Consider the following 72,089-nt stretch of genomic DNA (forward strand, 5'->3'; position numbering starts at 1 on the left):
TGACCGAAGAGGCTTGGCCTCGATGAAGAAAGAAGACGCCATCCGCTTTCCCAGCGAAGAAAGCTACCCCAACCCTCCAATGGAGTACCGGGTTAGTTTCGTTGATCACCTCATCCGCGGCCTTTCGGCCCCAATTCACGATTTCCTCCGCGGCCTTCTTTTTGTTTACGGGATTCAACTGCACCAGTTGACCCCCAATTCCATCCTTCACATTTCCATTTTTATCACACTGTGCGAATGCTTCCTTGGAATTCCTCCTAATTGGGCTCTGTGGAAACGCATTTTCTGCCTCCGCCGCAATGGCTCCCACAACGCCACCTATAACATAGGCGGCGTTGTTATCTGTGTCCGAACTGACGTTGATTATTTCGACGTCAAGTTTCCTGATTCTGTCCAAGGATGGCGCAAAAAATGGCTCTACATTCATGAAGAAAGTGCCAACTCTGTGGAACACAACATAATCCCTTTCGACGGAAGTGCCAAAATTCAGCGCCGCCGTTCCTGGGACGCTGAAGCTTCCGAAGAAGAGAAAAAGGCGACAGAAGCACTTATGTCTCGTATTCATCAGCTTCAAAATACTCGAGGCAAAGAACTATCTGGTGTTCAAATCACTGCCTACTTCCTTAGGATTAGAGTGCAGCCTCTTCAGGCTCGCAAAAATCCCCTTTGGACGTATTCTGGTGAAAACGACGCCAATAGAATCTCCAGTGATCTTTCTGCAAAGGACTTGGAGAAATTGATTCGAAGAGTTTCTCGCCTAGCCAAGAAGGATCCTATTCCCTCCTCTTGTCGAGTGGAACCATACAGCGCCGCCAATCCTCTTCCCGAGGTATTTTGTCTTCTCGAGTTTCTGTCTTGTTCCGAACTTTCCTCGCATCTCATCGTATTGGTATCTCTCTAATTTTTCTTTTGTCGCTATTTTCTTGCAGAACCATCCTACTATGGCTTCCCTTCCTCCTCTTCCCGAGGATGGAGAAGTCGAAGAACAGAGCTATCGTTGCCGAAGACACCCAAGGTTCTTCTATTCCGAAAGTGAAGTCGCGGGTTCTCACAAATCTGCGGCTTCCCATGAAAAAGAAGTTGAATCCGAAGCCGGCGAGTCGACGCAATCCCTTCCTCCTGCTGTTTCCCCAAGGAACAAAAGGAAAAGGAATGATGCCGAGGATTACGGCACTTCTAAGGCTGAAAAGTTGTTCCTTCTCATCCGAAGGCAACTTATGATCCTTATATTGAATCCCTCGTCAGCTCGTAAGTCATCTTTATTTCTCCCTATTTACGTACTCGAGATGTTTATCTTGTCTTGCTTTTTATGCTTGCCGATTTTTGATCAACGGTGATGACGAGGAAGAAGTACCAAGCTGTTGACGTGGCTCCTCGGACAAGCACGTCACATACTGTACTTGCCTCAGACACGCTAGTTGAAGGAGAAGAATCCTCGCCTCCTCAACAAAACGTCGTCACCACAACTCCGCCAGCAAGCCCCCTTGCTCCTTCACCAAAAAGGACAAGGGTTGAAACGATTGTTGAACCTGCCCCTCAATTGGGCAGCTCGTCGACTCTGCTCTTAGATGATGTAAGTTTGTCGATATCTATATTTCTTCTATTTTGTTTTTTCACGCCTTCACTCTCTTTTTCATGCCGATGTTTCTTTTGCTGTATTCTTCTTTAACAGCCCATGATCAAAGAGCTTCTCCGCATCGGATCCCAATTTATTGGGTACCGTGAATATGCTAGCAGAGCCGAAGGTAACAACTTTTATACTTGCCATTTTTTCTTGACTTTTTGCTCCTGTTGCTTGTCGCGGTTTTTGATCTTTCTTCTCTTTTTTTTTATATCTCGACAGAAAAACTTGCAGAGGCCAACAAACGTGCCGACGCACTTGCTCAAAAACTTGAGCAAAGTGAGGCGGCTCGCAAGAAAGCCGAACTTGTTGCGAACGAAGCCAAAGCCGAGGCTGATGAAGCCAAAGCAAAAGCTGCTAGTGTCGAGGAACTGCAGAAAAAACTTGAGGATACTGCATCTGCCTTAAACGATCACAAAGCTGCACAAGCTTCTCGTGAACAGGGGATCCTCAAGCGCCTGAAATCACAAAGTCGACGCACTTTCAGTAATATTATTGATCCCTTCTATTTTTATGAGAGCCGCTGTTTCTTGTTGTTTGACCAACGTTTTGTTTCCTTGGCAGATCAAACAAACCAAGATTTTGATCTGGAGAATCCTGTCGATGACCCTCTCATTGACGCACTTTCCTATCTGGAGCTGCATGGGTCCGAAATTCGTGAAGGCGTGGCCAATGCTAATGCAGGATTGTCGGCGCTGTTCCCCTACTTCTTCCCGAAGAAAGAGGAGCCCCCGACTTTCCTTGCCCTTGCCAAGATGTTCAATTCACCAGAAGACCTTGGACTGAAGATGCGCCAAGAGAATATGAAAATTGCTGTCGAAAGCACTGTTGCTCTGGTTGCTGACAGCCAACAGACTGTTGATTGGACGAAAGTTGGCGACACCGAGCAGATAGAGCAATCAAGATGGAGGTCCCTAATTAAGGCAGCCAAGCCCAACACGAAGAAGATCTTGGCTTATCTCGAGATCAAACCAGCTTCGACTCCTAGCTCATCAAGGCCGGAGGTCTAGTTGCATGCTTCTTTATTTTTCTTTCTTTGTCTCTTTTGCTCTTGTCGCCAAAGTAGTTATTTGGCGACACGTACTTCATTAGCTCCACTGTAAGGCCTTTGTAATTATTCCGAAAGATTAATGAAAACTCTATCTTTTGCGTGTTGATTGATGTTGTCTTGCTTTGTTAAATTTCAGTTGGTATTTGATAACTATACTCCATCTTCCGCTCCTTCCAATGTTTCGCCTTCTTCTTCTCACCCAAGGAGACCTCTTGCTGATGCTGCACCTGTCGAAGATTCCTTGCCGCGAGAATTGGATGAACTTCGGCAGCAACTTCAGTATGCGAAGAAGCAAACACTTGTGATGATGGAAAAATCTCGCAAGTCATCTGAAGCCGAAGAAGTTGCACTTCAGCAAGCTCGTGAGGCCGTGGCTGCCAAGGAAATCGCTGCTTCCGAGGCTGAAAAGGCGACTACTCGAGAAAATTTCATGCTCGAGTTGATGAATGAAGCCAGTGCGGATATGTCGGGTATGCTTGTTTCAACCTCAATATCTTCCGTCTTCCTGCTATGTCTCTTAAAATTTTTCTGCTCCGTTGTTTTGATAGGTTCCTTTACTGATGTTGTTGCCGAAGAAGAGAGGGTAAATACTAGGACGAACCTCCTCGTTAATCTTTCCCTTGATCATGGTTCTTTGTTTTGGGCTACCCCAGAGAGGACCCGCCAGATTGTCAGATTTCAGGATCGCGCTTCTCAAACTCGCGACTTCCTTGACTTCTGTACCAAGACCCTGTCCATGGTTTATAATTCCATGTTTCCTCGGAACGTTCAACCAAAGGTTCTTCCCGAGTTAATGGAGAAATTCAAGGATGCCCACAGGATCCATGATTTTGTGAAAGCTCAACTGGTAGCTGGCGCCAGATTTGCTCTTATCATGCTTCAGATCTGCCACTCAAATCTTGACCTGACCCAAGTTGTTGCGAAAGTCCATCAGAAGGTAAAGCGCCGAAGAGTTGGTGTCGATCGAATTAACACGAAAGTTTCGCCTGTAGCCGAAGAAATGATTGAAGACCTTCTTCGGATGGATGCCGACTTTTTTGCCGATGGTCATTATGCTGACTTTCTTGGCGCTGCTCCTGAAGAAAACAGAATTACCCTTGACGACATACTGAATCAGGACTAATTATTTTCTTTTTGTAGATAACTCTTCTTTGTAACCCATGACTGTGATTATATTGTGAAGCAATCATTATATTTCTATATTTATCTAGCCCCCGAGTGTTTCGGTGGCTATTTACTGTATTTGTATATTGCGAGGTTTTGAACCAAGGCATTTATGTAATATGTATCTATTGCGAATATCAGCCCCCCGAGCTTCTTTATTGAGTACTATTTTGTATTTTGATTGACTCACGAGGTATTTTAATACCAAGGCTAGGCTTTTCTTTTTCGATGAACTATATTGAAATTCGTCAGGTCAGAGACTTTGAACATATCGATAAAGAAAAGTGATATTGACACTATCTTTATTATATTGCAGCACCGCGAGCCCGCCTCATTAAAAACCTTTCCCGGCCCCACTCGGTGCCCCGGAAAAGGAAAAGAGCGCGTCTGAAAACTCGCGGGCGTTTCAGTACATTGAAGTTTTACAAGGACTATATTTCGACTCTAGGCGTAGAACCGCCGGAGTTGCGCCACGTTCCAGGGGTTTTGCTCCTCCACCCCTGTCTTCTTGTCCTTTATCCTGTATGCTCCTCCTCCGATTACTTCCGTGACAATGTAAGGGCCAAGCCATGGTGACTCGAGTTTTTCATGACTTTTTTGCGTGAGCCGAAGAACTAGGTCTCCCACCTGAAAAGATCTTGGCCGCAAGCGTCGACTGTGGTAATTCTTCAAGTCCTGTTGGTATTTGGTTACCCTTGATAGTACCTCGTCTCGAGCTTCGTCGAGTGCGTCGACGTCGTCTTCCAATGCTATCTTGGAAGTTTCTTCATTATACTCTGTGACTGCGGGGGAGTCGTGCTCTATTTCTATTGGTAGTACTCGCCTCTGCTCCATGGACCGGAAAAACGGTGTCTCCTGTGTCGTTGTATTTGGTGTTGTTCGGATGCTCCACAACACACTTGGTAGTTCTTCCGGCCAGGTATGTCGAGCTTTTTCCGGTGGTCCTAACGAGTCGTTTCTTGATGCCATTGCGGATGATGCCATTGGCTTTCTCGACTTGCCCATTGGTTTGAGGATGTGCAAGCGACGCGAAGTGCAACTTGATACCCACTTCTTCGCAATAATCTTTGAATTCGTGGGATGTGAAGTTACTGCCATTGTACGTGACGATGCTTGTGGGGCACTCCAAATCTGAAGACGAGTCCTTTTATGAATTTTACTGCGGATGCTCCATCTGGTGAATTTATCGGCTTCGCTTCTATCCACTTTGTAAATTTGTCGACAGCTACTAACATGTACTCCTTTCCTCCTGGCCAGGATTTGTGTAACTTACCCACCATATCAAGTCCCCATTGTGCAAAGGGCCATGACAGTGGTATTGGTGTTAGTTCTGCTGCTGGAGAGTGGGGTTTTGCGGCAAACCTTTGACACGCGTCGCAAGTTCTTACTATTTCCTTAGCGTCCTCGATTGCTGTCAACCAGTAGAATCCTGCCCGAAAGACCTTGGCTGCAATAGCTCGACTACTTGCGTGGTGGCTACATATTCCTTCGTGTACATCCTTCAAAATTATTCTTCCTTCTTCGGGTGTGACACATCTTTGCAGGACGCCTGAAATACTTCGCTTATACAATTCTCCTTTGACCACCGTGAAAGCTTTGGAGCGTCGAATTACTCGCCTTGCCTCAACTGGATCATCGGGTATTTCTTTCCTGAGGATGTACGATATGTACGTCTGCATCCATGGTATCTGTATCACCATGACCAGGTCCTGATCTTCTTCTTCTTCCTCTTGCTTTTCCTTGGTAGCCCCCGAGGGTTTCTTCTCCTTCTTTTTTGATTTTGTCGATTTGGTGGATCTCTCTGTTATCTCTTCCCAGAATACACCTGGCGGGACTGCAAGGCATTGCGACCCGATGTTTGCAAGAACGTCGGCTTCGTCGTTGCTCAATCTACTAATATGATTTACTTCGCATCCATCGAACAACTTCTCGAGCTCGTTGTATACTTCCTTGTATGCCATCATGCTATCATTGACTGCGTCACATTGGTTCATAACTTGCTGAGCCACCAATTGTGAGTCGCCAAAGATTTTTAGTCGAGTTGCACCGCAAGCTTTCGCCATCTTCATCCCGTGTATGAGAGCCTCATATTCTGCTTCGTTGTTAGATGCGTTGGGGAACGTCATCCGAAGGATGTACTTCAACTTGTCGCCTTCAGGTGATATAAGTACTACTCCTGCGCCAGTTCCTTCTACTCTCTTGGACCCGTCAAAATTCATGATCCAGGTTCTCGACAAGTCTGGAGGTCCTGTGTTTTGCAACTCCATCCACTCGCGATGAAGTCCGGCGAGAACTTGCGACTTGATTGCTTTTCTTTTTTCATACGTGATGTCCCGAGGGGAAAGTTCTATTCCCCAAAGGGAGACACGACCCGTAGCTTCTGGGTTGTTTAGTATATTTGACAAGGGAGCTTCATTGACCACAATGATCGGGTGTGCCGAAAAATAATGGCGCAATTTGCGTGCTGTTGTGAACACTCCATATGCTAGCTTTTGGTACTGAGGGTACCTTTGTTTTGAGGGCGACAAAACTTCGCTGACGAAGTATACTGGCCTCTGCACGCCGTGAAGTTTTCCTTCTTCTTCTCTTTCGACAACTAGCACCGTGCTCACCACTTGGGGCGTGGCTGCAATATACAACAGGAGAGGTTCCTTTTCCTTCGGCGCCACCAGAATTGGTGGTGTCGAGATTGTGCGCTTCAAATCCTCGAAGGCTCTATCGGCCTCTTCGTTCCACTGGAATTTATCTCCTTGCTTTATTAGAGCGTAAAATGGTAACGCTTTTTCTCCCAACCTGGCGACGAATCTGCTCAAAGCTGCGACTCGCCCAGTTAGCTGCTGTATTTCTTTCAACTTTGTTGGCTTCCTCATTGTTATGATAGCTTGTATTTTGTCGGGATTTGCTTCAATCCCTCTTGCTGAGACTAGAAATCCTAGAAGTTCTCCTGCTGGGACGCCAAAGGAACACTTCGTCGGGTTCAGCTTGAGGCAGAATTTGTTGAGGTTGTCGAAGGTTTCCTTGAGATCCTCGATCAGTGTTGCCCCCTCTTTTGACGTTATGACGACATCGTCGATGTACACTTGCACGTTTTTCCCGATCTGTGTCGCCAGACACTTCGCATCATCCTCCGATATGTTGCTCCCGCTTTTTTAAACCGAAAGGCATTGTTACGTAACAGAACACGCCGTAAGGTGTTATGAGCAGCTGTTTTGGCCTCGTCTTCTTCTTTCAATCTGATCTGGTTATAACCAGAGTATGCGTCCAGGAAGGAAAGACGTTCACATCCAGCCGTGGAGTCGATAATTTGATCGATCCTCGGGAGGGGAAAGTGATCCTTTGGACAATGTTTATTGAGACACGTAAAGTCGACGCACATGCGAAGGATCTGTCGTGTGTTTCTTCGGCACCATCACTTGGGTTAGCTACCCATGTGGCTTCTGTAGATATCTCTTTGATAAAACCAGCTTCCTCCAGTCGATTTACTTCTGATAGCATAGCTTTGCGGTTTGGTTCCGAAAAACGCCGCAAAGGTTGTTTTATTGGTCTCGCTAATGGATCCAAGTTTAGGTGGTGCTCGGCAAGTTCCCTGGGTACTCCTGGCATGTCAGCTGGACACCATGCGAAGATTTTCCAGTGCTCACGGAGGAACTTGACGAGCGCGCTTTCCTATGCGATATCCATGTCGTTTGCGATAGATGTCGTCTTTTCGGGTCTGTCGGGTGAATCTGCACCTCCTTAGAATTTTTCCTGGTATTGAAAGTTGATTCTTTATTTGGTCGTCCAACGTCTGGCAGTACGTCGTAATCGGTCATGCTTTTTGACGCCAAATACTCGGCTTGCATCCCGAAAGTTTCTGATAGCCGATGAAAATCCTTATCACACTTATCGGCTAAGGCAGAGCTTCCTTTGACTGTGATTGGTCCCTTTGGTCCAGGCAACCTCCACAACAGGTATGTATAGTGTGGCACCGCCATAAATCTAGCATATGCTGGTCGTCCCAACAGAGCGTGGTATTGCGACGGAAAATCTACGACTTCGAATTCCAGCCTCTCGATTCTATAATTTTCTCGGGTCCCAAACTGAACATCGAGATTGATCTTCCCTAATGGATAACTTGGTTTCTCCGGTGTGATGCCGTGGAACCTTGTGTCTGTTGGCTTCAAGTTTGCTAAAGATATGTTCATCTTCCTCAATGTATCTGCATACATAAGGTTGAGGCTGCTGCCGCCGTCTATGAACACTCGAGGGACATCAAACCCTGCGATAACTGCTGGCAGAATAAGTGCTGACTGCCCTGGTCGAGGAACTTGCTGCGGATGATCTGCTATGGTGAAGCCGATATCTTGTCCTGACCAATTAAGATACTCAACTGTTGGTGGAGGCATTTTTTCTGCCATAAACACCTGTCGTGAGATTACTTTCTGAGCTCTATTGGACGGCCTTCCCTTCTGAATCATTGACACCGCTCCGTTGGAGTTAGGATCAACATAAGGTGGTGGTGGAGGTGCTGCCGCTATTCTGAGCTGATGCCGATTGTCGTCTGTAATCGCGGGAGGAGGCGGCAAGTGAATCTCGCTTCTGGGTTCTCGAGGATTTCTCTGTGTTGCCCGCGCGTTAGCGTTCTCTGCATATCTTAGCATTGCTTGAAAATTTCGACAGTCTTTCTGCAGGTGTCCTGACTGTCTTTTACCGTTGCTGTCGAGGAAAAAGTGCATTTGACACGGCCCATTCATCATCTCTTCAGGGGACACGAAAGGCCTTGGGAACCTAGGCCCGCTATTTTGTCTGTTGTTGCGAGAATCATCCCTGTTATCGCCTCGCTGTTCACTTGCTTCTACGATAGTCATCTCTATTGCTTCCTCCTGTGTTTGCCCGAAAACCTGCCGAAATTTGCCCTGGAGCGTCATAGTTCGGGTATTGCCGAGGAAATCGTCGCCTCGGTTGATAATTTCGACCACGGTCCTCCTCTGGCGACCTGTGCCGTTTGTTGTGGACAGCGTCTTCTCCATCTGCCCATCTGTTTGCTATCTCCATTAACACAGATACTGTCTTTGGATTGGTCCTTCCTAAGTCCTCGACAAAATCTCCACGCCTGATTCCTGCTACAAACGCATCTATTGCTCTCTCGTCAGATATATTTTCTGCCGAGTTTTTGATGATATTCCACCTTTGGATGTACTTTCTCATTGGCTCATCTGGCTTTTGTCGACACGCTCTCAACTCCTCTAATGACGCAGGTTTTTTGCACGTGGATCTGAAGTTCTTGACGAACACATCCTCGAAACTTTCCCAGCTGTCGATAGATCCTGGAGTGAGTTTCTTTATCCAAGATCGTGCGGCTCCACTCAAATGCACCTGGATGCTTTGCATAGGCTGTTGCCCTGGTTCCTCCTGTGAGCTTCATTGTCTCGAGATAATCAACTAGCCAATCCTCCGGATCTTGAAGGCCGTCGAACTTCTTGAAGTTGTCGGGTAACTTGAATCTCGAGGGGACTCGAGTTTTTCGGACTCTCCTCGTGAAGCATGGCAGGCCGCACATATCTTCGTCATTAAGCTCCGGAGATTGCCGATGATCCCTTCTGCTTTGCCGCGCTCTGTCGACCCTTGCTTGTGCTACTGTGTCTCTTGCCCCACTTGGTCCTTCAGGTGCTGCCGCTGTTGCTGCTGCAGGTCGTGGACTATTTTGCCTTGCCGCTCCTTCGGGAGGCGTTGATACAAATGCTGTCCCCATAGCTCCAACTCCTGCTACCGCCATATTGTATAGTGTTTCCCTTGGATCACACTGGAGGTGGTTTAGATGCAAGGATAAAAGCATGTGTCGCCATATACCCAGCCTCTGGTGTCTTAGGGATGATATTTCCTCTTGTATCTATCGACATGAAGGACATGTCGAGGTTTTGGACCAAGTGCTCTCTTTCTGCCTCGGGTATATGTTGCAACCTTGATCTTGCTCTGTTTCGAGCCTCTCTGTGGCTATCACCCGAAGTTCTAGATTGTCGACTTAGATCTGCCCTTCTCCTGCTGGATGCAGAAGCTGCCTCCTTTCTCCTGTTTAACTCGGTACGTCTGTTTTTCCAATTCTCGCGGCAGCTCGTGCGAGCCTATATTGATATGCTTGTAATTCCTCCGGTGTGGCCGTGGTAGCCATTGGTTCCGTACCGTTCATAGCTCTCGCGGCTCTCGTCCCACGCTGCTTGTGAAAGTTGAACTCTATCTCGCGGCTCTGGTCCGACGTATTTGTTGCCCAGGCCTTGTCGCAGATTGGAGGGATCGACGTATGGGTTTCCCAGATCGTCGAAAGCCTCAGATGTTTCCTCTTGATCCTCAATGGCATAAATCTGATGATATTTTGTACTCAGATCTATGTTGGGTTTGGTGACATCATCGTTGAGATTGATGAAGACCTTGCCCACTGTGATAGATTTGTCGATGAAGTCGTAACTGTCGACATCGCTTGAGCCATCGCTTATATATGAGTCCGCAGATGACTCAAACGACATGTCGTTGAAGATCTTGGCGAGTTTCTCTCTTGCTCTGGTGCTAACGTAGTGTGTCAACGAAGTTTCTTCTTCTCCTGACTCGGTTGTCGATGCATAGCTTGAAAAACCGGAATCGACTGCCGACGATCCCGACGAAATTGGAATCTCGACACGATACGATCCTTCCTTCTCGACGCGAAAGTGAAACCTTCCAAACATCATCTCCATGGGCTCCGCCAGATACGCATATGCATCCAAACGGGAGGGTGGGTGAGGAACAAAATCGACAAGATCAGCAGCGATCTGTTTACCTCGATCCATTGTGTTGCTTGCGGTTGACGATGTCGAAGATCTTGAACGTGCCATCGAGATCAGATCCTTACGCCTCTAGTTCCCACGAGACGGCGCCAATTGACAAGGTATCAACTTGTCAATGCCTATGGATTGTAGGCTAGGGTTTAGTTAAAAGTAGAGGGCAAGTAGATCTCGAAGGTTTCAGCCGAAAAGTACTCGACGATTATGAAAACTAGGGTTTGTAACAATGATTCGATTGCCTCTTCGTCCCTCGACTCCCCCTTTATATAGGAGGCGGAGCCGAGGGCTTCGTTTGGTACAAGTTACAGAGTCCGGGACGGTTTCTAACTCATCCCGCCAGATTTACAAATAACACTTCCTATTACAATTCTAACTTTCCTTGATACATCTTGGGCTCCCGAATCTTCTTATTCTCCGGATATTGGGCCTTCAGTAAACCCCGGGTACTATTTTCGGCAGGCCCATTTGGGATGCCTATGTCACCCATTTGCTTGCAAGGTATGCACCTTCGCCGGCCGGCCTCTATTAGCATGTGATTTTTACTCGCCAATTAGCTACAATAGTGAAGTAATTTCATACATATGTTTGTAGAGTTCATCATACGATTCATCGGATGACGAGTATGACCAAGAGGAAGAGGAGAACATATCGCTACTATTAGCATACCGCGCCGTTAAGAGGCCAAAATTTGGTGGATCGGTGTTCGGTAGACGAAGTTGTGGAGAGAAAGGATTGAAGGGCATGAGAAGTTGATGCGGTCGTATTTCAATGAGAACCCGATATTCCCCGAAAGCTATTTTCGGCGGCGTTTCCGGATGAGTCTCAACTTGTTCAAGCACATTGCAACGGAGGTCACCAAATATGATCGCTTCTTTGAGCAAAGAAGGAATGCCGCCGGAGAACTTGGTCATAGCACATATCAAAAGGTGACCGCCGCCTTGCGTATGTTGGCATATGGTATACCGGCGGATCTTATTGATGATCATTTGGCCATGAGAGAGAGCACTTCTATCTTGTGTGTGAAGCGCTTTGTCGTTGCAATTGTCAATGTCTTTGGCTCCACATATTTTAGAGCCCCCAATGCTCAAGACACGGCAAGGATTTTGGAGATCAACGCCAACCGGGGGTTTCCCGGTATGCTTGGTTCCATTGATTGTATGCATTAGAGTTGGAAGAATTGTCCAGCGGCATGGTGATACGTCTCCAACGTATCTATAATTTCTTATGTTCCATGCTAGTTTTATGACAATACCTACATGTTTTATTCATACTTTATATCGTTTTGATTTATTTTTCGGAACTAACCTATTAACAAGATGCCGAAGTGCCAGTTCCTGTTTTCTGCTGTTTTTGGTTTCAGAATTCCTACAAAGGAAATATTCTCGGAATTGGGCGAAATCAACGCCCAGGGTCTTATTTTTCCACGGAGCTTCCAGAAGACCGAAGAGCATACGAAGTGGGGCCACGAGGGGCCGTAACCATAGGGCGGCATGGCCAGCATGGGGCCCGCGCCGGCCTATGGTGTGGGGCCCCTGCGCCGCCTGCGAGGCTGCCCTTCCGCCTATATATTACCTCCGTCCCGAAAACCCTAAAAAGATAAGCCACGATACGAGAAAAGTTACGCAGCCGCCGCCATCGCGAAGCCAAGTTCGGGGAAAGAAGTCTCTTTTCCGGCACGCCGCCGGGACGGGGAATTGCCCCCGGAGTCATCTCCATCGACATCACCGCCATCTTCATCGCCGTTGTTGTCTCCCATGATGAGGAGGGAGTAGTTCTCCCCCGAGGCTAAGGGCTTTACCGGTAGCTATGTGGTTAATCTCTCTCCCATGTACTTCAATACAATGATCTCATGAGCTGCCTTACATGATTGAGATCCATATGATGAGCTTTGTAATCTAGATGTTGTTATGCTATTCAAGTAGATTTTACTTATGTGATCTCCGGAGACTCCTTGTCCCACGTGTGTAAAGGTGACAGTGTGTGCACCGTGTGGGTCTCTTAGGCTATATTTCACAGAATACTTGTTCACTGGGTTATGATTTGAGTTGGATGTATCTATGAAATTGTGGTGTGTTAGTACCTCCTATGAATGCTCACAGTGACAGCGTGGGGTGTTTATTAGTACTTGGGAATACATCTTTAAGGTTTGCTTTTGCAGCCCTACACTGTGAATTAGTGTTCGTTATCCCGCCAGAGAGTAATTCGGAATAGCATAGTGAAGTGCTTATTTATATTCAATTATGATTGCAATGTTGAGAGTGTCCACTAGTGAAAGTAGGATCCCTAGGCCTTGTTTCTAAGCATTGAAACACCGTTTCCAACAAGTTCCGCTACATGTTCGCTTGCTGCCATATTTATTTCAGATTGTTATTACCACTCGTATTCATCCATATCACTTGTATTTCACTATCTCTTCGCCGAACTAGTGCACCTATACATCTGACAAGTGTATTAGGTGTGTTGGGGACACAAGAGACTTCTTGTATCTTAATTGCAGTGTTGCTTGAGAGGAATATCTTTGACCTCTATCTCCCTGAGTTCGATAAACCTTGGGTGATCCACTTAAGGGAAACTTGCTGATGTTCTACAAACCTCTGCTCTTGGAGGCCCAACACTATCTACAGGAATAGAAGCGTGAGTAGACATCAAGCTATTTTCTGGCGCCGTTGCCGGTGATCTGAAGAAAAGTTACACCACAGAGAATTGCCTCCCACGGCAACAAGCTATTTTCTGGCGCCGTTGCCGGGGAGGTAAGATAAAAGGTATTCACATCCTCCGACTACTAAGCTATTTCCTAGCACTGTTGCCGGTGTGTGAGTGCTCGAAGGTATCTCCTTTAGATTCTGCAATTATATCTTTTTGTTTCTTGTTTTTATTTTCACTAGTTAGGCTTAATGGAAAACAACAACAAATTAGAGATCTTTATGAACTTTATCTTGAATTAGGACATGGTGTGTTTGAAGAGAGAATTAAAAAACCCATGGAACTTTGTTTGCAAAATAGTTGTAGCAATGTTATTAGCATGAACTCTTTGAATACTTTTATTGCTAATGCTATGGAAGAATTTAAGCTTGGGGAAGCTGGTTGTGATGTTTTTAGTCCCCCAAGTTTTGAGGAGAAAATTTTCTTTGATGATACTTTGCCTCCCATTTATGATGATTACAATGATGAATATGATATTTTCAGTCCACCTACTATTGAGGAGAAAATTAATTATGATTACAATATGCCTCCTATATATGATGATTATGGTGATGAGAATAATAATGAAGGATATCTTATTGAATTTGCTCCCACTAAAATTAATAGTAATGACTATGCTTATGTGGAGAGTAATAATTTTATGCATGTAGTTCATGCTAAGAATGTTTCATGTGATAGTTATATTGTTGAGTTTGTTCATGATGCTACTGAAAGTTATTATGAGAGAGGGAAACATGGTTATATGCATCTTAATAATATTAAGTTTCCCCTCTTTGTGTTGAGAATCTTGAAGTTGCACTTGTGTTGCCTTTTTATGCTTATTGCATTATGCTTACATGACTTGTTTATTTACAAGATTCCTTTTCATAAGAAGTGGGTTAGACTTAAATGTGTTTTGAATTTTCTTCTTGATGCTCTCTTTTACTTCAACTCTTATTTCTTGCGCGAGCATCATTAAAATTGCTGAGCCCATCTTAATGGCTATAAAGAAAGCACTTCTTGGGAGATAACCCATGTTTTTATTTTGCTACTGTTTTGTTGTGTCTTGGAAGTTGTTACTACTGTAGCAACCTCTCCTTATCTTTATTTTATTGCATTGTTGTGCCAAGTAAAGTCTTTGATAGTAAGGTTGATACTAGATTTGGATTACTGCGCAGAAACAGATTTTTTACTGTCACGAAATTGAGCAGCCCCGTCTGTAGGTAACTCAGAAAAATCTGCCAATTTACGTGCGTGATCCTCAGATATGTACGCAACTTTCATTCAATTTGAGCTTTTTCATCTGAGCAAGTTAAGTCTCGTCTTTACGGACTGTTCTGTTTTAACAGATTCTGCCTTTTATTTCGCATTGCCTGTTTTGCTATGTTTGATGGATTTCTTTGTTCCATTAACTTTCAGTAGCTTTGTGCAATGTCCAGAAGTGTTAAGAATGATTATGTCACATCTGAACATGTGAATTTTTGATTATGCACTAACCCTCTAATGAGTTGGTTCTGAGTTTGGTGTGGAGGAAGTTTTCAAGGATCAAGAGAGGAGGATGATACAATATGATCAAGAAGAGTGAAAAGTCTAAGCTTGGGGATGCCCCCGTGGTTCATTCCTGCATATTTCAATAAGACTCAAGCATCTAAGCTTGGGGATGCCCAAGGCATCCCCTTCTTCATCGACAACTTATCAGGTCACATCTAGTGAAACTATATTTTTATTCAGTCACATCTTATGTACTTTACTTGGAGCGTCTGTGTGCTTTTATTTTCATTTTGTTATCTTAGTTCTCTGAATAAATTGGATCATACCTTGTGTGGGAGAGAGACACGCTCCGCTTTTTCATATGAACACTAGTGTTCTTCGCTTTTACTTTTAATGTTCATGGCGGAGTTGAAAACCGCTTCGTTAATTGCTATTTGGTTGGAAACAGAAAATGCTTCATGTGGTAATTGGTATATTGTCTTGAATAATTTAATACTTGGCAATTGTTGTGCTCAAATAGATCATGTTTAAGCTCTTGCATCATGTACTTTGCACCTATTAATGAAGAACTACCATAGAGCTTGTTGAAATTTGGTTTGCATGATTGGTCTCTCTAAAGTCTAGATATTTTCTGGTGAAGTGTTTGAACAACAAGGAAGACAGTGTAGAGTCGTATAATGCTTGCAATATGTTCTTATGTAAGTTTTGCTGTACCGGTTCATACTTGTGTTTGCTTCAAACAACCTTGCTAGCCAAAGCCTTGTACTGAGAGGGAATTCTTCTCGTGCATCCAAAACCTTGAGCCAAAACCTACCATTTGTGTCCACCATACCTACCTACTATGTGGTATTTCTCTGCCATTCCAAAGTAAATTACTTGAGTGCTACCTTTAAAATTTCATTCCTTGTCTTTGCAATATATAGCTCTTGGGAAAATAGCCTTAAAAACTATTGTGGTAAAGAATATGTAGCTTATGTATCTTATTTCTTATAAGTTGCTTGTTGAGCGGTAACCATGTTTACGGGGACGCCATCAACTATTACACCTTTGTTGAATATCATGTGAGTTGCTATGCATGTTCGTCTTGTCTGAAGTAAGGGTGATTTATCATGATTAAATGGTTTGAGTATGCATATTGTTAGAGAAGAACATTGGGCCGCTAACTAAAGCCATGTATCATGGTGGAAGTTTCAGTTTGGACATTAATCCTCAATCTCTTATGAGAATATTATCTCGTTGTTGAATGCTTATGCATTAAAGAGGAGTCCATTATTTGTTTTCTATGTTGTCCCGGTATGGATGTCCTTAGTTGAGATCTATCAAAAATGAGAAATCAAATGCGATCTATCTCCTTGGACCTTTGTACAGGTGGCATAGAGAGGTACCCCTTTGTGACACTTGGTTGAAACATATGTTATGCAATGATAATCCATGTAAATCCAAGCTAATTAGGACAAGGTGCGAGCACTATTGGTATTCTATGCATGAGGCTTGCAACTTATAAGATGTCTTATGCATAACACATATGAATTATTACTACCGTTGACAAAATTGTTTCTATGTTTTCAAAATAAAAGCTCTAGCACAAAAATAGTAATCCATGCTTCCCTCTGCGAAGGGCCATTCTTTTACTTTATGTTGAGTCAGTTTACCTACTTCTTTCTATCTTAGAAGCAAACACTTGTGACAACTGTGTGCATTGATTCTAACATGTTTACTTATTGCACTTGTTATATTGCTTTATGTTGACAACTATCCATGAGATATGCATGTTACAAGTTGAAAGCAATTGCTGAAACTTAATCATCCTTTGTGTTGCTTCAATGCCTTTTACTTTGAATCGAGTTAACTCCTATGCAAGTCTTATTGATGCTTGTCTTGAAAGTACTATTCATGAAAAGTCTTTATTACATGATTCAGTTGTTTAATCATTATCTTTACCATTGCTTTAAATCACTTCATTCATCTCATATGCTTTACAATAGTATTGATCAAGATCATGTTGGTAGCATGTCACTTAAGAAATTATCCTTGTTATCGTTTACCTACTCGAGGGCGAGTAGGAACTAAGCTTGCGGATGCTTGATACGTCTCCAACGTATCTATAATTTCTTATGTTCCATGCTAGTTTTATGACAATACCTACATGTTTTATTCATACTTTATATCGTTTTGATGCATTTTCCGGAACTAACCTATTAACAAGATGCCGAAGTGCCAGTTCCTGTTTTCTGCTGTTTTTGGTTTCAGAAATCCTACAAAGGAAATATTCTCGGAATTGGGCGAAATCAACGCACAGGGTCTTATTTTTCCACGAAGCTTCCAGAAGACCGAAGAGCATACGAAGTGGGGCCACGAGGGGCCGTAACCATAGGGCCGCGTGGCCAGCATGGGGCCCGCGCCGGCCTATGGTGTGGGGCCCCTGCGCCGCCTGCGAGGCTGCCCTTCCGCCTATATATTACCTCCGTCCCGAAAACCCTAAAAAGATAAGCCACGATACGAGAAAAGTTACGCAGCCGCCGCCATCGCGAAGCCAAGTTCGGGGGACAGAAGTCTCTGTTCCGGCACGCCGCCGGGACGGGGAATTGCCCCTGGAGTCATCTCCATCGACATCACCGCCATCTTCATCGCCGTTGCTGTCTCCCATGATGAGGAGGGAGTAATTCTCCCCCGAGGCTAAGGGCTTTACCGGTAGCTATGTGGTTAATCTCTCTCCCATGTACTTCAATACAATGATCTCATCAGCTGCCTTACATGATTGAGATCCATATGATGAGCTTTGTAATCTAGATGTTGTTATGCTATTCAAGTGGATTTTACTTATGTGATCTCCGGAGACTCCTTGTCCCACGTGTGTAAAGGTGACAGTGTGTGCACCGTGTGGGTCTCTTAGGCTATATTTACAGAATACTTGTTTACTGGGTTATGATTTAAGTTGGATGTCTCTATGAAATTGTGGTGTGTTAGTACCTCCTATGAATGCTCACAGTGACAGCGTGGGGTGTTTATTAGTACTTGGGAATACATCTTTAAGGTTTGCTTTTGCAGCCCTACACTGTGAATTAGTGTTCGTTATCCCGCCAGAGAGTAATTTGGAATAGCATAGTGAAGTGCTTATTTATATTCAATTATGATTGCAATGTTGAGAGTGTCCACTAGTGAAAGTAGGATCCCTAGGCCTTATTTCTAAGCATTGAAACACCGTTTCCAACAAGTTCTGCTACATGTTCGCTTGCTGCCATATTTATTTCAGATTGTTATTACCACTCATATTCATCCATATCACTTGTATTTCACTACCTCTTCGCCGAACTAGTGCACCTATACATCTGACAAGTGTATTAGGTGTGTTGGGGACACAAGAGACTTCTTGTATCTTAATTGCAGGGTTGCTTGAGAGGAATATCTTTGACCTCTACCTCCCTGAGTTCGATAAACCTTGGGTGATCCACTTAAGGGAAACTTGCTGCTGTTCTACAAACCTCTGCTCTTGGAGGCCCAACACTGTCTACAGGAATAGAAGCGTGAGTAGACATCACATGGCATGGACAATTCAAATGCTACAAGAAGGATGTCACCATAGTACTTGAAGCGGTGGCCGACCAAGAGACTTGGATATGGCATGCTTTCTTTGGAATGCCCGGATCTTGCAATGACATCAATGTTCTTCAACGGTCACCACTAATGACAATACTTGCAATGCGGGAAGGTCCATTGGTGGAGTTTGAAGCAAATGGCCACAAGTACAACTATGGCTACTTCCTCACCGACGGCATATATCCAAGGTGGCAAACATTTGTGAAGCCGATTATTCAACCAAAAGGTAAGAAGCAAACTCAATTCCACAATGCACAAGCGGCGGCTAGGAAAGATGTAGAGAGAGCATTTGGGATTTTGCAAGCCCAATTTGTCATTGTTAGAGGACCGGCTAGATTTTGGGACCAAGAATGCCTTTGGTATATCATGACCGCGTGTGTCATCATGCATAACATGATTATAGAGGATGATCGCGGAAAAGATGTGGATCATACCCACTACGACTTGATGGGGGTTCCCGTGCAAGTGAGGAGGCCCGCACATAGGATTGCCCGGTTCATTGCCTCATACCATGCCATTCGGTGCAACGACACATATGATGAGCTTCAAAAAGATCTTATGGAAGAATGGTGGAATTGGAATGGACAACAATAGTTGCATACCTGTTGTATTTGTTTGAAAACTATGTGTTGTATTGTCTCAAAACTATGTTTTATTGTTGTATGTTGGACGTGTTGTATTTGATGTGAAGTATTGTTGTGAACAATGTATTGTATTTGGATGGTACATTTTATTTGTGAATTTTTATATAATTATTTGATTTTGTTGGATGCATAGTTGTGTGTGTTTGTTGTTTGCGCCGCGCCCGCGTGCTGCAAAATGGCGCGTCCGGCGGAGGTGCTGTTTTACTGCGCCAACGCGCGCTGCAAAATGACGCACCCGGCGGGGGAAAAATCGCTCCGACGCGCGGCAACGGTTTACAGCGCGACGGCAGCGTCATATACCGCGCCAACTTATAGCGCGAATGTTGAAGATGCTCTTAGTTTTAATCAGGCAGGCAACAATGGCTTTTGGTGCACGAGTTGCAGCGCGCGGGTTCTCTTTTTCTCTTTCTCCCTGTATGCTTTCCCAGTTTCCCGTGACATGGCTGTCATCCTTAACTTGTTGGGCGACCAAGCAACTGACGAGTCTTCAGCTCGTGACTAGGTCTTCGTATCGTACGGCGGGTGACCCGCGATGGTGACCTGGGGTGGTATTGCAATATAATAGTTTTTGCCTAACATTTTACAGCAAGATCAGAGTGGCGCAGCGGAAGCGTGGTGGGCCCATAACCCACAGGTCCCAGGATCGAAACCTGGCTCTGATAAATTTTTATTTTCCTTTTTTTGCCTTTTATTTGGTTAGTTTCCTCGAAATTATGTAGCGCCGGCAATTCTGATGTGGCTTTTAAACCTCAAGCAATCCCTCTCGCTCCATATCTCCCACGCAGCAACCATTGCAAGATAGAAGTTCTCCGTCCCTGCCCGAAGAGGCTGTGGGTGGGATCTTGGAACAAACTCTGTTCTGGACCGATGAGGATTAACTTCCGTCCTACTCTGCAAACTCAACAAACTATTTTTGAATTCTTGCGAGAGCGACTCGAGCAGACAGACATGTTTGCCCCGATCGATTTCACAGAAGGAAGAATGAAGAATTTGCGGTTTAGTTCTCTGAAAGTAAAACTGATGCCACATCAGTGATGTGGTAGGATCATTCTGAGGTGGTGGACAAGGATGTTGGCATCAGCTGACGAATTAACAGGATCAGTGACAGCGTTGCAGATGTTAAAGTGATGGCTACCAAGCTGGTGCAAGACCTGGAGCTGGCGCTGAAGTAGATCTGTGATCCATCTGAGGTTTTTTTTTTATTATACGTTCATGCAGGAAAATGATGACTGATGAGGATGCACAAACGGAAATATCACACGGGTATTGCACAAACTGAAAATTCCTCTTGTTACAGTTAAAGTGTCGATATACATCCACTGTTACAGACGACATGGATGAAAATTAGTCAGAAGATCAATGTTCAGTAAGCACCCCAGTCAAGTCAATTAGGCTGTCGTGTATTTCAGATGGTCATGACCCTGCACAGTTATAGAAGACTTATTCCATATGTGCAGCAACAGGAAGCAGCCCAGGTAGACAGAAATGTCAATTACATTGGCCATCCTTCAGATGGTGATGGCCCTCTCGACTATGTCAGGGGTGAGCATGCGCAAACCAAGAGCCTGTGCCTTTGTTGTAGATGTCCCAGGAATTAGGCGATTTGTCCGTCGAACCTAGTCCAACCGTAACATAAAGCTTGTCGTTCAGAGCCGCCGATAGTAAACAGCACCTGAAATCAAAGAAACAGTGCACGTGAGCTGTATACTAGGATCCAAAAAAATTAAAAAGTATTTGATGAAATACGGAAGGTGATGAACTCTGTCAGTGGAGTTTCTAGCTGTAGGCATGGGGGCTGCTCTGCTCCAGGAATTTGAACAAGTGTCGTAACAGTACCCTTCACCATTAGCATCCTTTAGCCAACTGCAGCCACCCAAAGGAAAAATAACCTCCAGCCTAAGTCAAAGAGTATGAAAATGTTCATGAATGAGTAAGCAGTCCTGATTTCATTTACTTCTTTTCTGCTTGTTTGTTGTGATGAAATCATACGGACGGTATCCGAGGGAGTTGGCTTTTGAAAGCCCTTTCGTTGATTATATATCCAAAACTGATCAAATATTCTTGAGCTATAAAACGCTCACGACGGAGCTTCTCCAAGCTGGTGGCCAACTTCTCGCATACGCCGGCGGAGTCGCAATTCCACTGTTGGCTACCTTAATTTGCTCCCGGGGTGTTCTTCCTCGGGCTGACCGCGTCCGGTGGGATCGCTGCTCTGGGCGGCACCACCTACGCAGGTGGAAGCCAAAAACTGTCCAATGTGAAGAGATATTAAGAAAAAAATTCTTGCGCTAGGGGAGGAGGGGGGGTGCCCCCCCCCCTCCCCGAACTACTTGTTCTGTCAAGTTGGAGAGCATATAAACATAACAAATACTAAATTGTATTAGTAGATCCAATTGTTTACGCCTGCTTACTCAGAATATTAGACCAGTTTAGGATGTGTAATCAAGAAAGGAGCACTCTCTCAGGAGCGGCCTTTCCCAGATACCGTCCTTGAGATTCATCAGATCAAACGAGCACTGAAAAGTAAAATCCCGGAACTCTACGAGGGCCCTTTTTGTTAACCCCGAAAATAATAATTCTTAACGAAGTGACATAGTGTGTAGCGAAAAAAAAAATCAAAGGGAAGACAAAATTATTTGAGTCCCAGAAAAGATTTTTGGTGATGGCCATCAGATAGGAGCAAAAGAAAATTTTCTTCGAGTAATCACGGTTAGATCATCGGAACTATGCATTTGTGATCATCATTCGGTCTAGACAAATGGATTGCTCCAGAGAAAAACGACCTAGTGAAGGTAACGAGTCAATTACAAATTATAATTGTTTGTTCAGAAAATATGATCAGTTCAGGATGCATAATCAATGAAGGAGCATCTTTTCAAGAGCTACCTTACTCAGATATCGTCCTTGTAGATTCATCGCAGCAAGTAGGGTAGTTGCACTCATAAGTTCAAGAAAGCTAACATGACAAAAAAAAGATAGAAGTCTGCTCTAAAGCATGAAGAGCTTGTGATTTTATTTTCATTTTGAAAAAAGCATGTGTTTTGCTCAGACTATATTAGTTAACAGTATAACATACCTAGCTAGAGCCTCCACAGCGCTTAGGCGCCCTCGGCCGTCCGATCAGGCCATCTAATGGTCTAGACGTGCTATGTATTACCGAAGTAGCATTAGCGAAGCGTTACCTCGATCAGTAGCGTTAAAAGAGGCCCGTTTGCATTACAGGGCTGCTATTCCCCAAATCGACTTAGGCAGCACAGTATTTCTTGGGCCCCAAAAGGCTAAAACGGGCCTAGGATTTGGCCTTGATCCAGCTTTTCCTCCTTCACCTCCTGCCGTTCGGTGCGACCTCAAACCGCCGGCGCCGCCGCATTGACGGGGATAAAGCTTGACTGTCCTCCTCCTGTAACCATCTCATGGTGTAAGACGTGCGCCGCCGCCGCCCTTCCATTCTCCTCCCTTTCGGTATCTCGGCTGCCCGCCTCCTCTTCCCTATTTATAAGACTCCTTTTCCTAATCCATGTTGTTCTTTTTTATTTCCCCAAAGATCATGCCGGTGGCGGCCGCGGCGACAGGAGGAGAAAGATCCGTCTCTAAGAGTTCTTCAATTCCTCATCAGCGCTTCGCCTTGCGGCCGCTAAACAATCAAACACTTATTCTTCCAGTGCCAGTTCGCGAGATCTATATGGTCAGTCATCCAAGTAGCGTCTACCTTGTATCCTCCGACTAGTGTTGCCAATGTCTTTGGCAATTGGCTTCATGGTATCGATTCAAGGTTTAAGTTGCTTCTTAGGGTGGGGGCGCTAGCAGTTATCTGGGCGCTATGGCTATGTAGAAATGACAAGATTTTTAATGATATAAATTGCTCTTTGTTGCAGGTCATCTACAGATGTACAGGTATTCTCCGTTCGTGGTTACCTCTTCAGCGAGTGGAGAACCGAGACCTGTTTACGGAGGTCCGTACACGATTGGAGGCTACGGCGATGGATACTTTTTCCCAACATGGGTGGCAAGCATAGTCTACGGATAGATGCCCCACCTACTCCTTAGGCGTTATATGATTCATCGTCCGATATGTATCTCGCATAGTTTTATTTTTTATCTTTTTGAACTTGAGACAACAAAACGGCTGTGTGCATCCTGGTTATGCAGAGGCTGGATGTAATTGCTTTCAAAAAGTAATAAAGGCATCCTTTATCGAAAAAAATGTATCCGATCTGTCCGCACCCGCTCCTCCCATAGAGATAGAGACGAGCCACATGGTTCTACGTACGCTAATTACAATAATTTTTCTTAATATTGACTAAAATATGCCTTGTGAGTTGTTACATACAATCTTATTCTTAAAAGTTTTTTTATTTCTAATTCTCAGGCTCAACAGCTTGCTGGTTAACTCTATGATATTTGAGAACATGTTTGATCAGATCACCTTTAATAGATCAACATCTGCAGATGAAGTCAGTGGGCTGGAGCACTTGTCCTTCATTTAATTGACCAGGTGAGATTTCGTTGCGAGTTAGTACTTGGTAGGATTGTTGTAGTATAATTTTTATCGGCTCCAGCTCAGTTCTAGATCTTGCAATTCATACAAACCCCTCAGTTGCCGCTGGTCCTCAATTTAGAGGTATATCTAAGTTAATGATTCTGGGTATGTGCTTTATAGGATACGATTTTGTTGTGTGTTAGTATTTGGTAGGATTGTTGCATGGTATAATTTTTATCTGCTCCAGCTCAATTCTTGGTCTTGCAATTCATACTGCTGGTCCCCTATTTAGAGGTCTAAGGTAATGATTCTGGGTATGTGCTTTATAGGATACAAAAATCTAGGTACTATGTTGCCCATGTTGTTCGTGCCTGATGAATGGTGGGATTTAACTAACATGGCCTTGGCATCAGATTATAATTATAAATATATATGTTATTAGCTGTAACAAAATTACAAAAGTGCAGTGTATTCAGAGACAAACTGTATTGAGGTATGGCTTACCCTACAGTGTGTACCATTTCTTTGTTAGCTCTATGTTTATAGTCATGTATGTTTGTCTGATCTCTAAACTGTTTCATGTGACTTTGTAATAATGACATATCAAGTGTGCTTTGACAGATAAATTATAGAGACAGTAACATCTAAATTCTTCAGAATGTAGTTTTATATTGGTTCATATCTGATCATACCATTTTTATCTTTTACATAAGAAAGCTTTGCCTTCTCCAACCACTTCAATAGTAAAAGGTCCCTTTTCTAGGATTTCTCAATGGTCAAGTAAGTTGTTACCACTATGAGTGCCATGATCCTCTCTCCCGACAGGTGGCGTGAAGGCTTCCTGAACACCCACTCCTTCTCCAACCTCTAGGTGATAGCGTTGTCTGTGGATGCCTCGGCTGATGGCTACGGCGACATCTGGGAAGAGTTTGGTGTGCTTGAGCTACTGTACCATGTGATTGCGCTGCATCCGTCGTGCCGGCCGAAAGAGATTCAGAAGAACCACCTCAAGGATGGATGTGCAGTTTACAGCCAATATTGGATAGAGGTGAGTGCCTCATTGCAGATATTGTTCAGCACTTTGTAGATACCAATATGGAATTGGATTCCACCTATATATATGTGGATGTTACCAAATCGATTCAGCATGTCCACATAAGTGGTTTACTTCCCAGAAAAATTCTTGCCCAGCCATAGAAGTTTCTGATTAAAACTGCATTTCTACTTTCTGATTTCCATGTTGGAATATTGTGTTCCCCTTCTTTTTGGCAGAAGCCTTGTATGACTGATTATTGGTGATGCTTTGACATGATATTGTTTCTCATTTTTTGACATTCTTCTACATAGTAAATCGTCGTGTGTTTGTTCTTACCAATGTGACTCTAAAACCATTGCCCCAACTCATCTATTACTTGCAGAGTCAGCTTTTCCGCTGCTCACAGAGGGGCTATGCATGAAGGGAAAAAAGTTGCTTCAAGCCAACATTCGCCTTTCTACTGTATAAATAGAGGGATGGGTTTGCACTGGTGCCTTTCTATATCCAAATTAGTTTATGACCAAAAGAAGGTAAACGTAATAAGATGTAGATTTTGAGCTCACCCCAGCATTGCATACAGTAGTGTTTGCATTTAGAAGGCCCAACATAAACTTTTGAATCCCTTATTTCTTGGGGCTTTCTAACTGAAAATTTGTTATATGCAATATACTGTTACCGCTTCCTATCAGATAAGGGAAAGAGGATGTTCAATTTTTATTTTGTTTATGCAATCTTTTATTGTACCATCACATAACCGGTCTAGGTTGCTCAATAAAAGACCTTCACACTGCCTTGTGCCCGTCTCCATTATTCTTATAATCACAATGCAAATATTTGAATGCATATTCTTCATTTGTTTCCAGATTCATCAGCCCTATAACAATGGGTCAGCCCATCTGACGTGAATTGACAATGTGAACTGGTTCAAGCAATGTTTTGGCAATATGGGTCTTAATTTATGCATCTACCTTCTTCCTGCACTCGTTAATTGATGAAAACTCTATATGAACCTAATTTATCTTTTGTATGTATCAGGTTTTGCGGTATTTTTTTGGACCATGATTTGGAGAGGTAAAACTTAACCAGCTGAGTTGTTCTTTATGTCAAGTGAGATTAGCTTGATTTTGCCACTTTAGAGTCCTATGAAGCTAACTGAAATTTTATCTGCTCACTGTCTTTACATTTCAAGGTAGAGACGTCGGGTTAAAAGCATTCACCTTCCAAATTAGAGAAATAGATATACAAATAAGGAACAAGTCAACAACGACCATGAAGAAATTTTACTGTCCTTCATTGGTTTGCTTCTTTTATTGATCAATTATTGGTAGGAACATGAAATTGTTTGTTGCTGCCCTTATCTGTCGTGACGAAATAGTTATTTAAATTTCCAATATCATTGACAGAAAATATGCAAGCAAAATAGCGTAAGCAGTTGAACCATATCGTGTAAACTGAAAAGCACATTTACGAACAAATGGTACAAAAGTACGAATTAATTACTAGAGATAACATGGGATAGCTTAGTCTGTTTAGAGGAGAAGGTTTTAAGCAACTGCTGATTTCAAAGTTACTATTTGACAAAACAGCTGTACTGAAGGGGAACGTTTAAAACAGATGGAAGCGCCAGCAAGTGGGTGATTGTTTATTAGTAGAGATATAGTTTCTGTAAAAATGAACACCTAGAATGGTGAATAAGAAAAAAATTAAGGGAATAGGTCTCACCTTATTACATACCAGTAAGAACCAATTTGCTGGTAAACACATTGCAGATCTCTTCATTAATTTAAGCTGTTAGCACAAAATTTTGACCAATTAGTTATATTGTTGCTGATTTGTCATGTACTTTCATCAGCCAAACATGTGATGTGATTCAGTGACATAGGGAGGCTCAATTTGTTATTCTATTAACTCTTTTAGATAGGTTTCTGTGAATGTACTGAAAAGAGGTGCATATAAAATAGAAAAGGTATGTTTGCGTGCCTACATTGTACTTTTATGGTGTATCAAAAAAATTATGGTTGAAGTTCACCGTTGTCTGACCAGGTGTGACAAATGTGTTTTCATTGTGCACATATGTTAAGCTGTGGCTGGTTTTGTTATACCAGCTACTTCCTTTTCTCAACAGAGTTACTTTCATATATTATTTTAATCTGAATTGTCCACTGTACCTTCCAACAGACTAACAACTATATGGACCGGTATAGAAGACCTAAGTTGAATGAGCTTCCTTGCCTCTCTTGTTTCCTTTGCCATATGAAGAGGCGTTGAGCTGTGTGTAGTGTCTGGACTGGAACACTAGCATCTGTGAGATCGTCAATAGATGAAAAATTACTTCCATTTGATAGGGGATGTATTTTAAGTTGCCTTGCATCTTTGTGTACTGCAAAAGGAGCTCGAGTTGAACGCCTTACAAAAAGGCCTTTAGGCAAATTGGGAAACTGAAGACTCAAATTAGCTTGCCAACTAAAAAGCGCAGCGTGGGTGGAACGTCTACAAGTATGCTAGCAGGTCTAGAGCAAATTAGAACAATGCAATGATAACTTTTCAGACCGAAGTACTCTTTGCTTTCGTTATTCCTGCCATCATATAATTTTATAAAGTTTGGGGGTGTATTTTCAAATTCAATATGTAATTCTATGTTTGACAAGGATATCAATTTGTTGTTGTGCCTTCAATTCTGGATGGTGTGGGCTCCTGAAATCCAGATATTTTCAACTAATCATATTTTTATAAAAAAAAAATCTATCTTCCTACCATTGAAATGTTCTCAAGACTGACGGGCGCAGCAACGCGCGCCTGTATGGTCTAGAGATCAGTTAAGGATAATCAATGAGGATGGACTTTTTCGAGAGCTTCCTTACTCTGTCCTTGTAATTCATCACAGCAACAGGCGGCTGCACTCACTATTTCAATAGAAATAACATGGCAAAAAAAGATAGTAGTGTGCTCTAAAAGCACCAAACCCATGAATTGCTTTTCATTTCAGAATTACACATGTTTGCTCAGAATATATGATCAGTTTAGGATGTGTATCAAGGAAGGAGGCCTCTTTAAGAGCCACCATATGTAGATACTGTCCTTGTAATTCATCACAGCAAACAAACACACGGATAAGGGTAAATTAAGTAATCATAAACAAAACACTAGTGTGAAGCAACCCACTGAAGAAAAACGATAGTAGTCTACTCTAAAAGCACAAAACTGGTGAATTTCTTTTCATTTCAGAATTTCACATGTTTGCTCGGAACATTTGATCAGTTTAGGATGCGTAATCAAGGAAGGCGGCCTTTCACAAGAGCCACCTTACTCAGATACCGTCCTTGTGATTCATCACAACAAACAGTCAAGAAAACAAGGGTAAAGTGAATAACCAATGAACTAAGCAAGGTATACGGCAAACATTCAGACCAAGAAAACAAAACACCATTGTGAAGCAACCCACTGAAGGAAAACTTTTAAACATAAAGTAAGAACAACTTGCCAATTTCTGTCAAATTAATATATCACATGTTTGCTCAGAATTTATGATCGGTTTAGGATGTATAATCAATGAAGAAGGCCCTTTTCAAGAGAAATCTTACTCAGATACCGTCCTTGTGATTCATCACAGCAAACAAAGAAAAATAACAGCCATACTTAGATGTGTTGAACACTAATAACTTCCAAGTGACCAATGAAAACAGTTTCTTATATGGTTTACACATCATCCCAAAAAACGAGTGATTCCAAGAAAGTGTGTTGGCTAAGGTACTATTCACAGATTGGTATAATCACGCAAGGGTTAGAGCCATCGCTGATATACAGTCCCTGGGTGATGATCGGTGCATACTGTAAACATCCATCGCTAAGCTCAGCGGCGAGATCTACTAAACATCAAAGCAACAACTGGAGGCTACAGAAAGGTAGCTATGCTGTACGAATCACATCCACGTTCACGAGATTTTCACGTACTACTTCTTCGGAGCAGACGAACGATTGAAGCTAAGCAAAGCACACTACATTGCCTGACACCTCACATGCCTAAATCCGCACCCACCGCCGGGCGAATCCGTCTAACCAAGCTAGGAGAACACATTCTAATCGGATCAACGAGGCCACAACCATGAGCGCGCAATACGACACCATTGGAGGGGAAATCAATCGCACCTTGTGAAGGTGCATTTCCATCGGATCTGAAGTGGTTCTATCTGGGGAGTGAGAAGAAGCAGGGGCGGGGATCGGCCGCAGGGAGGGCCGAGGGGGCTGTGGCGTCGGGTTTGGGTTTGGCCATGGAGGTGAGATGCGGCGGCGGCTTTAAAACCCCAATGAATCCCTCTGGGCTCTGGCTCGCTCCATATATATGCCACGTAACACACACTCTGTCTACGTAAACTGTTCTCAATGATGAACCTTCGGAGTGGGCTATACATACTAGTAGCACGTGCTTTTGCACGTTGCGACATATATCATTTTAAAATATTTATTTATATTTTGCTTAATTTATGCTAGATGTTGATACTTTTTTCTGCCAAACTTAGTCACAAAAGTAAACTTTGTTTTTTTTGGAAACTATATAATATTCCCTATAACAAGAAATGGAAGGTGCAATAAACTGATATCAGTACAATTTTTTTAATATATATATATAAAAGAAATATAATCTATTACGAATAGAAACAACTTGTGATGAAGATGTCAAAAATATGTGAAGGGTCCATCTTACGGAGGGTGGTCCGCGCATTTGCATGGCTAGACTTTCAACATTATAGTTTGCTGTCATAATTTTTAAATTTATACAAACATAACCCGGTATCTATGCATAAATTAATAATTTAGTTTTTTATTATATGTATCCCACACACTAGCAGCGGTAGATTTTATGGGAACGTTATTTTTTGTGTGTATTTGTCAGGTTGCAGAGTACAATCCGGCCATCCAAATTCAAATCCATATGAATTTAGATTTCAGTTCTTATTATTAAAAAATCATTGTAGGAGTTTCCTCTCCTATATTCCTTTTTTAACATATAGACTTTTCATTGAGCTCAACTACATTTTACAGAGGTAAACGTGCATAAAGCATCACTGAAGTCCAAGATTAATTACATATATATCTGAAAGAGCAAGTTGCATTTTCCTGTGTGCTAGAAATGCATCTGGTAGAGAAAGTCATGTCCAGAATCCTAGTAGTGTAAGTTTTGCTTGGAAGTGAGCTTCGAAGTTCATACACCTGGGAACGTGAAAGATTTTCCGTCCTTGCAAGGAAGGGCCAGTGAAGAGAGTAGCAAGTTCTGGCCTAATCTGCCAATGACCTGGTCTTCAATTATGTTACGAATCGCTACTGCCTGAAGAAGGTAACATGTTGGAACTGAAGGTGGTATGCCAAATTGGCGGCGAGAAGCAGCCCAAACGTCTCTTCCTGTGCGCTGAAGTGGCTGGGGGGAAACCGCTAAGATGAGGAGTCAAGTACAGCGGTGAGTTCCTTCAAGCTGGATGAAGATTCCAAGTCCTTCACATGACAAAGAGCTTTTTCGATAAGGAGCGCTTTATTACTCAAAATATTTTTAAGCATTACACCCAGCCTCTGCATAATTAGGATGCACACAGCCGTTTAGTAGTTAAGTATCAAACAAGGAGATAAAAAGAAGGATGTAAAAAGCCAACTACTGTAAAGCTCCATTGGCTTCAATCCTCCGACTATGCAGCCACCCATGTTGAGAAATAAACTCCCTGGTCGTGTTCTCCAACCGTGTAGACACCTCCGTAAAGAGGTCTCGATCTTCCAAACGCTGAAGCGGCGACCATGAACGGAGCAAAGCTGTACACCGGTAAATAGCCTGCATGATAGAGGAAGTTTTTGTCATTAAAAACCTTGTCATTTCTACATAGCCAAAGCGACCATGCTACCGCAATCGCTCCCACTCTGATAATATTTTTGTACCTAGAATCAACCCCATTTAGCCAATTGCCATAGATGTTTGCAATGCTACGAGTGGATATAAGGTAGACCCTATCTGAATGATTGACCATATAGATCTAGCAACCCGACAACTGAAGAAAAGGTGTTTTATTGTCTCATTTTCGTGACAAAACACACATTTCGTACAACCATGCCAGTTGCGTTTTACAAGGTTATCTTTAGAAATAATCACACCTCGACGAAGATACCATGGAAAGACCTTTGTTTTAATAGGTATCTTCATCTTCCTGATGGATTTATTATTTAAAACCGGTTGTGTTGGGATACACAGAGCTTTGTACATGGAGCTAACCGAAAATACACCATTCTTGGTGAGACTCCAACGGAATTCATCCGTCCCCTGAACCAAGTGAATTGAATCCAACCGCTGAAGCAGTTCGTTCCAAGCGACTAGCCGGGGACCAATGAGATCACGTCTGAACGTCATAGAGGGAGGGGAAGATTCCAACACCTTCTGCAAGGTATCCCCTTTATGACGAACAATACTGTACAAAGTTGGATACTGTTCGCGAAGAGTGGTTGTTCCCAACCACTTATCCTCCCAGAACCATATCTTCGCCCCATTCTTAATGCGGAAAGAACCAAAAGGGAAAAAGTATTTCTTAGTTGCCATGACGCCAGCCCAAAAATTTGAATCACCTGGTTTTCAAAGAACCTGAGAGATCGCCTTTGAGCCAACATACTTTTTCCGCAGTTGTTGTTGCCACACACCATCCTTTGTTGACAACCTGGCCAGCCATTTACCAATCAAGGCCATGTTCTTAACTTCAAGATCATGGACACCAAGTCCACTTTGATGTTTTGGACGGCATACAACACTCCATTTAGTTAATCGGTACTTTTTCTTTTTACTATCCCCTTGCCAAAAGAATCTTGACCGGAAATAGTCCAATTTATGTAAGACTCCTTTCGGTAACTGGAAGAAAGAAATCATGTACAATACCATATTTGTAAGTACTGAGTTTATGAGAACTAATCTTCCACCCAGGGACAACAATTTTCCTTTCCAGCTAGTAAGACGTTTTTGAAGTATTTCTTCAACAATTTTCAATTCAACCATCGTAAGCCTCCGATAGTGAACTGGAATGCCTAGATAGCTGATTGGAAAACAACCAATCCCACATCCGAATAATTCAGCGTATAGGTTGGCATCATCTTTGGCATCACCGAAACAAAACAATTCACTTTTATGGAAATTAATCTTTAGACCTGACAACTGCTCGAATGCTGAAAGAATTAATTTCAGATTGCGTTCATTTTCCAAGTCATGATCCATAAATAGAATTGTATCATCGGCATACTGAAGGATGGATAAGCCCCCATCAACCAAATGGGGGACCACTCTTTCAATTTGGCCATCGATCTTCGCGTGCTCTATTATAATTGCAAGCATATCCGCCATAATGTTGAATAACATTGGAGGTAGGGGATCACCTTGCCTCAACCCTTTTCTGGTCTGGAAATATTTGACAGTGTCATCATTGACTTTAATGGCAACACTTCCACACAAAGAAGTTATTTATAAGAGCGCGCCAATCCTCAGAAAAACCTTTCATCCTGAGCGTTTGTTGAAGAAAAGAACATTTGACTTTATCATAGGCTTTTTCAAAGTCGATTTTGAGTATGACCCCATTCAACTTTTTGCGATGCATCTCATGGATTGTCTCATGCAAGGTCACCACCCCATCTAGGATGTATCTTCCTTGCATGAAAGCAGTCTGAGAAGGGCGCACCAATTGATCTGCCACTGAATTAAGTCGAATAGTACCAACTTTTGTGAATATTTTAAAACAAACGTTTAGTAGGCATATTGGTCTGTATTGCTGAATCCGTTCCGCATTAATAACTTTTGGTAAAATAATAATTTCACCAAAATTAATATGGATCAGATCTAGCTGCCCTTCGTGGAGTTCAGCAAACAGATCCAATAAGTCAGACTTCACAATATCCCAAAAGGTCTGGTAAAATTCAGCCGGAAAACCATCCGGTCCTGGCACCTTATTATGCTCCATATGAAAAATCGCTTTTCTTATTTCCTCCTCGGAATACGGGGAGGTTAGGATAGCGTTTTCTTGTGGAGACACTTGGGGGATATCATCAATCCTGGATTCATCCATGGATATATCCGATTCCTCCGGAGCGCCAAAAAGACATTTCTAATACGATGTAATATAGGACTTTAGCTGCTCTTGACCTTCGATCAGTCCCTCGTCTTGATTAAGAGAGTGAATAAGTTTCTTTCTATGTCGACCATTGGCGACACTATGAAAGTACCTCGTATTCGAATCTCCCTCTAGCAGAAACTGGGCTTAGACCTCTGGTAGCATTTGAGTTCCTCCTCACGAAGTAAACCGGCTAACTTAGCATTATATTGACTTTTAAGATCAATTTCCTGCTTAGTCAACAGTCATACCTCAGCGAGTGCCTCTAAGTCATCAATATTTGATGATAGGCCGAGTTTCTCTTGTTTGAGTAGGCCTGCCATTTGCCTAGCCCACCCTCCAAGGTATCTACGCATCGAGCGTAGCTTGTTATTCCACCATTGGATTGGGGTGTTCCCAGCAACCGGCTTGTCCCATATAAATTTAACCATGTCTGAGAAACCATCCCGATTAAGCCATCCAAGTTTAAATTTGAACGGATGTCTCCGTTGCGGTAATGGTGTCCTAGTAGATAATAAAATTGGAGCATGATCTGATAAAGCTTCAATCCGAGGGAGGACCCGTACTGAGACTAAGGGGAATTTCAATTCCCAATCTGGGTTCATCAATACTCGATCCAGTTTCTCGTATGTAGGCTCTGGGAGACTATTTTCCCAAGTGAACTGTCTCCCACCCATTGTTACCTCCCTCAAATCCAGACTGTCAATAACCGCGTTGAATAAGAAAGGCCAATGAGTGTCAAATCTACCCCTACTTTTCTCGTGGGGGTATCTTAGCAAGTTAAAATCCCCACCTATAATAATAGGGTGTGGATTGTCCTTTGCTAAATTAACCAATTCCTGAAGAAAAGCAGGCTTATCAACATCCTGGGCAGCCCCATAGACAGAAACCAAACTCCAAATGAAATTATCAGATTTATTCCGGATGTGAAGTTTAATATGAAAGTCACCTCCTGAATTATCCAAAATTTCCATAGTAGCAGTTCGGATCCCGACTAATGAACCATCAGAATGCCCCCGAGGTGGGCGGGAAACAGGGCTTTCATCCAGGCCTTTTGTCCCGGCCTAGTCTGGATCCGGGATAAATGGCCTGGCCACGTCGCCCTGAAACCAGCTGGAGGTCACAGAGCCTTTTGTCGCGACCTTTTGTCGCGGGTCGTACCACCACCCGCGACAAAAGGGGTGCTAGCAGGCCGTCCTACTAGCACCTTTTGTCGCGGGTGGTGGTACGACCCGCGACAAAAGGGTCCTAGCCTATATATACACAGCCAGTCCCCCCCACCTCCCTACATTTTTTTCCTTGGTGGTGAAAGGTGGAGGTTTATGCTAGCTCTTTTTTTGTTCATGTGCACAAGAGGTGTTTGATGAAATGTTTGTGAGGACGCCACTTGATTTTATTTGATAAGGTTTCTCCTCTTTTTGATCCTAAAAGGTTAGCAACTATTTTCTCGTATACATAGTCCGCACAATACTAATTTTAGCATGGTGATTGCATCTGATACATAATTGTACTTATGGTGCAGATGAGTCATCCATGGATGTATGGTAACAGATGCGATCCCGCTTTCAGAGAGGGCGTGAAATCTTTCCTGCTTGTGGCCGAGGCCAACAAGTCGAAGCAAGGTTTTATTTGTTGTCCATGTCTAAAATGTAAGGATGAGAAGGATTACTCTTGCTGAAGAGACATTCAGAGCCACCTGCTTCGGTACGGATTCATGTCCGGCTATAATTGGACCAAGCACGGAGAAGAAGGGGTTATGATGGAAGACGGCGATGATAGCACGGATATGTCCACGGTAATCAACAAAAAGACCATGAGAAGGGTTGTTGGAACCGGCGAAACCCCTTATGGTGGAATCAGGAACTCCACCCCTCCTTGGGTTAGAGTCACCTCCCTCACGGTGTATCCCCATGTTCTCATTGTTCTTCTTCTTCTTGGTCCTCCTCCTTCTCTTCCTCTTTGGCTTGATAGCCACTCCTCCTTCATTGCAAGAGCCCTCATTAGCTCCATCTTTAGCTTAAACGACTCCCTCCAAGTATTAGACTTGGATTTGGAGTCTATAATCTTGGCCTTCAAGCGATTGACTTCATCTTCATGCTCCGGGTGAGGGTGAGTGATATAGAACACTTGGACCTCCTTTGCCTTGTTCACCCGGAAATGCTCCATCAATGATTCTTCTTGGAGAGAGTTCATCTTCATGAGTATGCGCTTGTGACTCTCCAACTTGGTAATGTCACCTTCATGGTTGCAACATACACGGTCCTTGCTCAAAGTAAAGTACTCCTTCAAGGCTTCCTCTTGCATAGAGTTGATCTCCATGAGCTTGGCTTTGTTCCTCTTCAAAGAGGTAATTTCTTCCTCATGATCACAACAAGTAACCTTTTCTTTGCTAATGCAGAGGCACTTCATCAAGGACTCTTCTAGCATGCCATTCAAACTCAATAGCTTGGCCTTGGTATTCTCAAGAGCGGCAATTTTTCTTCATGATTGCAACACGAAGTCTTATCCTTGCACAAGCGGTAATATTCATCCAATGCTTCTTCTTGAAGAGCATTGACCTCCAAGAGCAAAGCATTGTGCCTCTTCAAAGAAGCAACTTGATCAACAAACTCGTCACAACATGAGTTCGGGCCTTCATCATCTTTCTTCTTGTGAGCTTCCTCTTGAGGATGATCACGTATCTCGGAGAGAAGCACATACTTACTCTCCAAGGATTTGAAATCCTTGGTGAGGGTTGCAACTTCCTTGAGAAGTAATTCATGGTCATCCTCAAGAAGAAGCTTCTTCTTCTTGAGCTCACTCACTAATCCAAGAGCATGATCTCGGTCCTTGGTGAGTTGGGAGATGATGGCGTTGTTGGAGTCTTCGAGATACATGCACAAGTTTTGCTCCTCCTCATGTGCTTGAGTGAAAGAGGAAATCTCATTTGCCGCCTCTCTCTCAACCCTCTCTTTCTCCTCTATAAGGTCTTGAGACGCACCAAGTTGATCCATGAGAGCCTCAACATGGGTCTTGGTATCCCCTTGCATGTTAGTGAGAAAAGCATCCAAACCCACAATCTCACGCTCCGAAGATACCTTTGCCATGAGGCAACGGGATTTATTGGTGACGAGGTTCTCATTAGGAGAGTCGAAGAGTGAGACAAAGGGAGTGGACATGGCGATGGCGGCCACTCCCTCTTCTTCCTGGTTTAAGCTCTTGTCTCCACGCTCCTCATCTTCATCGAAGGAGTACTCTTCACGGATGATGAAAGCTCTTGGCTTCTTGGTGAAGGAGACCTTGGCGTCACCGGGCTTGGGGGAGAACTTGGAGAATCCTTTGGAGAGGGACTTGAACTTGTCCTTGCGGACAAGCCTTCCACCATTATCTTCCCTTCTCTCATAGATACAATCCATAACAAAATGACTTTTGTCGCCGCAATTATAGCATGTTCTTCTCCTTTGCCCCTCCGTTGGGCTCTTGGAGAATCACGAGGCGAGTATTCCTTGGTCTTGAGCTTCGAGTCTTGTTTCCATCCCAAAAGCTCTTGGCGGCGAGGGCCATGTGTTCATGATAGTTGGTCTTGAGATCATCCGGACCCCACTCAATGGGATCCTCATCACTTTCACTAGCTTCATGCTCCTTCATCTTCAACGCTAGGTTGGGCTTGCGGGTGTTGTGAGCGCGAGTAACAAGATCCTCCGCATTCTTCTTGGAGATGTCCAAAGCGATGACTTCGCTAAGAACTTTATCGGATGTCATAGCGCGGAAGGAGGCGTTTTGGCGGATGGCCGTCAAATTCACTTCCTCATAAGGGAGGAGAGCGTTGTAGAACTTTCGCTTGATCCAATGGTCATCCACAAACGTTGCTCCAAGATCTTACATTTGTACGGCAAGAGCGATGAGGCGCCGATACATCTCTTCGCGCGATTCTCCCTCATTCATGAAGAAGTTGTCGGCCATGTTGTTCACTTTATCAAAACGAGAGCTTTGAATGCTCTCATTTCCGAGGAAGAGCTTGTCGAGTTTATCCAATGCTTCTTTGGCGGTCTTGAGCGAGCGGATATGAGCGCGGTCCTTGGGCGTGACGGCCATGTGAATCATGTTGATGGAGGTGGCGTTGAGTTGGTCATCCACCACTTCTCTTCTTGTCAAGTGCTTCGGGTCTCGTGGTGAATAACCCTCCTCGATGATGCGCCAAAGCTCGGTAGAAGCGCTACGCACATGAGAACGCAGTAAGAATTGCCAATTTTCAAAACTATTGGATTCAAGTAGCGGTGGTGAACCATGAGACAAGATATGTGGCAAAGGAATTGGAACATTTATGGTGTAATCACTTGGTGGCGGCACCGCATGATTACCCCCTAAACATTCCGCAACAGGTGGCTCATCCTTCCCTTTTGATGAAGTGTCGGTCTCCCCAAGCCCAACCTTTTGCGGGTCTTTTGTCGATTGAGCGACAAAGCCAATAAGAGGAAATGGATTAGCTTTTGGTGGGGGATCCTCGGCACTTGCCTTAGGATCTACGGTGGGGGTTGATTTTGGAGCAACCAACTCCATCATCATATCCTCCATTTGGCTAACGATGGATGACTCTAGTTTCTTGAGATCATTCAACGTAGCCGTTGTACTATCGCTGGTAGATGGTGGAGGTTGTTGCTCACCGGGAAGGGACCCATTCTCAACCACCTCTTGTTTGTCCATTTCTTAGGCGGTAAAGCCCGAGCAAGAAAGCCTCGCTCTGATACCAATTGAATGGATCGTAGCGAAAAAGAGTGGGGGTGAATGAGCACTACACAATTTTTATGTCTTTTTCAGTTTTTAAGCGATGCAGAAGTAAATGTGATAGCTTTAGTGGTAGAGGTGTTCCTAGTATGATCCTAGGCTAGTGCAACAAGCAAAAGAACCAAGCAAGATAATAAAGTTAGGGAGCGGGACAACCGGGGGGGGGGGGGCACGGAGACGAGGTTTGTTTCCCGCAGTTCCTCCCATAAGAGGGAGTACGTCTGCGTTGAGGAGGTGCTAGCCACGAAGGCTAGACGACCACACCACAAAGGAAGGCTTCACCTTATTCCTCGAGAAAGCTCCACAAAGGAGCTTCCCCTTCTCCACTAGTAGCCGGTCGAGGCGGCGGTTGCTTCACAAGGTTGGAGCGAGCTCCACAATACTGGAGGCTCCCAACACCCTATGGGGCTAGCACAACTCCAAGCTAGCCTCCATAGGAGCACATCCTCCAAGATCCCAAGTATTGGTGACTTCTCTCTTGGTATAACTATATGTCGGGGCCTCCTCCACCACTCCACAAAGTTTGAGCAAGATTGGTTGGGTAGGTGGGGAGATCCTCAAGGTTTGAGCTTAGCAACAATGGAGGAGAGAGAGAGAAGACATAAAATCGAGCTGGGGAAGAAGGGGCATTTTTATAGGTCCCTCCAAATCCAACCGTTATGTACAGATCCCGCACAACTGGTACTACCCCTTGGGCAAGCGGTAGTACCGCTCTGGGTTCGAAATCACTCCACAGATTCGCCACGTGGGCTCATAGCGGTAGTACCGCTGGCGGTACCGCTGGTGATACCGCTAGGGCCTCCATGAGCCCCGGACTCCATCCGGTACCTTAGCGGTACCGGAACGGTAGTGCCGTAACTCGACTTACGGTACCTAAGTGGTACCATGTCGGAACTACCGCTTTTGAGCGGTACTTCCGCTCATGGTACCGTAGAGGTACGTAACTCGCTTTGTGGGACAATACATTGTAAACTCCTAGAGCGGTACCTCAGGGCGGTACTAGTAGGGTAGCGGTACTACCGCTACTGGTACCGGTAGTACCGGTCATGCAGAATCTGCTGTTTTTCTGTTTCCGTCTCCAACCACGTTACCTCGCGACACACACACAAAACAAGAAAACCTAAAAGCTACGCTTCAGTGTTCCGATCATGACGTGTTTAGCGAGGGCACCGTGCACCTGCAAATCTATCGAAGACAATCTATGCACACAGTTAAATTTATTCAAGTGTTGTTATCAAACACACAAAATACGAGGTATAGACCTTGCTCTTTCAGATTCTGGGATGTAGCTTAATCTGTAGCATTAATTTTATCTTGGGCTGGGGGAAAGCTTGTATGGGAGATATATTGCCGCTTATGAACCAAAGCTTGTGGCGGTCTGTTCTGAGCTCGATTATCTAGTTCGGTTCCCTATAGTATAACCCGCGTTGCAGCAAAATCCTGACATGGTTTATGAACCTGAGAGGATTTTTGGAGCAGGTGCGCACTGGGCACCTTATGTACAGTACGCATGTGTATCTGCCATGTCTCTGTAATCTCCAGACAAAATGTAAAGAGAGAGGACTGAAGATAGGGAAGTGAACACAGATTGCATGCCGACTCACATGTCGTTTTCTCTCATCTTCTCTCTCTAACTGCTCTTCAAAAGTTTTATCTCTCTCTCTTCCTCTGAGCATGCACGGAAAGATTCTCTCTCTTTCACTCTCTATGCACCGCAAGTAAGCTAAATGGTGAGAGGAAGAAGACGAAATTGTTGGATGCACACATGCTAAGCACAAGACAAATAACACAAGTCAACCTGCTGCAAAGTTTGGTGTCTTCTTCTTGTGCATGTGATGGTGCATGGCTGCATACAATGCTTAATTGCTAAAAGTATGATTTTAAGCATGGCAGCATCTGGTGTATCTGTAAAACGTCTGCGTGTGGGAGAGGAATCTCGTATCTCCAGAAGCAATGGACGACGGGGATACGCGTGCGCAGAGCGCATGTGCTCCATCACACTTTTCTCGAACTTTCCAGCAAAAAAAAAGCTGGTCATTCCGTGCCTTGCATAGGCACCATAAAATGTATAGATATAGTGCAGCTAAAGGGTGACCAGCGGTAAGCATAGCTTGTGAGTCAAGTCTGGAATGGACCGATGACTAGAACAAAACACTTCAGACTTAATGTTCCAGGGGTGGCTGAACCAGGTTGCTTTAGAAAAAGAACATAGAAAAAATGGCTGCATTTCGTCCTCCATCACTCCGCACCTGGCACACTCCTCATTGATGTGAATGGAGAACTTACCTTCCCTTTTACTGGTGGGAAGTGCTCTTCTCAGTAGCCGCGAAAGTTTGAACTCTTAGCACCACGTTCTTGCATTTCCAGACCTGTAAAAGAAGGTTTTTGATCTGAATCGGCACTTCCTTTGGTCTTTAGTTGATTGGGAGCACCAAGTATGTCATGCAATTGCAGCAAGAACTTTTTTCCAAGCACACATCTGTAGGGGTTAGTTTCCAACAAAGTGCATCTTGTCCATCTGCTATAATAATAGGAGTTTGGATAATTTGATTAGCAGTTTGAGGAGTGAAGATGCTTTGGATAAGAGGGACATTCCGGGCTTTTTGGTTAGGTATTCATAGATCTTTAACAACAAGTGGGTAATTATAGGGGTGTTGTTAGCTAATAAGATTGTCGTATATGGTTTCCTAGCCCGAAAACCGAGAGTTACTCCAAATTGAAACAGTGCCATCAATGAGTTGATAAAAGCAGCATCGTACAAAAGAGGCCTCACCTTGAGTATAGTACATTCTATCCCATTGTTCTATCCCATTGTAAGTTAATATGTTCAGATTAATGAATTCAACTATGGTTTCTTTATGCTCTTAAATATTTTTCTTCAATTCTTTTTGTTTTTCAAGATCATTTAAATGATGTGGCTTAAACATATTTTTTAGATTTTTTTGCGGGTAATCTTCTGTAGATTTTTAACTTTTTTGTTTTTTTTGTTATTTTAGTGTCGCTTGCATCCAACAAAACTTTTTGTTGATTCCTTTAACTATTTTTCTACCATATTCCTTTTCTTAACAATTCACAATTCAGAATTTGAGTTTTAATTAGCTTGTAATTTGAGATATTTTTATGGTTGTTATGCTATTTTCCCCAAGCAGCATCCAGGGGTATATATGATGCCCCCCAACGGGGGCCTCAAAGAGTTTAGCACCTCTCAGCCATTGATTTTACCTTAGTTCAATCTGGGTCGTTCGTTTTTTACCACGTTGATATAAAAGGAGCGGAGGAAACCCTAAGCCCAAGCCCCCAATCCCTCGCGTCCTTGTGCCCCCAATCCCCTCGCCCGGTGGCGCCACTCCGCCTCCCTATCCGCCACCTGCGATTCCGCGGAAGAGCGCCGGCTGGCCTGCCCTCCCTGCTCCGGCTCCTCCTCCCTGCCTCCGGCTCCTCCTCTGCGTCGCCGGTACCCCGCCTCCTCCCATGCTCCTCCGAGCCTCGCCCTCCTCCTCCGGTAAAAATGGCAAGGCACCTCCTACTCTCACCTCGTGTGTCTACCTCTGTTTGACCGGTGGGGATAGTTCTAAGACCGGTGGGAATTTAGTTCTAATCCGCTCTATTTTATTTGGGATTTGCAAGATTTTTCCCCTCTCGTTGGTTGCTTTGGCTGGATCTCCCGTCCTTTTATTTTGCCTCGAATTTGGGTTCGGTTACGATCAACATTTGTTTGACCGGTGGGAATTTTGTTCTAATCCGCTCGCTTTTCTTTGGGGTCCGCGAGAGATTTTTTTTTGTTCTTGGGTCGTTTCTTTCTCTGGATACTCCCGTGTTCTTTTTGACTGTAATTTGGCCCCTTGCTGCTTCTCCTCTTGTCCGTTACCTTTTGGATTTTTTTAGTTTGAGTCTTTTCCGATTTGGATTATTCTTTCGAGTTGCTGGTGTTCTTTCTGTCGCTGCCCTTTTGATCGATTTTCCCGTTTATGGGCTGATAAGTGACGTGAATTCTCCTTGTTTCCCGTTTCTTACTCACAGGTCATCGCCTTCCTGCAGATTGCTGTGTCGAGTGGATGCGGCTGATTGAAGGTTCTCGTCTTGGTCTGCTATCTAAGTCTGCTCGTGGTAAGAGGTGTCTGTTTCATCCATCCGTCATCAGTTACTTCTTTAGTTTGGTTCCTGCCTGAGTAGTATGTCCACTTACAGGGTGTAGTTTGGTGATGATTGTGGGGTAGGATGTGGCCGGGCTGGTATTCCTTGGTGTAAATTGTCCGTGATTGTGAAGTAGGTTTGCATTGTTAAAAAATTACAGATTTGATGAAAGCTTTGTTCGTGGTTCTATAAGTGGGTTGCTACCTTGCAGGATAAAGGACTGTGTGTTCTGGTCAGTGCTAGGTATCCGGGAGGAGCATGAATCTGCCATGTCATATAGGATAGAAGCTGGTTGCTTCAGATTATCTGTAGTTCTATTTCGTGAGCATCCCTCAATAGGTGTTGCAATAATTCTTCTCCCGTTGTTGGACTCAACTGCTTCCTAAAAAAAATCCATGTTCCTTAGATTATTTGCTCTTTTATTTGACAAATAACACTTATTTGTACCTAGACCAAGTGTTCCATAATGCCATGGTGCTATATATATGAACTTTGGATCCAATAGTTTCATTCAAATTTCAGCAAAGATCTTCTAATTTCGGAGGCTTATGAGCAAATGAGCCGTTTTTTGCTCATGATCAGTAAAGTTTTGAATGATTGTGATATTGTGGTGTTTGCAGCATCAGTTGCAGAGTGAGGCCTTGAAGCAAGATGGTATCTGGTCTGCATCTATTTTCCAGATTACACAAGCTATTGCTTTTATCCACCAACTTGACTTAACATTAATTCAGTTGGAAGAAAAAAATGGCCAGGGACGAACACTATAAAGGGGTATATATGATGCCCCCCAACGGGGGCCTCACAGAGTTTAGCACCTCTCAGCCATTGATTTTACCTTAGTTCAATCTGGGTCGTTCGTTTTTTACCACGTTGATATAAAAGGAGCGGAGGAAACCCTAAGCCCAAGCCCCCAATCCCTCGCGTCCTTGTGCCCCCAATCCCCTCGCCCGGCGGCGCCGCTCCGCCTCCCTATCCGCCACCTGCGATTCCACGGAAGAGCGCCGGCTGGCCTGCCCTCCCTGCTCCGGCTCCTCCTCCCTGCCTCCGGCTCCTCCTCTGCGTCGCCGGTACCCCGCCTCCTCCCATGCTCCTCCGAGCCTCGCCCTCCTCCTCCGGTAAAAATGGCAAGGCACCTCCTACTCTCACCTCGTGTGTCTACCTCTGTTTGACCGGTGGGGATAGTTCTAAGACCGGTGGGAATTTAGTTCTAATCCGCTCTATTTTATTTGGGATTTGCAAGAGATTTTTCCCCTCTCGTTGGTTGCTTTGGCTGGATCTCCCGTCCTTTTATTTTGCCTCGAATTTGGGTTCGGTTACGATCAACATTTGTTTGACCGGTGGGGATTTTGTTCCAATCCGCTCGCTTTTCTTTGGGGTCTGCGAGAGATTTTTTTTTGTTCTTGGGTCGTTTCTTTCTCTGGATACTCCCGTGTTCTTTTTGACTGTAATTTGGCCCCTTGCTGCTTCTCCTCTTGTCGAATTCTCCTTGTTTCCCGTTTCTTACTCACAGGTCATCGCCTTCCTGCAGATTGCTGTGTCGAGTGGATGCGGCTGATTGAAGGTTCTCGTCTTGGTCTGCTATCTAAGTCTGCTCGTGGTAAGAGGTGTCTGTTTCATCCATCCGTCATCAGTTACTTCTTTAGTTTGGTTCCTGCCTGAGTAGTATGTCCACTTACAGGGTGTAGTTTGGTGATGATTGTGAGGTAGGATGTGGCCGGGCTGGTATTCCTTGGTGTAAATTGTCCGTGATTGTGAAGTAGGTTTGCATTGTTAAAAAATTACAGATTTGATGAAAGCTTTGTTCGTGGTTCCATAAGTGGGTTGCTACCTTGCAGGATAAAGGACTGTGTGTTCTGGTCAGTGCTAGGTATCCGGGAGGAGCATGAATCTGCCATGTCATATAGGATAGAAGCTGGTTGCTTCCGATTATCTGTAGTTCTATTTCGTGAGCAGCCCTCAATAGGTGTTGCAATAATTCTTCTCCCGTTGTTGGACTCAACTGCTTCCTAAAAAAATCCATGTTCCTTAGATTATTTGCTCTTTTATTTGACAAATAACACTTATTTGTACCTAGACCAAGTGTTCCATAATGCCATGGTGCTATATATATGAACTTTGGATCCAATAGTTTCATTCAAATTTCAGCAGCATCTTCTAATTTCAGAGGCTTATGAGCAAATGAGCCGTTTTTTGCTCATGATCAGTAAAGTTTTGAATGATTGTGATATTGTGGTGTTTGCAGCACTGTTGCAGAGTGATGCCTTGAAGCAAGATGGTATCTGGTCTGCATCTATTTTCCAGATTACACAAGCTATTGCTTTTATCCACCAACTTGACGTAACATTAATTCAGTTGGAAGAAAAAAATGGCCAGGGACGAACACTATAAAGGTATCCCTATTTATTTTGCCACTCGTATCTATTTTCAGCTACAATTGTTTTGTTTTCAAAGTGGACATTTATTCTTTAGTGCAAAGCGTATATTATGTTAAGATTATTTTTCCTCGTCTCTTTTGACTTTTCTCTTTTAAGTTTTAGTTAATTCTTTCTGCTTCTAACGAGTGATGATGTGGGCTTCCTTATGAAATTTACAAGTTTTAGAGTGGTTGGTATTTTTAATAACCGTCCATCCACCCTGATCTGACGGTAACAATTAGACGGAACCAAACTGATGGAACCAAAAGTGTGGGACCGGATCTAAAATTTGTGGGTCCGGAACCTCTAATATATTTTATGAAAACTATAAAATAGAAGCGTCCTTTTGAAGAGTTGAAGCATCTGATTAGACTAGGCCCTAGATTAGACTGCACAAATCTTAAAGTCACCAGAGAAAAACGAACAGTAGTCGTCGTCGTCAACTCACTTATCCCCTCTGTGGTTTGTCCTCGTGACAGGAGCACTTCTCCCCGGCGACCCCCCTCCCTCACGACAGCCCGCCTCTCTCCTCGTCCGCCGTTCCGGCCCCGTAATCCCCCTTCCCTCCCCATCTCTTTACCTGTACTAGTCTGCGATTGATTTGCCGGCGCGGAGCCCTGGCGATTGCAGCGGGCCAGCGGCGAGCGGAGCAGAGGCCAGTGCCTCAGCAGCGGAACAGGCTGGAGGCGACGACGACCGGCGGGGCGGGAAGGGGAAGCCAAGGGAGCTACGGAGGCTGAGCAGGCTGCAGACGACGTTAACGGCAACCTACAGATGGCAGCGTCCGACCGGCAGGTAATAGGAAATCAGGAGATTAGCTGTTTAAGTTCCTAGATGCAAGCTTCTAATTCATATACTGCATTCAGACCCAAAAAAAGTTACAATGAATACCCAACAAATAGGACCTGGGGATGCCACTGAATGCTGTTAAGGAGATGCCTATACTTCAAGCGATACCCGAATGGCCTTTTCTTGTGCTTGATTTTTTTATGCAGTCATATATTCCTCCTGCAGATTTAGGAAATTATTGGTTCGCATTTAGTCTCACACCTTAAATGAAATGATACCTGAAGAGTGAAAGACTAGCAAGCTCAACTGGTGTACATTTTTTCCATGCAGTTCCATGGTAACAACACAAACTTTAAATTCTAATTTTTTGGTACCTTATCTAATAACTGAATTAACATATAATTCTCAAGACATATTCTTACTTATTTTTTTAGAATAACAGTGATCGCTCCCTGGCTCCCTTTTCATTGAAAACGAAACCATACATTCTTTCTTACTTTCTTACTTTCTTATAACTGGATACAATTGTTTTATCTCTCGGCAGATAAAACTGACTGAAGGATGTCATTGCCTCATGAATTTTGTAAGTCTAGGACGTCTTTAAAGTTTGTGAATGACTGAATGGTTCTATAGTTAATTAGCAAGGATGTAACAATTCAGACTAAGTATTACTAGTTAAAAGTTACAATGTATGCAATGGCACAACATATCTTTGTAAACATTTCATGGAGGATAACACGATGCTCTAGTCATTCTGGAATATTTTCACTTGTTCAAAGGATGGATTGATATCTTGGCTCTCATAATTAAAATTTGGTTCTTCTATCCAGGTCCCAATAACTTCCGTCGACAGGGTCTTCGGATTTCAAAGCTCGGTGGATCCGTAATTGTTGGATATTTGAAAGGCCTCGTGTATCGGTTGCTCACAACATAGTGGAAAGGACACGACACGTATATGTATGACAGCTATAGGACGAACTCTGTTAGAGTGACTTTCTTGTGTTTTTTCACTTTAAGTGGCACAAAATGTGCCAACGTTTCTGGATTTACAGTTCAAGTATGTACACAATTCTTGGTTTATGAGCATCTTGATGAACTGTGGCTGCTCCAACATGTATGTTGGCATACAATAATGTTTTGTTGCAATAGTTTTATTGTATGTTCTTTTAATTTCTACTTCAGCTACTTTGTCGAAGTGAATTATATAGAGTGGGACAGTGTACAACATTCAACACATCCAGAACAAATAGTAAATAAAATGGTTCAAGTGAAGAGACGCCCATGACACCCTTATGTTGGTCCAAGGTAGAAATTTAGAGAAATAGTACAAACAAAAGGATGATCGATCTTCCAAATCCCTCAACCAATATTACATCAAAATGTAAACTTCCAGGAAGCATAACCACACATGATCAGGTCATCACGAAAATGTGAGATTTCTTGCAGATCCAAATCCCTCGATCTATATCACATCAAACTGACAGAGCAAATCTTGCTAGGAACCTAACACGACTTCAGAAATAACAACTACAGAGTATCTTTTGGTGAAACGAAACCAAAAAGAAAAGAAACTGCAATAACTTTTGTGCCATCATCTTCAAAGGACCGATGCACATCGAGCAGGCCTTGTTCATCTTGTTCTCCCAGACAGATGCACGGCGGTGTGGTCAGCGATCCAACATATCGGTAGTACACGTGTGTGTGCCGCTGCAACAACCACGTGCTCACCACTACGGCGGAAATTAGGAACCTTTCTCTGCACGACAGGCCTCCACATAGAGCTTGGATAGCTTGTCCTGTCTCTGCCATCCATGCGCCGAGGAAACAATTACACACAAAATTCAAAAAATATAAGTAGTAAATATTCAGTTCCTAATTCTACTTAGGAATCAAAGTCTTTATAAAGAAGTAGAAAACTAAAAGTGGGTACTACAAGCATCAGGTTCAGTCCAGTTCGGTATACTAAAATATCTGAATATGGATCACAAATTAGATGTATAAGTTCATATTATCAATTAGCCTACAAAGAATTTTACCAATCAAACACTGATATATTCAACTTGTCAATCGCACAGAAAACGTGCAACTTTCAGGCTAATATAACTGTTACTAAAGACAGCAATACACAGAATTATTACAGAAGAGGCTCAAGAAAAGATGTCATGTGGTACACTTTCTGTAATATGTGAGTTATTCGTGCTAAACTAAGCAACATTCACAGTTCACAATGATAACAGTAATGATAATTAAATGATGAGCAAGTCTGGTTATGCTCATGGTATATATGATTAGCATAGTCTGTAGATTGTAACAGAGTTCAGATAAAAACCTGACGGATGATACATGACTCATGGCATAAACTAGTTTTACACGCCGGATAGATGGCACAGGACAAGCCGCAGTAGTAGAAACATCCTGGTGCTCAGTGCTCAGTTTGTCACCATGTCCACAGCACAAGGCATGAGCCATCGAGACCTAGCAAAAAAAAAAAAAAAACAGATAGGCTGCATATGAAGCAGGAGTATTACCTATGAAGTGAACAAAGTGGTTAACTGAATGGTAAACATATTAAATGGTACTCTGGCACATGACATGAAGGACTTGGTACATTTCCTGTCACGGTATTTTACAGACATAGGAATACAGGAGTATAGGCAACCATATAACAAGAATGAGAGAAAGAGTACTCTGACAACCATTGGCAGTAATAGTACTCTGAATTTTTACCTAATCAAACTACCCATATGGCCATATTCCCTTGTTGTCCTTCAAAGTGAAGTATGCTCTTTTTACATGTTCTTACTGTGAATTTAATGTCTCAAAGCTGTTAACTTACCTTTCGGAAAAAAACTTGTAACAATATCAAAATCTAGTTTCCCTTGTTACAGTATAGCATAAAGATGGGTGTTAGGCTTTATGTCAAAATGTGTAAACTCTAATCACATCTACGACAACAAAATAAGCATACAAGGATAGTTCACTAACATATGAGGATCCCAACAAAAACCTTAAATTGCTAGCGATCTGCATATACATCTGCAACCTACTATAGCCTACCGTTACTAGCAGTGTAGCAGCTGAATCAGATTCCTCTCTCCTTTTCTCTTTTCTTTACTATAGACACAACCATTGATATAACATGTCACAGCGAAAACCATAAAATACAGATGAGATACTCGTTGTATGGCTGCATCTACTCAGATAAAAATAATCAATCATGCAATGAATCTAGCAGCAAACCGAAGGCAACGACGCGTACCCGGCAGCCTCGCATTTCTTCAAGCAACTGACTGACTTTGACGAGTGGCGTCCGACCCCGCGGCGAGGAGGGGGTCGGCCGCTGTCTCCGATCCCGATGTGGTGGCTGGCGGCTCCGATCCAGGCGGTGAAGAGAGGTATGGCACAGCAGACTTGGCCGAGGAGGAGAATTCCTCGGTTAGGCGTCGACCGAGATCTGGCACATGAGGAGGGGGCGGCTGGGAGGCATGGTGTGGTCTTCATGAGGCAGGCCTTCGAAGGGGAGCGGCACGCCGCGGTGGCTGCCGGCTGCGACGGAGGGAGGGGGAAGCGGTGGTGCCGGCTGCGACGGAGGGAGGCGGCAGCCGCGGCTCGCGTCTGCGATTGGGAGAGGAGAACAGGGTTGATTATCTCCTTTTTTTCCTGATGATTTTTTTCCTGACAATGATTTTATTTTTGACCTTCAAAACTTCCATTTTGAGTTGTTGAAGTATTATAGAAGTTACACACTAATTTGATCAACGGCTACGAAAAATTACGTTAGACGGAACCCAAATTCAATTAGACGGAACTAAAGTTCCGTGCCAATCACCGTAAAAAAGCTCTATGAAATTATGCTCTTAATTCCTGGAGGGTTTTGGTTCTTCCTCTGTTTGTGTGGCCATGTAAAACTCAGACCAACCAACCATTTATTTGGTATTACATATAAATGGTTTTGGTGATTGTGGCTTGCAGAAAATTTCTAGAAGCTTGAAAGTATTGTGACATAAGAGGTACTTAAAAGCTTAAAATTTCTAGACGCTTAAAAGTAGCTAAGAGAAGATGAGCAAACCTGCTGAATTCTGTAGGTATGGACACTAGGGCGTACTTAAATCCAGTTAGCATCCTTGGCAACTAGACAGAGGACAAACGGGAAATATGGACGTTTATTCTGATATCAAAGCAAGATGTCAATTTGAGGTTACATCACCATGTACAACTTCTTGGCGTCCACTTCTGATTACATCATCCTAGAATATGAATGAAACCCAAAATGAGATCACTTAGAGTTAGCACATCTGAAGAACACATTACAATAACTAAAGCAAGAAATGCAACTTGGCATGAAAAGTTTCAGCAAGAGCTTCATCAGGTGTCAAAATTCAGTTTGTAATATCCTAATGTTCTATTGGCCAAATAGATTGTCCACATACTATTGTTCTGCTATGGCAAGTTCTGTCAGCACAAGAACAAAATGAGAAGAACTTTGCTGCTTGAGTTGTAGTTACTTGACCAGGTATCTTGAATGTATGCTGCATAAATCAATGCTATATGCATATTGTTTGCTTCTATTTTATAGTATTGGGAATAACAGTAAATTTCACTGACTAACAGATCAAAATTTTAAATGGAATGGGGCTCAAGGAATTTTCTCACCTAGCAACTGAAACCTTCTCTACTATAGCTCAAGCAGGGCCAACTTTGTTCCTTTCCATTGCAATGCTTCAGATATAGATCACGCTTCATTTCTTCATGTTTATGCTTTTTTTCATCTCTACCAGTCTGCAGACCCCGATGTTCTTTTCTTCTCTTCTTAATAGGCATGTTCATTATATTTTCTGCAGTTTGGTTTTGCTCTCATGATATCCACATCTGTATCAAAAGCAGCATCAGCTACTACCGTTATATTTGTGGTATTCATCATTTCCTTCTTGACACAGGTAAAGTTTTATTACTCATCATCTTACTCTAAATTCATGTTTTAACACATATTATAGTAGTTATAGTGCACTATATATTCCTGCGTTTTAGAAGAAACACTAAAATTTCGGTAATCATAGACATCAAGAAAAATTTAGTACTGACCTTCGCAGGGTATTTTGTTTTTTTGGAACTGAGCATAGCCGGGGAGGAACTGAGCATCGTCGTCCACGCCATATTCGTCCACATCGACGCTGTGGCTGTCAAGCATACGGTAAAGCATTTTGTTGGTGCTAAATTGCATTTTTTCCAGGCCTTGCCAAACTAAACAATATTGAGATACTGAAGAATATCAAGATGTTTCTAAAATACATATGGGCTTTGCAAAAACAATGTGAGTATTAGTAAAATAAGGCTTATGTCAGCTACATGTTACACTACATGGATTTCAAAAAAGAAATTGACACACTTTTTTTGGCTCAAGAATTATTTCAGGTCACCTCTAAAAGAATAAATAGAGCGCAGGAAATGGTAATGTCCAGTTCGACCATTCAAAATCTCCACCTGATTTGAGCTTTTTTCAGTAATAGTTCATATGCTGATATCAGTCTATGCTGTTTGCCAAATCATAATTCTCATTTTTCTGCTTCTATGTGCATGCGATGTGTCTTAACCATCTTGTGATCCCTTTTGTATTCATATTATAAGCTACAAGTGCACCTGTATTCATACTAGTTTGATTAAACTGATGTAAAGTTGGAAACTTCTGTTTGTTATCATCTACTTCTGTGCATGTTGTTAGAATATGAAAAATTCCAGCTGTTGGTACCATTTGAATTATATTTTTGTGATTAGAGAAATTAAGCAGTGCATTCTTTATACATTGGGTCTCAGATTTCAATTTGCTTCAGAATCCAAACATGTGATTTACTCAATCATGTTTGTTGCTCTTCTAACAGGTTCTGAAACAATCACTTGGCACATGATATATGGAATGAACGATAGTTTTGGGTGTCTTTACTTGTGAGTACCAGGCATCAGTAGGCGTAAATCCAACCAAAGAATCATCAGAATTGATTATCTAATTCCCCAACAGTTATTAGAGAGACAACGAAGAGGTTAGTAGTTGGTCTGCTTAAATTTTTTGTTTTTTCGGATTAAAATAGTGCATTAAATATAAAACAAGATAAAAGCAAGATAAAGGTATTTCTTATAATAAAAAGTGGACCAGGGTTCATGGGTTCACTTGACTATTCTCACTTTTAAGTTGTAGTTGAGATTGAGCAAACTTATGAATTTATAGGGCCAGGATTTCTCTGTTCTGCTTTGATTGCTATGGCAGGATTTTTACAAACATAAGCTCAGATTAATTGTTTCATTGCTGTTGTAATACTTGCTCCAATCCATAATAAGAGTTGGAAGTTTAGTTCAAAGTTGAGGACATTTTAACTAAAATCGCAACACTTATTATGGATCAGAGGGGTACCTTTTCTCTGGAATGACCTAAATAAGGTACAGCACATTGCTCTCATATCTATTCATGAGGTTTGGTTATTTAGTTGAGAAGGACTAAGTTCATATGTAACAGAAAAATATTATATAGTTTTGCAGAATCTAAGTACTGTACATTATTTTAAAAATAATGTTGTTGTCTGAATAGCATATGACTTAAGAATCAGAAAGAGCTAGAGTGTGTACCTATGATTCCTCAGATTGTGCTTGGCTGGCCATTGCAGGTTCGACCAAAGCATCCTCCCGCTGCTCGACACCGATATCTTCCCAGCATCCTCCCGCTAACCGATATGTTCCCAGGAGCATCCGCACAGGACATAACAGGGCAGCATAGGACAGCTCTAGCTAGTGCTGCATATGCAAAGCCAAATCAAATGGTTACCACTGTATATATATATATTGCAGAGCCAATCACAAAACAGAGCCAAGACTTTAGGAGCGACACTGCATTATATGAGCATGCTTAATTCTGTAAATAGACAAGGAATAGGTAGACTTTAGGAGCGACACTGCATTATATGAGCATGCTTAATTCTGTAAATAGACAAGGAATAGGTAGACTTTAGGAGCGACACTGCATTATATGAGCATGCTTAATTCTGTAAATCTCTCAACCCGCCTAGCCTATTTCCTTATTCTTTCAAAATAAAGCAAATAGCCTGCTGCCTTATTTAAGCAATCATATTCGGTTCAGGGGTAGGAGCCAAATATATGCAGTGGCACTGTTGAGTCACGATCTCCAATTGTTCTCTGTCAGGCAGAAATGAATGATGAGAATGAGTTGAATTTAATTTAGATCCTACAGCCCCAGGTGTGGTGACTGACGGGGCTTGTTGTTTAGAGTTTACACATGCAAAAGCAGCATGTCTTGACTATCTAGCAGCAACACCCACCACTATTTACTATGTTGAAAGCATGATTACACTCTTCTGATCTACATATTTCCGGTAAAATTACATGCTACTTTTTTTACCTGCACCGCTCAATGCAAATTAAGGTTCAGTTGTACGTAACAGCTGATTGATGAACAGCTGTTTGTACCTTGCATGTAGACATGTGGATCCCAAATAAGAGAAGGGAAAAAAAGGGGAAGAGGGGATTGATGGAGCCATCATCAGACTGTCCGTGTACTGTCTCTTCGATGAGAACTACTGGAATCATGCTCCTGACGCCTGATACAACATAAGATGATTGAACTGTAGCTAGCATACGAAAAACGAACACGCATTCTGGCCAAACAACAAAGCTAGATAAGCATGGAGAAGATATAGGTGCAGGTCGGGAAGTGCACCTGCAAGCTTTCAGTTCTCCGCTCCGCGCATGAGTGGCGGTGTGGCCATCCCGTCAAAGAGTCAGCCATGTCCATGCCGACACTGTGCCCGCCTTCTGCCGAGTGGAGGCCCGACGAACATGGAACATCCCGACCACTTTTGAGGATGGAGTGGTGGTGGCCGACCTCCGCTTTTGCCGCCGTTGCCCGAACGAGCGCGGGTCCATCGGTGTCCGACCGTCCGTTATTAGAAGGGTCCTTCGCTTCTACTCCAGCAAGGGCAGAAGGGCCGACAGGGGCACACGGCGTGGCCCTGCCTTCGAGCCAGATCCTGAGAGGAGCCGACATGCATAGAGAGGCTTATCTTTTGCTGTGCGCTGCCTCCTAGATTTACCCCACCGCCACCAAGTTCTAGACATTACGGCTTCAGTGAACTGAGCGCTGACGAGCGGCCAACTGCATCGATTAGTCAGCGGCGACCAGTAGAGTCCCGAGAGCAAGCGAGAGATATAGGGTGTGTTTGGTAGTCCGGGTCTACTCAGAAACTCTCCTCCCAACCGAGATTTAGAGGACATCCGGTGTTTGTTAGGCCGGTCCTTCCCACCTGACCACTGCTGAAGAGATACGGAAAATGGCCCAGAGCCGGGATGAGGAGCGAAGCTCAAATCGAGCTTCCCTACTCATCCGGGATGAGCTAATCCCGCAAAGCACTGTAGCGGGCCGCGCCCCACCCCCCAGACCCCAGCCCCCACCTCTTCCTCTTCTCATTCTCCCCATTTTCCTCTCTCCCGTGGAGCTCCAACCCGCCTCCTGCCCCAGGCCGGCGCCCTTCCGCGCCAAGGCCTGCCTCCCGTCGGCGTCGTCCTGCCCCACAGCGTCCATCCCTCCCGCTGGCGCCACCACCTCCGCTCCCCGCCGTCCCGCCCGCCGAGCGCCGCCTCCCTCCCGCAGTCCTCTCTGCCCCGAGCAGAACGCACATCAGCCCCTCCTGGCGACTCCTCGCGCCGCCGCCGAGCGCCGCCTCCCTGCGCAGCCACGGCGGACGACCCAACGCCGCGAGGGCGGACGACCGTGCGCCGCCAGGGTCGATAATCGCGCGCGCCACCATCCCTCGCACAGTCCTCTCTGCCCCGAGCAGAACGCACCGCCTCCCTGCACATCCACGACGACTCCTCGCGCCGCCGCCGAGCACCGCCTCCCTGCACATCCACGGCGACTCCTCGCGCTGCCGCCGAGCACCGCCTCCCTGCACATCGCGCACGCCGCCATCTTGCTGCTTTCCCACACGAAAGCATCCATGGAGATTGGACCTGATTGCTTTTTATTTTTCTGCTCAAGGTTCTTTGTGTGAAAAATAGGACCTCTATGTAAATTACTTTAGCTGTGACCGGTTGAGCTCAGATTGGATCACCAAACAATATCTTGGCTCAACATGGGTGAGCATACCCGAGCTACCAAACATGTGTAATATCTCAACTCAACTTGTATGTGGTTAGATTATCTCATGTGGGAAAGACTTTCTGAGTAGCCCCGGGCTACCAAACTCACCCATAGGGGAGAAAGGGATCCAGAGTGACGCAGAGACACTCGGAGTTTTTTTCTACAGATATTGGCCTTTTACTTGTGCGTGCGTGGCATTTTTGTTCTGTTTTTACTCATGTGCATATATTAAAAAGAATCTTCTGCGCCTTGGTACTCCTGAACTCAATATTACTTAGTCCGACATTAGATTAAAAAATAGTGTATCAATCCATAGTTTCCTTCAAGTTGTTCATTCCAAATTTATCATTTTTTTCCTAAGCTGCATACTTTTAAATTTATGTACGAAAGAAGGAACGCACTTATATACGTGCATCTTCTACATGCAAGAATTTCGTTTGAAATTTTTGGAGGCTTGCCGGCAATCTTCGAAGAATGGTATAGAAATTAACTGTACAGAAAATGGGAAATTATGGGGTGCCAAACCCTAGGCTTTCGGCGCGGGGGTGGGGCCGCTTTAGGCTTTCGGTGCCAAACCCTAGACTTATCTTTTACATCTATTTTCATTTTTTTCTTTTGCTTCTATACTTTTCCCTTTCCCAAGTTTTCATTAAAAGCGAGAATTGTTTCTCAGCTCCCATTCATAATTATTTGTAAAGCCTAAAAAAATAGTATCGTTCAGTACGTCTGTACATGGGTCTCACGGGATCATAGCCATGGCGATAGGGCGCGGGAGCGGTGCCGCTGATGGGGCGCGAGAAATGGCCGAGCGCGGGGGTGGCGCCACCGGTGGAGCGCCGGTCGCCTAGCCGCAGTCACCATCGCGGGTAATAAATTTCCTATTGATTAGGGCAGTGTAATCTCTGTTGGACTATAGGCTGAAAACTATAGGCTGAAAAGTACCATACTGAGAAACACGGAAGTTAGGTGAGATGCTAAAGATTTTGGAATACCTTGAAGATGCATCATATAGGAATGCATCCCCGCCATCTGCCCAGGGGGCGAAATCAGCTACTCCCAATAGAGAAGATGGAACAACAGGTACATAATGGATATTATATTCCTCAAAATAGTAGAATCTAAGTGTGCTTAGGAATTGTATTATGAAGATTTACATAGTGTTTCACCCATGATAGTTTTTCATTTCACTTATAAAGATGCTTAATATAGTGTTTTCTAATTGTTTACCGGGGCCTGAGCCACTCATGTGCTACTACTATTCCGTTCGTGAATTTGTTTGCTTTATCCTAATTTAATTTACCCCACTTTGTTTTGAATAAAACCTGAAAAACACATTAATATTTTCCTACTTATTTTTTTTTTTCTTTTTACAAATCGTAAATCGATGCGAACTTCACGGGGTCGTGCGCCAAGGCGCACATCTAAATCTAGTTACTTCTATTTTACATTGGCTAGTGGTGCATTGGAGCTTACGTCTACCATGACCATTATTACTATATGCATCGGTTGCACCTTGATTTTCTGAACAATTAGAGGATACATAAACTCCAGATGGACTGATCGTCATTCGAATACCATTATTCGGATGGCACATGTTTGACAGAAGAAGGATGCGTTGGTCAGATGCTGACACATCAAAACTACCAACTGCGGTCACTGTTTGTCATACCTGTTTGTCATACGGCAAAAATAAGTTAGACTATAATATTCGTGAGTCCAAAGTATTATTGTAAAAATATTTAAGAAAACTATTAGTTCTAAATTAATATATTTTAGCAGTGTCCACACTTGAGACACACAAGAAATAAAGAAAAATGAACCACACTAACTATAGACTTTTTTTTTTAAATGGGGTTCACCCCAGCTTCTGCATCGGTTGATGCACACAACATTTTATTAATAAATTGCACATTCAAAGTTTACAATTCAAAGTATACTGTCAGGACTAACAAGAAGCATCATACGTGCTGCAGTTGACGAAAATGGGCTTGTGGTGAGAACGCGAGATATGAGCGGCGAGATGGACGGCAAAGGGATGGAGCCATGGAGGCGGTGGTGTGATGTGCGCACAATAAAGAATGTAAGTCTATCCACCGCGGGAGGGTCGATCAGCTACCAGCTACCTAAGTATGCCGGGAGAGAGCGGGAAGGGTGTGTAATCAAAGAGAGCGCAAGCTAGTGTCATTGTTATTCTGAAGAATAGCAGGAAATCAACCCAATGAACAAGTATACTCTCGTACATGTACCAAACGAACAAGAATGAATCAGCCTACTGGGACAAAACTGATTTCAGTTCCAAATCCCAAAGTGCTTGAACAACTGTCGTGTAAGAATTGTCAAAGTTTGTCCGACAAGTAGGTTTTCCTATTTATTCAGAAGTCTCAGTGAGCTAACATGTTGATAAATTTTCGTAGTATTAAAATTAGATAAGGTTGCAACACATGAGATAACATGTGAGATAAAATAAATTCCAAGTAAATCATACATAATAACACCTTATGCAGTACGACCCATAAGTAAGTGAATGCATAACCTTCCTATTCCTCCTCTCTTTCCTTAATGCCCCTCGCCCTTGGTTGCACCCAAGTCGGTAAAATATAAGCAAGGATGAAAACATTAGATATTCCATGCAATGTAAACAAAATGAAAGACTGGTCTTTGATGAAGTCCAGCTTATAATTTTTGAAATGTAACTATCTTCAACATGCAAAGAAACGAGACTTATTTATGGAGATATCTACACGATTGAAGGACATGACGAGAGATATTTTTATCCAACATAGATGTCAGCGTAATCTTCAGATGGATCCTCCATCATCTTAACTAGGCGCATACTCAATTTTTTTAGGATTACTTGTAAAGCGCCTATTTTATTTTATCTTTTGTACGACTGGATTTGTACAAATGTGTGCATCTTAGTTATGTGGAGGTGGGGTGTAATGATTAAACCATTTAAGTAATAAAACCTTCTTTATCGGAAAAAACTTGTTCCGCAGATACATCTAAATGTGATCTGGAATATAAATATATTTATATGATGTTAAATATGGATTGATGAGTAGACGTATGAAGTTGTTTCTTAATCTTTTTTTTGCTCTATGTAAGTATATCATTAATTGCTCAAACTATGCAAGGCCGGTAAACTTTGTATAAAAGGTAAAGCGGAGCAACAAAGCTCTTGAAATCCAGAATATGTTGTCTTGACTGAAATGTATGTTTTTTTTTACATAGTTATATGAATAACATGATTTTTTTGGGTACCTTAAAGGCCAATGAAAAAAAGGATATTCAAAGGTATATAAGTGATGGGATGACGAATGAAAGTGAGCGCAGGAGTAGGTGTTAGTTCATAACTTCACTAGAGTTCACTATATCTAAGATGCAGAACATGTATTCACCAAAGCTTGGCTAGTTCCAGCTACCAGCCTATTAAAAGAGTATCTCTTTATCCAGAAGAAAAGGGACATCATCTATCAACTGTAAATGCTTCTAATGGTTATATATAAATATATTGTTCTAGTAGTAGTGGTTTTGTACTTCAATAGACTGAGGGAAATTGATCCAACACAGATAACTTGCAGGGCCCACCTAAGATAGTGTTGGGTTCGTGTACATAGAACAATGTGGCATACAAAACCTGAACTGCCTTTTATATTATTTTAATTTCCTCCAATGTGAGCATGAGAGACCTTGGGATGTTAACCTCTACCTTTTGATCTTGAGACTGAAACTTCTGCAAATAGTTTAGCCCTATGTAGAACTGCAGACAGAGTGCTAAAATCCAGATCATCCATCTTTGTAAATACGCTTGGGACTGAATTGTGGATAACACACAGAGCAACGCCTCAACGAGTAATGTTTAGTGCAACTGCTAGTATTGATAAGTGAACTATTGCATTTGTTGTATCTGAAATACACTACCATTTTGTATGCACTATAGTAGAAATTAGAGTATTAGAGTCAATTGGTGTTAGAAGAAGAGAATGGGCAAAAAAAATTGCCCCAGAAAAAAGATGCTCCCTCAGTCGGTTTATCTCAAAAAGGGGCTCCAAATAAAAAAAAACCCAACATTAGTAATATATTTTGGAGTCGATTAAAATTAGAAACTACTCCAAAAGTCTTAGAGTTGGTTGCAAACTAACCGTCTCCCCAAAAAAATATTTAGGCCGGGTGAAATTAAAAGCCACCGAAAATTTGGAAGAATAGGTCCAGAAAATAAAGCCGATCCTCAAAATTATATTATTGGACTTGGTATTCTTAAAAAATCTGACTTAGTGACCCTAGGCAGCTGTATTCGTTGCTGCGATATCATTTGACGGCCACATGTTTGCGACTGAGTGACACGAGCAACTAAAGGACAGGCACACCTACAAAAAAATTACATTTTGAAGCAACCAACTAAAGGATCGCATCATAGTGAGGCGATCAACTAAAGGATGAACATTTTGATGAAAGCCCAAACATTAGCATCAAATTAAATATGTACATGTTTGCTGAGAATACATTATCAGTTTAGTGTGCATACTCAAGGAAGAAGGCTCTTTTTAAACAGATGCCTTATTAAAATACTGTCCTTGTGATTCATCACAGAAAACAAACAAAAATAGGTATTGTACAATGGATATAACACTAATAAATCATAACCAATGTTCACAGTTTCCTATATGTTTTCACATAATCCGAAAAATCTGACTAAGTTACGTGCTCAGTAGGTGCAACGACTAAACATCAACTCGCTACAGCGAGGGAGATCAGAAAGATACCAAAGTACATCCCCTGAATGATGCACGACTGATTCCTGCTAAGCAAAGCGCACTCCATCGCCCGGGACCTCCCATGCCTAAGTAAACATGTGTCCACTGATGGATCCCCCAATACGAGCTTGGGCAGCACATTCTATTCTAACCGGATCAAACAAGTCACAAGCGCGCAATACAGTACCATCGCAGGGGAAATGAGTCGCTCCTTGTGCGTGCCCATCGGATCTGATGAGATTTGAGTTTTGTATATGTAGAACGGGGAAGGATGAAGAACGGTGACGATGCAACAGCCTTTAAGGGGGCAAATGGGCTTACAGGGCGAAAATAGCATTATTTGGGCCAATTTTACGGGGGTGAATGGGCCAAATCCTTGCTGTTTCTTCAGGGAATGCTCATGGGCTAGCCCCCCCCCCCCCCCCCCGAACTGAACATATATAGCTCCACCACTGGCAACATTGAAGACGGGAAACCTCGGCGGACCTTGCGTGGATGGGTTTCCTAGTTCGAAACTTTACTAATGAAAGTGAGTGCATACGATGTATTCAACAAAATCTAGCTGGCTGTAGCTACCAGCTATAAATGGATTGTCGCTTTATCTAGAACCAAAAAGGGATTTTATCTAACAACTATAAATGTTTCTAATAGCTGTATATAAAAATATTGTTGTGGTTTTGTACTTTGATAGACCAATTGAAATTGACCCAACAAAGAGCACTTGCAGACCCCATCTAAGACGGTCTTGGGTTCGTGTACACATAACAATGTGGCATGCAAGACCTGAACTACCTTTTTTTTGTTGTCAATTCCCTCAATGTGAGCATGAGAGACCTCGGGATGTGAACCTCTACGTCCTGGTTCTGAGACTGAACTACCTTTTTCTATTGTTCCGCAGATAATTTAGCCCCGTGTACAAGTGTAGAAATTTCTAAAAGAGTAAAATGCATGGCGGGTAACTATACTTATCGACGTAGCTCAAATAGGTCACTTTACACCCATAATACGCTGTTACGGTCACTAAACTTGTATTGTCCTGTGGCAGACGGTCATCACCGCGTGTAGAGAGATGTATTGGCTTACGTGGCGTGCACGGGACCCATCTGCCAGCTTGATTGTGTCTTATCTCGACCTCTCCGCGGTAGCTTTTGCGAAATCCCCTCGGTTAATATTAGACGATGGGATGTGCCCTGCCGCCAATACAAGTGTCCTGCCCCGATCATAACGGGGAAAAGCAGAGAAGGGAGAGGGAACGATGGCAAGCAGAGAAGGAAGAAGGGAGTGGCGCCGCCATCAAAGTGCGGTTGGAGATCGGCGGTGAACGCGGCGCAGCCGCGGCGGTCGGAGGAGGCGATGGTGGTTCACCATTGCCGACAGGAAGGGGATCCACCTCCCGAGTACGGTAAGGCCCAAATTTGCACTGAAAATAGTTAGAAGAGTGTAGGAATCCATGATTTTTTTGCAGAAATAAGTGTACTTTGTGTGGTATTACTGTGTTCTTGGAAGATCTAAGTGGACATGTGGTTTGATTTGGTTGTTTGCTTTGGGTTCAGGGGTTTCGTTAGGGTTTAAAGGAAATTTTATGTTTTTCTGCTTCAATTCTTGGCTAGAGGCGCCCAGTAATATTTGTTTTCATTGTTCCAGCATCTCGTAGCAGTTACGTTTCAATTGAGGTAAATCATGGGGGCTATTTTCTTGGCACTGGAGCAAATATGAGCTATGTGGATGGTCATGTAATTTGGTATGATAATGTAGACAGTGCCACATGGTCACCTTCTGTGCTAGAGAACGGATCAAAGTTCATTACTGTATCCCAATGCTCTCGCTTAGCAGGAATGGTCTGAGAGCAATCAATGAACAATATACCACAGATCAGATGGTTACATTTGGCCATAACTTTATTTCTCTGTATTTGGATCATGATGAGAGTTTAAGGGCTATAGACTGGGATGATGTTGTACAGTTTCCAGCAGTTATTAGCCCTGTCAAACCAAGTGCAACATGTAATCATGAACAGTCTGCAAGTGAAGCTGAAGATGCAGTTGCAGAAGAACCTGTCCCTATACAAGTTGTGTATGCAAGTGAAGCTGGAAATGCAGTTGATCAAGATTGTGTTGCTGGTAGAACAAGGATGAGTAAGAGGAACACCGTTGTTGTTCAACTGGACGATGTACAAGAAGAAGAAGAAGTTACTGACAGTGAAAAAGATTCAGACTTTGATCCTGAAGGAATTGTTGATTCTGACTTTGAGATAGGTGAAGATGATGATGATCTCTTCGAAGACAATGTTGAGGAGGAGGACGGTTGCAATTACAGTGAGCAGAGTGCAGAGATGTCAGACATCAAAGGCAAACAAAATGTTTGTAAAGAAAAGAATCTAGAGGAAGAGGAGCTATGGGGTCCAGAGTCAGATGAAGAAGCAGTTGTAGTGAGAATAAAATCATTTAGAGAAATTGACTTGGCTGATCCAAAGTTTCAGACTATATTTGAATCAGTGGAGTTGTTAATAAAAGCAATCACTTCTCGACATCTCAATTTAGACAAACCATCTCGACATCTCAATTTAGACAAACCTTCGACATCCTTCTCGACATCTCAATATTTAGGCAAACCTTATCGGCATCCTTCTCGACATCTCAATTTACACAAACCTTCTCGACATCCTTCTCAGCATCCCAATTTAGACAAACCTTCTCGACATCCTTCTCGACATCCCAATTTAGACAAACCTTGACATCCAAATTTGGACAAACCTTCTCGACATCCTTCTCGGCATCCAAATTTAGACAAAGCTTCGACATGGTTCTTGACATTTCAATTTAGAAAAAACTTCGACATGCTTCTCGACATTTCAATTTAGACAACCCAGTTTAAATAAACTTCCAACAACCTTTTCGACATCCCAATTTGGACAAACTTTCCGGCATGCTTTTCGACATCCAAATTTAAACAAACTTTCAACATCTGAATTAAGATCATCAGTAGCATTGACAATTACATTCACACACGATACACTTGCACCATCTAGCTAACTAAACATTAATCCAAAATAAACTCAACACCACATCATCAGTAACATTTTTCACTGGCAGCTAACACTTCTCATTTCTTCAACATGATTATGGCACACAACAATGCAACCACGACAACTACAATCTTCAAGAGCAAAACCACATTTTCTACTTCCTGTACCAGTGCTTCTATGACCTTCATAAATTTCTCCTGCTTTGCTCCAGGTCCACCATCGATAGATGCTTCCCTCTCGGCTTGTCTCTGGTTCAGCTCCTGCCTCCTGTCTCCAGCCCACCCAAGTGCATCCATACAAGCATCTCCTCTCAGAATGTCCATCTCAAGCAAGTATTGGACGTACTCTAATTCCCAATGCCAGAAAATGCAACCTTCCTGTCAAATCAAACCAAAATAGTGTCAAACCCTATCCATGTAACTGCCAGATTTAGCAAGAATCCCTCAAAAATTGCCCAAAATAATGAAGAATGGGTGAGCTCCAAAATGTACCCCATGGTCTCGCACTTGAAATATGTCCATCCGGTGTGCTCTGCCGTCCCCAACACGATGCGCTTCATCGTCCAACCGCAGTAGGGGATGAGTGGAATGTACGGGCCCTGCGGCGGAGCACACTGCTGCACGAGCTTGAGTTCTTCATGCCGACGACGCTCTCGGACGAACAACCTCTCCGACGAGCTCTTATGGCGGCGGCAGAGACCTGAGAGCAGAGAGAAGGGTGGGGAATAGTCAAAGGGTGGAGAAGAATGGCGAAGAGTCAAGGGCTGTGACGGTTTTGTACAAACCTCCCTCCTCTACTTGCCCCTTCCAACTTGCCCATTGAATCGGACTGGCAGATGGGTCCCGCGCGCGCCACGTAAGCCCATACATCTCTCTACACGTGGCGGTGACCGTCTGCGACAGGCCAAAACAAGATTAGTGGCCGTAACAACGTATTATGGGTGTACAGTGACCTGTTTGGGCCATGCCGATAAGTACAGTGACCCGCCATGCATTTTACTTTTCATCTCCGTAAGCATGCTTGGGAGCAAAATTGTGGATCGCACACGGAGCAACCCCGCACGGAGTAATGTTTTGCTGCAACTGATAGTACCGAATACAAGCTTTCAGTAAACTGAAGATTGCAACGTGAAGAACTTGTTGTCGTGTATGAAATATTAGATTAATTTGTACACAATACACACACTAGTATAAATTGCAGTATTATTATAAGTCGGTAGAGTCAGTTTTCAACAGCAGCAACAACAACAAAGTTTTTTTTCCAAACAAGTTGGGGCAGGTTAATATGAAACTGAACAGAATCAAGGAAACAAAAACAAATTCAATAGAAAAAAAAGAGTAAACTAAGATTCGGACACATGGATTGTCTCCATGCAGCTATCAAAAGCCAAGACTTTAGGTACATTTCAATCCCGAACAATATTACACCTGCATGAAACTAAAAACCGCTTCCCAAAAAAACATTAGAGTTGCATGGAATCAAAAACCAACTCGAAAAATGCTAGTCAGTCAAAAAATAAAACCGATCTCAACAATAGTAATAATTTTGGAGTCTGGTAATTTAAAACCCACTGAGTGACCCCAACCAGTCCTATATTCGTTTAGCTCAAAAAAAAAGTTCTATATCCGTTGCTGCTTGCAAGTTACCTATACCATAGTGCTGGCCACATGTTTCCGATCGAGTGATCGGAGCAAACCGACATGTTTGCCCTGATCGGTTTCAAAGATCAATAAAGAATGAATAATTTACGATTTAGTTCGTGCTAATGTGGTCCGATGATCCGGTTGTGCACAAGGATGTTGGCATCAGCTACGAGAAAAACAACTGGATTAACGGCATTAGTGCTCCGTTGATTGCTCAGGTCTACCAAACAGATGCAGCACTGGATTAGCATTTTATATTTTGAGGGCAACATCACTGGATTAGCAACTCGTCTACGTCGCTCACCTGCAGCCTCGCAATGCCTCGCGCCGCCGTCGCCCGCGCTGGAGATGGATGGGCCGCGGCAATGGCCCGTAGACAGTTAGAGATTGGACTTTTAGAGCGCAGGTGCTTAGTGAGCACCCGTATCCAGACCATGTATACTACATCAAGATTCGTGCAAGTCCTTTTTGTTCCCCTCTCAAACAATTTCTCATTTTTATACCTCTCACACCACACATTCTCTGAACTCAAAAATTTGATCACTTAAACATAATAATTGGAATGTGGGAAAATATTTTCAATTTTTTATATCATTATATATGTCTATGTATTTCAAGAATTTATTTTGAATTTTAAAGAATTTAGAATTTAAATTTGCACAAAAAATTCCGAACTATTTTTCCTCCATTCTATTTGTTATTTTGAGTGTATTGCAAAAAAATCTAATCGAAATATTATATAATTTGAGAGATAAAAAATAAAAATACAAAAAATGAGAAGGTGCATGGAGCGCACATGCTCCACCACACTTTTCCCTAGACGGTTAAGATGGGGAAGGGGTGGACGAGCGAGATGGGACCTTAAAGGCCATTGAAAACATGGATATTCAAAGGTATATAGTTGTATAGTTGATGAGATGACGAATGAAAGTGAGCGCGGGAGTAGATGTTGGTTCATAACTTCACTAAAATTCAGTCTATCAAAGATGCGGACCATGTATTCAGCAAAGCTTAGCTAGTTCCAGCTACCATCTATTAACAGAGTATATCTTTATCCAGAAGCAAAGGTACATTATCTAGTAACTATAAATGCTTCGAATGGTTATATATAAATATATTGTTCTAGTAGTAGTGGTTTTCTACTTCAATAGACTGAGGGAAATTGATCCAACAGAGATAACTTGCAGCGCCCACCTAAGATAGTCTTGGATTCGTGTACATAGAACAATGTGGCATAGAAAACCTGAACTGCCTCTTTCTATTTTTAATTCCCTACAATGTGAGCATGAGAGACCTCAGGATATTAACCTCTACCTTTTTACCTTGACACTGAAACTTCTGCAAATAGTTTAGCCCTCTGTAGAAAGTGCAGACAGAGTGCTAAAATCCAGATCATCCACCTTTGTAAATACGCTTGGGACCGAATTGTGGATACCACACAGAGTAACCCCTCAACGAGTAATGTATAGTGCAACTGCTAGTATTGGTAAGTGGACTGTTGCATTTGTTGTATCTGAAATACACCATTATTTTGTGCGCACTACAGTAGAAATTTGAGTACTAGAGTCAGTAGGTTTTAGAAGAAGAGAATGGGCAAAACTTTTGCCCCATCTCAGAAAAAAGATGCTCCCTGCGTCGGTTTATCTCAAACACTGGCTCCAGATAAAAAACCGACTTTAATAATATATTTTTGGAGTCAATTAAAACTAAAAACGACTCCATAAGTCTTAGAGATGGTTGTGAACTAACCATCTCCCAAAAAAATATTTAGGCCAGGTGAAATTAAAAACTGACCAAAAAATTGGAGGAATATGTTCAGAAAATAAAGCCGATCGTCAAAATTATATTATTGGAGTCGGTATTCTTAAAAAACCTGACTGGGTCACCCAGGCGGCAGTGCATTCGTTGCTGCAATACCATGTGATGGCCACATGTTTGCGACTGAGTGACCCGATAGAGCAACTAAAGTACAGGCACACCTCCAAAAAAAATTACATTTTGAAGCACAAACATTGGCATCAAATTAAATTTGTACAGGTTTGCTAAGAATACATGATCAGTTTAGTGTGCATACTCAAGGAATGAGTTCTTTTTTAACAAATGCCTTACTAAAATACAATCCTTGTGATTCATCACAACAAACAAACAAAAAATAGGTCATTGTACAATGGGTATAACACTAATAAATCATAACCAATGTTCACAGTTTCCTATATGTTTCCACATAATCCGAAAAATCAGGCATACAAAAAAAATGTGATTGTGCTCAGATATTAGTCATAGCGAAGTTCACGTCGTCAACTAATCAAACCAGCTACAACACGATTACACAGAACAGTTGATACTCCATACTAACCGCATCCACTTGCATAAGATAGTAAGGTACATGCTCAACGGGTGCAGCGACTAAACATCAATGCTACAACTCGGGAGAGGAGAAAGATAGGCCTCTTCATGCTGCACGACCGATTCCTGCTACACAATACACACTATATCGCCCAAGACCTCCCATACCTAAGTAAACCTGTGTCCACTGCAGGCGGATCCCCCAATATGAGCTTGGGCAACACATTCTAATCTAACCGGATCAGAGAGGTCACAAGCACGCAATACACTACCATCGGAGGGGAAATCAGTCCGATCCTTGTGTAGGTGCGCTCCCATCGGATCTGATGAGATTTGAGTTTTTGTATATGTGTAACGGGAAGGGACGAAGAGCTGTCGTGATGGGGAGGTGCAACATGGAAAGCAGGAAACCCCGACGAACCTGGCGTGGATGGGGTTCCTTAGTTCCTAACTTTACTCATGAAAGTGAGCGTGGACCATGTATTCAACAAAGTCTAGCTGGTTGCAGCTACCAGCTATAAATGGATAATCGCTTTATTTAGAACCAAATGGACTTTATCTAACAACTATAAATGTTTCTAATAACTGTATATAAATAGATTGTTCTAATAGTGGTTTTGTACTTTCATAGACCGATGTAAATTGACACAACAAAGATCACTTCCACACCCCATCTAATACGGTCTTGGGTTCGTGTACACATAACAATGTGGCACGCAAGTCCTGAACTACCTTTTTTGTTGTCAATTCCCTCCAATGTGAGCATGAGAGATCTCGGGATGCGAACCTGTACTTTCTGGTGCTGAGACTGAAGCTTCTTCAAATAGTTAAGCTCCGTGTACAAGTGTGGAGATTTCTAAAATCCACCTCATTCATCTCCCTCATCATGCTTTGGAGAAAATTGTGGATCGCACACAGAGCAACCCCGCATGGAGTAATGTTTTACTGCAACTGATAGTACAGAATAGCATGCTTTCAGTAAACTAAAGATTGCAACGTGAAGAACTTATTGTCGTGTCTGAAATATTGGATTATTTTGTACACAATATATGCACTAGGCACTGTTATAATATTGTCGGTCGATAGAGTCAGTTTTCAACAGCAGCAGCAACAAAAACAAAGTTTTTTTTAAAACAAGTTGGGGCAAGCTGATGACGCGTAAAGCACACGCTCGTTGGGAACCCCAAGTGGAAGGTGTGATGCGTACAGCAGCAAGTTTCCCTCAGTAAGAAACCAAGGTTTATCGAACCAGTAGGAGTCAAGAAGCACGTTGAAGGTTGATGGCGGCGGGATGTAGTGCGGCGCAACACCAGGGATTCCGGCGCCAACGTGGAACCCGCACAACACAACCAAAGTACTTTGCCCCAACGAAACAAGTGAGGTTGTCAATCTCACCGGCTTGCTGTAACAAAGAATTAACCGTATTGTGTGGAAGATGATTGTTTGCAGTAAAATAGTAGAACAAGTATTGCAAGTAGATTGTATTTCAGTAAAGAGAATTGGACCGGGGTCCACAGCTCACTAGAGGTGTCTCTCCCATAAGACGAACAAGCATGTTGGGTGAACAAATTACAGCTTGGGCAATTGACAAATAAAGAGAGCATGACCATGCACATACATATCATGATGATTATAGTGAGATTTAATTGGGCATTACGACAAAGTACATAGACCGCCATCCAACCGCATCTATGCCTAAAAAGTCCACCTTCAGAGTTATCATCCGAACCCCTCCAAGTATTAAGTTGCAAAGCAACAGTACAATTGCATTAAGTATGGTGCGTAATGTAATCAACAACTACATCCTTAGACATAGCATCAATGTTTTATCCCTAGTGGCAACAAGACAACACAACCTTAGAACTTTCTCGTCACCGTCCCGTGTGTCAATGCGCATGAACCCACTATCGAGCATAAGTACTCCTCTTGGAGTTACAAGCATCTACTTGGCCGAGCATCTACTAGTAACGGAAAGCATGCAAGATCATAAACAACACGTAGATATAACTTTGATAATCAACATAACAAGTATTCTCTATTCATCGGATCCCAACAAACGCAACATATAGGATTACGTGATAGATGATCTTGATCATGTTAGGCAGCTCACAAGATCCGACAATGATAGCACAATGGGGAGAAGACAACCATCTAGCTACTGCTATGGACCCATAGTCCAGGGGTAGACTACTCACTCATCACACCGGAGGCGACCATGGCGGCGTAGAGTCCTCCGGGAGATGATCCCCCTCTCCGGCAGGGTGCCCGAGGCGATCTCCCGCATCCCCCGAGATGGGATCGGCGTTGGCGGCGTCTCTGGAAGGTTTTCCGTATCGTGGCTCTCGGTACTGGGGGTTTCGTCACGGAGGCTTTAAGTAGGCGGAAGGGCAAGTCAAGAGGCGGCACGGGGGGCCCAAACCACAGGCCGGCGCGGCCAGGGGGGGGCCGCGCCGCCCTAGGGTTTGGCCACCCCGTGGCCCCTCTTCGTTTCGTCTTCGGACTTCTGGAAGCTTCGTGGAAAAATAGGCCCCTAGGCTTTGATTTCGTCCAATTCCGAGAATATTTCCTTACTAGGATTTCTGAAACCAAAAACAGCAGAAAACAAGAATCGGCACTTCGTCATCTTGTTAATAGGTTAGTTCCGTAAAATGCACGAATATGACATAAAGTGTGCATAAAACATGTAGATAACATCAATAATGTGGCATGGAACATAAGAAATTATCGATACGTCGGAGACGTATCAGCATCCCCAAGCTTAGTTCTCGCTCGTCCCGAGCAGGTAAAACGATAACACGTATAATTTCGGAGTGACATGCCATCATAATCTTGATCATACTATTTGTAAAGCATATGTAGTGAATGCAGCGATCAAAACAATGTATATGACATGAGTAAACAAGTGAATCATAAAGCAAAGACTTTTCATGAATAGCACTTCAAGACAAGCATCAATTAAGTCTTGCATAAGAGTTAACTCATAAAGCAATAACTCAAAGTAAAGGCATTGAAGCAACACAAAAGAAGATTAAGTTTCAGCGGTTGCTTTCAACTTGTAACATGTATATCTCATGGATATTGTCAACATAGAGTAATATAATAAGTGCAATAAGCAAGTATGTAGGAATCAATGCACAGTTCACACAAGTGTTTGCTTCTTGAGGTGGAGAGAAATAGGTGAACCGACTCAACATTGAAAGTAAAAGAATGGTCCTCCATAGAGGAAAAGCATCGATTGCTATATTTGTGCTAGAGCTTTGATTTTGAAAACATGAAACAATTTTGTCAACGGTAGTAATAAAGCATATGCATCATGTAAATTATATCTTATAAGTTGCAAGCCTCATGCATAGTGTACTAATAGTGCCCGCACCTTGTCCTAATTAGCTTGGACTACCGGATCATCACAATGCACATGTTTTTACCAAGTGTCACAAAGGGGTACCTCTATGCCGCCTGTACAAAGGTCTAAGGAGAAAGCTCGCATTGGATTTCTCGCTATTGATTATTCTTCAACTTAGACATCCATACCGGGACAACATAGACAACAGATAATGGACTCCTCTTTTATGCATAAGCATGTAACAACAATTAATAATTTTCTCATTTGAGATTTGAGGATATATGTCCAAAACTGAAACTTCCACCATGGATCATGGCTTTAGTTAGCGGCCCAATGTTCTTCTCTAACATTATGCATGCTTAACCATAAGGTGGTAGATCTCTCTTACTTCGTACAAGACGGACATGCATAGCAACTCACATGAAATTCAACAATGAATAGTTGATGGCGTCCCCCAGTGAACATGGTTATCGCACAACAAGCAACTTAATAAGAGATAAAGTGCATAATTACATATTCAATACCACAATAGTTTTTAAGCTATTTGTCCCATGAGCTATATATTGCAAAGGTGAATGATGTAATTTTAAAGGTAGCACTCAAGCAATTTACTTTGAAATGGCGGAAAATACCATGTAGTAGGTAGGTATGGTGGACACAAATGGCATAGTGGTTGGCTCAAGTATTTTGGATGCATGAGAAGTATTCCCTCTCGATACAAGGTTTAGGCTAGCAAGGCTTATTTGAAACAAACACAAGGATGAACCAGTGCAGCAAAACTCACATAAAAGACATATTGAAAACATTATAAGACTCTACACCGTCTTCCTTGTTGTTCAAACTCAATACTAGAAATTATCTAGACCTTAGAGAAACCAAATATGCAAACCAAATTTTAGCATGCTCTATGTATTTCTTCATTAATGGGTGCAAAGCATATGATGCAAGAGCTTAATCATGAGCACAACAATTGCCAAGTATCACATTACCCAAGACATTTATAGCAATTACTACATGTATCATTTTCCAATTCCAACCATATAACAATTTAACGAAGGAGAAACTTCGCCATGAATACTATGAGTAGAAACCAAGGACATACTTGTCCATATGCTACAGCGGAGCTTGTCTCTCTCCCATAAAGTGAATGCTAGGATCCATTTTATTCAAACAAAACAAAAACAAAAACAAACCGACGCTCCAAGAAAAAGCACATAAAATGTGATGGAATAAAAATATAGTTTCAGGGGAGGAACCTGATAATGTTGTCGATGAAGAAGGGGATGCCTTGGGCATCCCCAAGCTTAGACACTTGAGTCTTCTTGATATATGCAGGGGTGAACCACCGGGGCATCCCCAAGCTTAGAGCTTTCACTCTCCTTGATCATGTTGCATCATACTCCTCTCTTGATCCTTGAAAACTTCCTCCACACCAAACTCGAAACAACTCATTAGATGGTTAGTGCACAATAAAAATTAACATATTCAGAGGTGACACAATCATTCTTAACACTTCTGGACATTGCATAATGCTACTGGATATTAGTGGATCAAAGAAATTCATCCAACATAGCAAAAGAGGCAATGCAAAATAAAAGGCAGAATCTGTCAAAACAGAACAGTTCGTATTGACGAATTTTGAAATGGCACCAGACTTGCTCAAATGAAAATGCTCAAATTGAATGAAAGTTGCGTACATATCTGAGGATCATGCACGTAAATTGGCTTAATTTTCTGAGCTACCTACAGGGAGGTAGACCCAGATTCGTGACAGCAAAGAAATCTGGAACTGCGCAGTAATCCAAATCTAGTACTTACTTTTCTATCAACGGCTTTACTTGGCACAACAAAACACAAAACTAAGATAAGGAGAGGTTGCTACAGTAGTAAACAACTTCCAAGACACAAAATAAAAACAAAGTACTATAGGTGAAAACATGGGTTGTCTCCCATAAGCGCTTTTTTAACGCCTTTCAGCTAGGCGCGAAAGTGTGTATCAAGTATTATCAAGAGACGAAGTGTCAACATCATAATTTGTTCTCATAATAGAATCAAAAGGTACCTTCATTCTCTTTCTAGGGAAGTGTTCCATACCTTCCTTGAGAGGAAATTGATATTTTATATTACCTTCCTTCATATCAATAATAGCACCAACAGTTCGAAGAAAAGGTCTTCCCAATATAATGGGACAAGATGCATTGCATTCAATATCCAAGACAACAAAATCAACGGGAACAAGGTTATTGTTAACGGTAATGCGAACATTATCAACTTTCCCAAAAGGTTTCTTTGTAGAATGATCAGCAAGATTAACATCCAAATAACAATTTTTCAGCGGTGGCAAGTCAAGCATATTATAAATTTTCTTAGGCATAACAGAAATACTTGCACCAAGATCACATAAAGCATTACAATCAAAATCTTTAACCTTCATCTTAATGATGGGCTCCCAACCATCCTCTAGCTTTTTAGGAATAGAGGCTTCACGCTCTAGTTTCTCTTCTCTAGCTTTTATGAGAGCATTTGTAATATGATGCGTGAAAGCCAAATTTATAGCACTAGCATTAGGACTTTTAGCAAGTTTTTGCAAGAACTTTATAACTTCAGAGATGTGGCAATCATCAAAATTCAAACCATTATAATCTAAAGCAATGGGATCATCATCCCCAATGTTGGAAAAAATTTCAGCAGACTTTATCACAAGTGGTTTCAGCAGCTTTAGCAGCTTCAGTGAGCTTCTGCGCTTTGCATTAGAAGTGGAAACATTGCTAACACCAATTCTTTTATTAGTATTAGTAGGAGGTGCAGCAACATGTGTAGCATTAACATTACTAGTGGTGGTAATAGTCCAAACTTTAGCTACATTCTTCTCTTTAGCTAGTTTTTCATTTTCTTCTCTATCCCACCTAGCACGCAGTTCAGCCATTAATCTTATATTCTCATTAATTCTAACTTGAATGGCATTTGCTGTAGTAACAATTTTATTATGATGATTTTCATTAGGCAAAAATTTTGATTTCAAAAGATCAACATCAGCAGCAAGACTATCGACTTTAGA

General features: G+C 42.8%; 1 long non-coding RNA gene and 10 other non-coding genes across 11 annotated transcripts; 2 read left to right on the plus strand and 9 right to left on the minus strand.

Annotated features, from left to right (window-relative positions):
* Positions 1-19,634: 19,634 nt before the first annotated feature.
* Positions 19,635-19,706, plus strand: TRNAM-CAU. The gene has a single exon. It is a non-coding gene; the product is annotated as a tRNA-Met (tRNA).
* Positions 19,707-21,010: 1,304 nt separating this feature from the next.
* Positions 21,011-21,116, plus strand: LOC124693826. The gene has a single exon (XR_007000280.1). It is a non-coding gene; the product is annotated as a small nucleolar RNA Z118/Z121/Z120 (small nucleolar RNA).
* Positions 21,117-21,448: 332 nt separating this feature from the next.
* On the minus strand, positions 21,449-21,556 carry LOC124693791. Its single transcript, XR_007000251.1, has one exon. It is a non-coding gene; the product is annotated as a small nucleolar RNA Z118/Z121/Z120 (small nucleolar RNA).
* A 149-nt stretch (positions 21,557-21,705) lies between these two features.
* Positions 21,706-21,798, minus strand: LOC124693872. The gene has a single exon (XR_007000318.1). It is a non-coding gene; the product is annotated as a small nucleolar RNA snR60/Z15/Z230/Z193/J17 (small nucleolar RNA).
* Positions 21,799-21,862: 64 nt separating this feature from the next.
* On the minus strand, positions 21,863-21,971 carry LOC124693793. Its single transcript, XR_007000252.1, has one exon. It is a non-coding gene; the product is annotated as a small nucleolar RNA Z118/Z121/Z120 (small nucleolar RNA).
* Positions 21,972-27,555: 5,584 nt separating this feature from the next.
* LOC124693787 lies at positions 27,556-27,661 on the minus strand. The gene has a single exon (XR_007000247.1). It is a non-coding gene; the product is annotated as a small nucleolar RNA Z118/Z121/Z120 (small nucleolar RNA).
* A 133-nt stretch (positions 27,662-27,794) lies between these two features.
* On the minus strand, positions 27,795-27,902 carry LOC124693768. Its single transcript, XR_007000230.1, has one exon. It is a non-coding gene; the product is annotated as a small nucleolar RNA Z118/Z121/Z120 (small nucleolar RNA).
* Positions 27,903-28,068: 166 nt separating this feature from the next.
* Positions 28,069-28,176, minus strand: LOC124693744. Its single transcript, XR_007000202.1, has one exon. It is a non-coding gene; the product is annotated as a small nucleolar RNA Z118/Z121/Z120 (small nucleolar RNA).
* A 17,968-nt stretch (positions 28,177-46,144) lies between these two features.
* On the minus strand, positions 46,145-48,243 carry LOC124686260. The gene is made up of 3 exons (XR_006997767.1): positions 48,041-48,243; positions 47,111-47,256; positions 46,145-46,583 (listed from the first exon to the last, which is right to left on the minus strand). It is a non-coding gene; the product is annotated as an uncharacterized LOC124686260 (long non-coding RNA).
* A 10,164-nt stretch (positions 48,244-58,407) lies between these two features.
* LOC124693814 lies at positions 58,408-58,516 on the minus strand. Its single transcript, XR_007000269.1, has one exon. It is a non-coding gene; the product is annotated as a small nucleolar RNA Z118/Z121/Z120 (small nucleolar RNA).
* A 6,862-nt stretch (positions 58,517-65,378) lies between these two features.
* On the minus strand, positions 65,379-65,486 carry LOC124693802. The gene has a single exon (XR_007000259.1). It is a non-coding gene; the product is annotated as a small nucleolar RNA Z118/Z121/Z120 (small nucleolar RNA).
* Positions 65,487-72,089: the final 6,603 nt, after the last annotated feature.

The sequence above is a fragment of the Lolium rigidum genome, chromosome 2 (assembly GCF_022539505.1).
Source record: "Lolium rigidum isolate FL_2022 chromosome 2, APGP_CSIRO_Lrig_0.1, whole genome shotgun sequence".
NCBI lineage: Eukaryota > Viridiplantae > Streptophyta > Magnoliopsida > Poales > Poaceae > Lolium > Lolium rigidum.